Genomic DNA, 53,685 nt, shown 5'->3' with positions numbered 1-53,685 from the left:
AATTATTCATAATGAAAAGTTGTAAGAAACGTGAGATTTTCCACCCTTGAGCTTTTGAACTACAATCCCCATCAACCTTGGCCATACAGGCTGAAGCTTATGGGAGTTGTTTCCCAACATCTGAGCAACCCCATGTTGGATATCCCTGCTCGAAACTTTTTTTATTTAATTTCTATTCCACTTTATATTTTCAAGAAAAACCTCAAAGCGGTTTACAGCATATTAAATCAATAAAACATAAATAAAACAACCTGAAAAATGTGAAATATAGAATATACAGTCAAAGCAACATAACAAAAAACAAAAATATTATCTTAAAGATTTCAAAATAAAACAGTACAAAGGTTGATGACAGAATTCATATTTAACATAGTAGAGCTGGGCGAGTCTGGGCCCCACCCCTTTGGCCAGGTGGAAAAGACCTTGCAGGGAGTGGTGGACTTTACACCTCACAGCCGGGCGATGTTCCTCCGGACTCATAAGCAGCCTCTTTAATGGGACCCAAGTGTGTTTAAGGTTGCAATTAACTTAATCTTCCCTAGATCTACTTTCAGCAGAAGCACGTGCCACTCCCACTGCCCATCTTCAAACTCAGAGTAGCAAGCACATGTATCCTGTAGGTGCGCTTGGCTCTTCCGGTTCAGCGTCACTAAAACTCTCCTCCCCCCACCCCCTCTCACAAAACGACAGCCTCCTTTTAAGCACCCTGACAGTTATTTGCTATTCCTCCACCATTGCTCTCACAGTGCATGTGCGATACACACGCTTCGCTCTAGGGCCTCCTGAAGCATCTTACACGCCGAGACAAAGGGACGCTCTCCTGCTAAATGCACGCTCACTGATTACAGGCGCGTACTCGGGAGAAACAAGAACTAGCCTTGCACGGAAAAAGCATCCCCTCTACTTATCTACCCTTCTCTCCCCCCCCCCCCCGGCCTAGTCCCACACTTTCTCCCCTAAACCAAAACCTAACCAGGGACCCAGCTGAGGAGAGCTGCACCGGGGCATTTGTGGGAAAATCCCCCTCCCCTGATTCTTCCCAGGAGCAGGAGGACTGTATAGATTTGGAAAAGTGATTTGCAGAGGAACATAGTTCAGAAGGCAGAAGCTGGGAAATACTGGATGGGGAACAGCTTGCAGAAGAAACTCTGGAGGGGGGGAGAGTTAATAGATTCACTGTCTCTGGAAAGCATCCATCCACTCTCCCCAAGGTCAAGGAGAGCAGCGAAAGTGACAGGACAGAAAGTACAGAGGGAACTAGCTCAGATTACGAGACGCAGAAGTGGCAGGGGTGACTAGGGATGTGAGGGACTGGACCTCTTCATTCGGAGCACCGCCATTCCTAGAAGACGGGTTCTTTGTCCCCTTGCTGGGATCATTAAAGTTTCTAACTGGTAAGAAGTCTCCTTTTCCTTTGTTCTGCTTATCTACAACCAAGGGGGAAGGAAGCCAATTCCCTGAAGCCTGACAGATGCTGATCCACAAGACAAGGGCAGCCCATCATTTTGGCAGTGATGGGTGGAGTCAAAACTCAACAGATTCATCACACGCCTTGAGCATTCCAGATTCACACTCTCCCCCTGGATAATCTAGCAACAACTTGCAACTTCTTTTGTACATCAAGTATATGTGACCTTCATGACTTAAATACATATATATGTGTATACAAATTTAAATACAAACACCAAAACATCACACAGGTTCCATGTATTTAAAATTGATTTCTGCCTTTATGAGTTTCTTGACGTAAATTAAATAGTGAACATTGAGTGCAACGTTGCATACATTTATATGGTTTTTAACCTTTGTGAATTTGCTTAGGAATATTAAGGTCTCCACTCCGTCTTAAGCTCTTTCCACATTCCCTACATCTGTGGTTTCCCCCCTGTGTGAGTTAGCTGATGTTTCCTAAGGCCTCCACTTTGACTAAAGCTCTTTCCACACTCCATACAATTAAATGGTTTCTCCGTGTGAGTACGTTGATGTATTCTAAGGGCTCCACTTTGACTGAAGCTTTTTCCACATTCAATGCATTTAAATGGTTTCTCCCCTGTGTGAGTTAGTTGGTGTGTTCTAAGGTTTCCACTTTGACTGAAGCTCTTTCCACATTCAACACATTTAAATGGTTTATGCCCCGTGTGAGTTTGTTGATGTATTCTAAGTTTTCCACTTTGACTGAAGCTCTTTCCACATTCAATACATTGAAACGGTTTCTCCCCCGTGTGAGTACGTTGATGTATTCTAAGGGCTCCACTATGACTAAAGCTCTTTCCACATTCAATACATTTAAATAGTTTCTCCCCTATGTGAATTTGTTGATGTATTCTAAGTGTCCCACTTTGACTGAAGCTCTTTCCACATTCAATGCATTTAAATGGTTTCTCCCCTGTGTGAGTTCGTTGATGTATTCTAAGGTGACCACTACGACTGCAGCTCTTTCCACATTCAATACATTTAAACCGTTTCTCTCCCGTGTGAGTTTGTTGATGTATTCTAAGGTCTCCACTACGACTGAAACTCTTTCCACATTCAATACATTTAAATGGTTTCTCCCCTGTGTGAGTTCGTTGATGTATTCTAAGGTCTCCGTTTTGACTGAAGCTCTTTCCACATTCAATACATTTAAATGGTTTCTCCCCCGTGTGAGTTCGTTGATGTATTCTAAGTTTACCACTTTGAGTGAAGCTCTTTCCGCACTCCATGCATTCAAACGGTTTCTCCCCCGTGTTTATTCGTCGGTGTATCCTCATTCTTCCACAGTGACTAAAGCACATTCCACATTCCCTGCATTTAAATGGCTTCTCTGCTCTTCCCACTGATTTCACAGACCTCTACGTAGAATTCTGACCATCATCTTCCTCCCCTGTTTGGGGCAGAGAGAGAATCCTGTTAGACTTTTAGGAAAGACAAGAAAGGAACTGAACACACGTCAATCCCCATGTGCACCTTCTCCATATTCCAAATTTTTAGGAATGCAGATGAGATAATGGCAAGAGAAACCCATGATCACTCCATTCACACTTAAGAAAGCACCATCATTTTATAGTAGATATCTACGGTGGAACTGGCTTATAAGACACATTTCTGTCTTTTTCTTTTTCAAGTGAGGAAATGATCACAGGCTCCAATAGCAGTCTTTCCCATGAGTAAGAAGTAAAACCGAAGTGTTCTTATGCCACGTGTAAGTGTAAAATTATTGCAATATATTAGAACCTAATAACAGCCTGCTGCATTGGGCAAAGACCCACCTAGTCCAGCATCCTGTTCTCACAGTGGCTAAGCAGAAGCCTGTGGGAAACCAGCAAGCAACATTTCAGCTTAAGAGCCCTCTGCCCTCCTGTGCTTTCCAGAAAATAGTATTAAGAAGCATTATTGCCTAGGACTACGAGGGCAGAGCACAGAAATCAGCTTAATCCCTTTTTTCAAGATATCTAAGTTGCTGGTCGTCACAGTCTCTTGTAGGGTGGAAGTCCATAGATTAACTATGCTTCTGTTTATTCATCTTCTGCAGCCCATAAAGGCTCATAAATGTATTATGGCTTAAGCTTTTGTGAGCTACAGTCTGACATTGTGGAATCTTGACTAGGAAAGCTGGTGCCACTATAAACCCGTGAGTCTTTTTGTCGGGTTTTTGTACTTATTTTGAACTTAAGTCTTAATCTGCAAAGGACTGCTTTGAATACATGGGTGGCCCTTGAATGGAGAAGAAGAAAGCACCTTGCTTGCATCTGGATCCCCTGGGAGAGGCGGTGGATCCAGGGATTGTGAATGAACAAGACCTCTCCCGTGCGGTGGGAGTGGGGTGGGTTAAAAGTGGGGGAGAGACCTCCCCCTCCTGTCCTTTTGGGAAATAGGGAGTTTTTGCCGTGAGTAAACAACTTAGATGGCAAGTTCTCAAGAGAAGCACTTTGGAGCCCTGCTTGCTCTTTCTATGTGTGTTCTGCGTGTGCATGTGTGCTTTTGGACTTAGAAGACAACATACACTAGTGGCCAAAATTGTGGAAACCATGGAGAAAGTGTTTTTCTGGGGTTTGATGGCTCATAACACCACCCTTTTATGGAGTAATATCATAAAAATTTATATCAATGGAAAGATACAGTGGTACCTCGGGTTACAGACGCTTCAGGTTATAGACTCTGTTATCCCAGAAATAGTACCTCGGGTTAAGAACTTTGCTTCAGGATGAGAACAGAAATCATGCTCTGGCGGTGCGGCAACAGCGGGAGGCCCCATTAGCTAAAGTGGTGCTTCAGGTTAAGAACAGTTTCAGGTTAAGAAAGGACCACTGTAATTTAAAGTACCACTGTAATTTAAAGTAGAATGTAATACAACTTTTAGGAAGAATTACGACATAAATAAGCAGGACATTTGTCAGTGTGTTATGTGATTGCTATCAAGTTGGTTGGGGTTTTTTCCCCCTTTCATTTCGTGAACTTGCAAAACGTAATAAAATTAAACAAATGGCACAAAGAGTTGACTTGGTGATTATGGGCTTCCGGTCTGGATGGTGGAGCAAATGGCGTCACCTGGGGGTTCGTCCGAGTTAAGACGGAGCCTTTAGGGGGATTTCAGGTGACCGAGGGGAAGTTTTAGGGCTAAAAAAGAAAAGCCCTCACAAAACTCTGCAGAAGAGTGGGGCTCCAACGGGGTCCAGCTGAGCCCCAGGTCTTCCGTCAAACCGGCTCCCGCAACTGCATCAGCAGCGGGTCGGGGAGGGGAAGACGGTCGAGGTGGGCTGTCGGCTCCAACGCACACATGAATATCCAAAGCCTAAAAGCCGCCCTCTGAAGTGACAGATTTTTTGTTATAAGTTAAAATAAAAAGAAGCTTTTGGAGAGGAATTAAAAATATTTGGACTTAAATTTGAACTTCAAAGCGTGAAGTATTAAAAATGGAAGCCGTGCTTCCGCTATTCAGGGGAGAACCCTGCAGAGACGTTTTGTGAATAAGATGAAATGAGATGAAAGCCCCCAAAAGTCTACATTACAGCCTCTGAGTGAAAGCAAATGTATTTTTAACCCTAAAATTTCTGCTTTGCTGAAAGAACAGGATTTGTAAATAGTTGCCTCTCAGTTTTGACAAGCTCTGCAATTTGAATATCCAACACCTTGGAAATTTTTGAGACATCCAACAAAGTCTGGCAGGATTAGACCCTGTGTAGCTGGAGGGGTAATAAAAAAGGAAAGTGGCCAACATATAGAGATTTGTTAATAGAAGAGGAGAAAGGTTTGAAATTTAAAAGTTATGAAAACTTGAAAGGTACTTTACAAAGTTGGTTGCGTCACAGACAAATTAATGAGCAATTTAAAGAAGATAATAAAAGGGGGTTCAGCTATACTATCTGAAACTTTCAAAAGGAAATTGTGGAGGGAAATACCAAATTATTGAAGAAAGCATATAACATTTTGCTATATGGAGAGACTTTAGATGAGAAGGTAAAATCGGCCCAAATAAAATGGGCTCCGGATGTTGGGCTTAATATACAGTTGGAGGAATGGGAAAGTTTATGAAAACAAATGTAAAGTTTACAGATTGTATATCATTAAGAGAAAATTACAGTGGTACCTTGGGTTAAGTACTTAATTCATTCCAGCGGTCCGTTCTTAACCTGAAACTGTTCTTAACCTGAAGCACCACTTCAGCTAATGGGGCCTCCTGCTGCTGCGCCGCCGGAGCACAATTTCTGTTCTCATCCTGAAGCAAAGTTCTTAACCTAAGGTACTATTTCTGGGTTAGCAGGAGTCTGTAACCTGAAGCGTCTGTAACCTGAGGTACCACTGTGTTTGAAAATGATATATAGATGGTATATCACACTGGAAAAACTGCAAAAATGCATAAAACAGGATCCAAGATATGTTGGAGATGTAAAGAGAAAGATGGTACTTTAAAGAATACTGGGAAATGATATATAATGAACTGAAAAAATGTTGAAAGAACCCTTTGTTTAAAAACCAGAATCTTTCCTGCTTCTAATTTTAGATCATGATACATGAGAGGGAAATTGGACATAGTTTATGTATGTGACAACAGCAACAAGAATTTTATTAGCACAAGTATGGAAAACAGAAAACGCCAACAAAGGAAGCAGTGCAAGCCAAGCTTATGGACTATGCGGAACTGGCTAAGCTGACAGAGAGAATACATGAGAGAGACAACATTGATTTCAAAAAAGAGTGGAAACCATTTATAAACTATATAAAAAGACAGTATAAAGATATGGACTCATTGGCAGGTTTTGACAACTATATAAGAAGCAAAATCAGCAGAGTATAGAATTTGTTTAATAAATCAATACGGAAATATGGGGGAAGCCAAAGAGGAGGGAGGGGAGAGATACGGATATAGAAATCTTTCAATTAAGATTTGTGGAAATTTGTTGTTATAATTTGAATATTCAAGACTTCCGGTTGGCGCCAGCGCTAATGGCCGCCTCTCACTGAGCTCCGCTCAGGGAGGCTTCTTCACGAGTTCGGGTCTGACCGCTACGGCGAAGCGGGGACCCCTAAAATCTCAGGCGCAGAAGCCTGAGAGCAAGGAGGCTCGGCGGGCACCTTAAGCGCCCCCCTTTACTGCAAAGGAGCCTTTTTAAAGGCTCCGGAGTGGCAGCGGGGAGCGCGGTGCTGAGAGCCGCTACCCAGCCCGTGAAGTGAAGCCGCGTCGCCATTGACGGAGAGCGCCGACTTCTTCCTGACATTTGGATTACAAATTGGATCACCGTGAGTAAGAATGAGCAACAAATTTAAAAGGAAATAACTACAATTTGGCTGAAAGCGGAGAAGGTAAAAATTAAGGAAGTCTGCCTTCTCCGGACTGCATGTAAATAAAGCATCGAAACAAGAAGCTGCAATTGACAGAAAGCGTTTTAAAAGTGACGGACTCAGGCATTGGACTCAGTTCCCCCCCTTAGCAGGCAGGGGCAGGGGGGGAAGATTTATGATCTGTTTTACCTGCATGAAAGAAGCTTAGAAGGAGAAAGTTCTGCCGTTTTAAACCCTTGGGGAGGACTGCCAGGGAGTGAGTTACCGGGACTGAGAACTGTCATTTGAGACTTGCTACAAAGTAGGCGCTTTGCTGGATTACAATTAAAGACTTGCTATAAGTTTGGAACTTTAGAACTTTGGAAAGATACAATTTGACACTTTGGAAGATATTGGATATTTGGTTGCTACCTTTGTTTACCTAGGAAGGGAACTTTTGCTATTTTGTATTGGAAACTTTGAACTGCTCCATCTAGAGGCTGTAGGAAAATAGCCATTATTTTTTTACTGTAAGGAACAGACTTGTGGAAATTTCCAGCTGAAAGTGATTCTCGTGGGAAAGACCTTGGGATATGAGTGGTCCAACAGAGGAGAGAATAACAAGGGCTAAGAGTAAAGTTGAACAAAAGAGAAGAGGTTCAATTGTACCACCTGCAGCCTCTTTAACTCCCTCCATGGATACAGTAACAATAACAAAGGCATTAGTCAAGATAAATGAAACTCTAGAAGCGCTAACAAAGCAGAGCACTGAAAATTCCAAACAGTTGAATGAATTATCAACAAAATTGGACCTGAATACAGAGACTATAAATAAATTAGTTCAAGAGAATGAGAAACTAGAAAGATTGCAGAGGAGGCAAAAATTTCGGCAGAGGAAGCAAAACTTTCTGCAGGAAATATACAGGAAAAGATAGTACCAGTCTGTAAAAAGCTGGAAGAACATGATGCTGCCCTGTCTTTATTGGAACTTTGCATAAATCAAACCCCTGCGTCCAGTCACACTTCCCTGCGTCGCTCTGCTGGAAGTTGACCTGGCAGGAGAGCAGAGCTGCAGCGGTCCCGTCCGTGTGAGATGAGGGATAAATCAAGTCCAGAGACAGTTCAGTTCTTATCTCTAGAAGCGTTTATTTACAAGCCATAAAACAGTCACTCTCCATCGGAACTTGGTGACATTCTCTCTGTGCTCCAAGAGCACACTCGCAGCTTCTGTTCCAAGCTGCTGCTCAGCGAGAAGTGAAAGTGAGTCTGGAAACAGAGAGACGCGCTGCGTCACTGCTCTGCGACAGGCTCCTCCTTCTACTCCCCCTCCTTTTCTTCCCAGACACAGGACACCACGGAGTTCTGACCCTGTCAGTTCCAAACTCCACACCCCCTCTTGTCCTGCGTCTGGAGACAGTAGCCATCAATGCTTTCCCCATACACAGACCCTCACAGAACTCCTCGTGCTTCTGGAAGGTTAATGGTTTTGTGAAACCATCAGCGAGGTTCTTTGTTGAGGGACAGTATTTCAGAGCAACTAGCCCCTCATGAACGCTCTGACATACATTCTGGAAACGTATGTCCAAATGTTTGGTCCTCGCCTTGAATTGCCCTGTCTCAGCTAATTTAAGGCATGGTTGATTGTCTTCATGCACCACAACGGGCAGACAATTCTCTTCACAGATTTCCTCGACCAAACACACATAGAACTCCAGTTCTCTGCAAACCTCTGATAGCGCACTGAACTCAGCTTCAGTAGATGAAAGCGCTATGAGACTTTGCTTCCGGGACCTCCACCCAATCACTGAGTCCCCAAACTTCACCACTAGGCCTGACACTGACTTGCGGTCCTCAAGGTTAGCCCAATCCGAATCCACCCAGGCGGTCAGCTTGACATCACCCTCAGCTGACATCTTGAGGCAAAAGTCTTTGGTATCTTGCAGGTAACGTAGCACCCGCTTAACACCATTCCAGGCCTGCACACTAGGACTTGATGCCTCTCTACTGAGCAGATTGACAGCAAACGCTATGTCTGGTCTGCTCCACTGTGACAGATACAACAGACTACCCAGAGCTGACTGAAAGAGTTCAGTGTTTTCGAACACCACGCGTTCTACTTGCTGACACTCCTTCACGTACCCAGCCTCCATGGGTGATCTGGCACCTGCACAATCAGACATCCTGAACTTCTCAAGCAACTGCTCAATCTTACCTTTCTGGCGAAGCAAAAAGCTTCCATCACTGGCTCTTGTGATTTCTACGCCTAGATAGGACTTGACATCTCCAAGTTGCTTCAGCTTGAACCGCTTACCAAGCTCCTTAGCAAACTTCTCCACCTGTTCACTTGTCCTTGCCATCAACAAGATGTCATCAACAAACACCTGGGCCACTTGCTGTTGCAAGCCTGAATCTCTAATGTAAAGACAACTGTCTGCAAGAGATCTCTTAAAACCTAGCTTTTCTAAGGCTTCATGTAGGCACATATTCCAATTCCTGGCAGATTGGCGCAACCCATAGATGGATTTGTGCAACCGCCACACAACGCCTGGCTCACTGACTTCGAACCCTGGAGGAGGACGCATGTACAACTCCTCCTGGAGATCTGAGTTCAGGTAGGCGACATCTACATCAAAATGGTTCACCTTCCAACCTCTCTGTGCTGCTATTGCCAACAGCATTCTCAAAGTCTCCGCCCTTGAGGTCGGCGAATAGACCTCTGTGAAGTGGACTCCGCGTCTCTGTGTAAATCCACGCGCCACTAACCTCGCTTTGTACTGTGGCTCTCCTGCTTCTGTGGGTTTAAGACGGTAAACCCATCTGCAGCCAACAGCTTGCTGGTTAGCCGGCAGCTGTGTGAGTGAGAACACTCCAAGAGACTCCATTGAGTTCATCTCCTTCTGCATCGCCTCATGCCATTTGCTGGCTTCTTCCCGAGGCAACTTCTGAACATCCTCAAAGGATTCAGGTTCACATCTAGCCACACCAACCCAGACACTCGTGGCTTCATACCTTTCAGGTGGCTTTCCTTTGGTTGATCTTGCTGACCTCCTCAGCGTGAATTCTGGAACTGTGCCTGATTCACCTGGATCAACCCTCCTATCCTCTATGTCAGAATCATCCCCCTCTGACCTGCTGCGCCGTTTAGGGCGAACAGCTGGTCCTGCTGGCGAGGATGGTTCACTCCTTGGCTCAGACTTGACAGAGACCTGTGGAGGGGTCCTGGGACTCCCTTTTGGAGAGACACGGAGCATCTCCCTTGGAGATCCCGGCTCTGGACTCTGTGGCTGTGGACTGTGCTCATCAGCAACAGGTTCAGCCTCGCCCTCCTCTTCCTCATCTGAGTCTACCAGAATATCCGGATTTCCGTGAAGCCGCTTCCACCCACTCTGCTCGCAAAACTCCGCACTGCCGCTAATAAGCAGCCTGGACTGGTTGCCAGCAGGGTATGCGAAGCGCCACGCCTTTGAACCCGGCTCATAGCCCACAAAGATCATCTTCCTGGATCTTGGCTCACCTTTTCTGCGCATGGCCTTTGGAATCAGAACCCAAGCCGTTGACCCAAAAGTGCGCAGAAAATGTACTTTGGGCTTTTTCCGATGCAGCAGAAAGTACGGTGTGTCTCCTACACTGGAATTGAACACTCTATTCTGCAGGAAACATGCTGTCCTATAACTTTCGGCCCAAAAGCGCTGTGGCAGACCTGAGTCTGCCAGTATAGCATTCGCTGACTCCTGTAGCGTGCGAAACTTCCTCTCTGCAACCCCATTCTGTTGCGGAGAGTGGGGGGCCGTCAGTCGATGACTGATACCCTTCTGCCTGAAGAACGATTGCAGCGCAGAACCTGTAAACTCCCCCCCCCATCGGACTGAAAGGAAACTACTTTGGTAGAGAACCGTAGCTCTACTGCTGTGATCCAATCCCTGATCAGTGCAGCTGCCTCTGACTTCTGTTGCAGCGCAAATAGCCACGCATGTTTTGTAAAATCGTCAACCAGAACCAGAACCCACTTAGATCCAGCTAACGAAGGTGTCGGCATGGGTCCCGACAAATCTGCATGGACAAGTTCAAAGGGTTTACTGGTTTTCCTCTCAGACCTGGGATATGAGCATGTTATGACCTTTGATTGCTTACAGGCTTGACAATCTAGGTATTTGTCACATGCTTTGAACCTGCACCCAATGGTGTTGTCTGTGGCCTTCTTCACATATGACCACCCTGCGTGTCCAAACCTGCGATGCCATAAGTGTAAACAATCATGGTGTGGTGGGACATTGGCACACTGCCCTTGGGCATCGTCAATGGACTCTCCACTAGCCCCATTTTCCACTAGCCCCATTTTCCCACCAGCCCCATCTTCAATGGGCATCTCGACCAGAAAGAGCGTGCCTCTTCTCTGGACACTGTGGATCTTCTTCCAATTCCTGTAAAAGGAACACACATTGTTAGAAAACAAAACATCAAACCCAGCAGTCATAAGGGCTGGCACACTTAAAAGAGAGTGGGCAAGCTCTGGTACCACGAAAGCTTCTACCCAATGATCTATGAAAGGGCAATAAAGAAGACCAGTTTCAGTTAATGGTCTTTGAGACCCATCTGCTAAAGTAACATAGCGTCCAGTTTTAACTGTCTTGCAGTTCCTCAAAAGCCCTCTAGAGGTCACAAGACAATGAGAGGCTCCGGAATCGATCACGAGAGATAAAGAGTGTCTCTGGTTGTTTTCCACAGATGCCATGGCGTTACTAGCACTCCCATCGGTTGCCATGGCCACAGCCTCTCCCCGGCTAAGGCTCTTGTCTTTTCTCAGAGACGCCATCGCAGCTGTGAGGTGATAAGACGCCTTGTCTTTGTTTTTCTCCTGGCCTGCTGCTTTCCCACGTCTATGCTGGGAACCGGCCCTGGGAACCTGCTTTGTTGACATTCCACGCCGGCCAGTGTCCTTGGCAGCCTGGGCCTCAAGCGGATGCTTCCCAGCGCTGTTGGACGTCGTCTCAAAGCACAAACAACTTTCGAAGCCTTTCGCTTTCTCAGAGCTCTTGGAATGGCCTGCCTGGCCTGCCCCCCCCACTGCCTTTGGGGTGCAGCCTGCGCTCTCTTCCACAGCTCTCAGCTGCTCTCCAGCACACAGAGGTGTCGAAGCAGAGAAACAGCTTCCCGGAACAGCCCCCTCTGGGCTTGCTCCCTCTGGGCATCCTCGAGCCCCCTCTGATCTGGCTCCCACTCCGGCCTGGGGCTTGCTCCCTTGGCCCTCGGCTTCGTCCCGGCCCTTGGCTCCTGCTGAGCCTTCGCACAGACTCCCCAGCACCTGCCAAGCGGCCTCAGCCGATTTAACGCCCTCCAGGTGGGGCAACAGCAAAGCGTCCACACTTGCTTTCAGCAGGCAAAGCTCTCTCTGCTCTCTCTCACTCAGCAGAGCAGTAGCTTGCATGGGTGGGGCCGGCTCCTTCAGGACTAGACTCCAGAGCCCTGTGGCCACAAACCACCCCCTTGCTCCTCTTGACCAGGCCTCCCAGTTGGCCCCATTCAGCCTCTCACCGGGGTAGCTCTCTTGGCTCTGCTGTGCCTGTGCAGCAGCCATTCTTCCTCCCCCTGGGGCTTCAGCGTACTCACAAGTTTGCCAGCAAGCCGGACCTCCGAAGCAGCCGTTCCTTCTGGCTCTTGGCTCCGCTCTCCGGCACCTCCCTTCTGCCCTTTCCTGGCAGGAGATTACAGCAAACCGACGCTGGCAGCCTTCTCCCTTCTCACACTTGTCAGGAAACGCGATACGTCCATAACCTTTGCATAAATCAAACCCCTGCGTCCAGTCACACTTCCCTGCGTCGCTCTGCTGGAAGTTGACCTGGCAGGAGAGCAGAGCTGCAGCGGTCCCGTCCGTGTGAGATGAGGGATAAATCAAGTCCAGAGACAGTTCAGTTCTTATCTCTAGAAGCGTTTATTTACAAGCCATAAAACAGTCACTCTCCATCGGAACTTGGTGACATTCTCTCTGTGCTCCAAGAGCACACTCGCAGCTTCTGTTCCAAGCTGCTGCTCAGCGAGAAGTGAAAGTGAGTCTGGAAACAGAGAGACGCGCTGCGTCACTGCTCTGCGACAGGCTCCTCCTTCTACTCCCCCTCCTTTTCTTCCCAGACACAGGACACCACGGAGTTCTGACCCTGTCAGTTCCAAACTCCACAGGAACTACAGAGAAAAAATAAAAATTTGAGACTGAGATTGATTCCAGAAAATGAAAAGGATAATTTGATAGACTATTTGACAAAACAATTTCTGGATTGTTGGCAGGACAGCTTGAAAGAGGAGGAATTTAAGATAACAACTGCTTTCAGACTGGGAAGGAAACAGAACAGAAAGAGCCCAAGAGATTGCCTTATAACTCTGAGATCTCAGGAGGAGAGAGATAAGATTTTGAATTTACACTTTCAAACAGCCCTTGAAATTGAAGACTCGCGTGTGCAGATTTTTAAAGATATCCCTAAAAATATCTTGGAAGCGAGGACCCATTACAAGGATTTGGTCACTCTACTGAGAAAGAACAACATACTATTCAGATGGGAGTTCCCACAAGGCCTGTCTTTTAACTACAAAGGAAAGAAAATCAAGATAAAAACAGTGCAAGATAAAGAACAGTTCATGACAAGGAATGAGGAGGATCTTCTCAAGGAAACGGCGGAACCTACGGACCTAGAAAATCTACCAGATATTTCAAACCTATCTTTTGGAGCCAAAAAATCATCAGAAGAAGATCTCCCTGGTGCTGTTGGAGGGGTAACCAAATAAATAACAAGATGTCTCTGCATTTTCTAAGTTGGAATTGTAATGGTTTGAATCTTCCTAGAAAGAGACGAGAAGTCTTTCACATCTTAAAAAAAGAACAATTGGACTTGATTTGTTTACAGGAAACCCATGTGACTAGAGTACATCGAAAATTACTTATTAATAAAAGATTAGGACAAGAATTTATTTCATCGGACAAAGTGAAGAAAAGAGGAGTGGTGATTTATGCAAAGGAGAAGTTGGCCCCTAAATTAATATTTAAAGATGAACAAGGAAGGTATTTGGATGCGGAGAAAGCCTTTGACAATATTTCTTGGAGTTTTATGAAAAAGAATCTCCAAGGGATGGGGGTAGGCCAAGGTTTTGAAAATGGTATAAGTGCAATTTATTCTGAACAAAAAGCAAAACTGATTGTAAATAATGTGGTTACAGAAGAATTTGCTATTGAAAAAGGGACACGACAGGGATGCCCAATATCCCCACTACTTTTTATATCTGTCCTGGAGGTTTTACTAAACATGATTAGAGAGGACCAGCTGGTTAAAGGGATTCAGGTCGGAGCTAAACAGTATAAACTGAGAGCATTTGCAGATGACTTAGTTTTAACCTTACAAGAGCCAGACACTAGTACGAAAAGAGTTTTAGAACTAATACAAGTATTTGGTCAAGTAGCAGGTTTTAAGTTGAACAAACAGAAAATGAAAGTATTGGATAAAAATCTAACAGTTGCTGAAAGGGAGAAGTTTCAGAGTGAAACTGGTTTAATGGTAGCAAAGAAGGTGAAATACCTGGGGATTAATTTGACATCTAAGAATGTGAATTTATTTAAAGATAACTATGAGAAATGCTGGTCAGAAATTAAGAAAGATCTGGAAGTATGGTCAAATTTGAGACTTTCCTTGTTAGGCCGAATTGCTGTTATTAAGATGAATGTCCTGCCTAGAATGTTGTTTTTGTTTCAAACATTGCAGATTTTAGACAAAATGGATTGTTTCAAGAGGTGGCAAAAAGACATATCTAGATTTGTCTGGCAGGGCAAAAAGCCCAGAATAAAATTTAAGATATTAACTGATGCAAAAGAAAGAGGGGGGTTTGCCCTGCCGGACTTAAAGCTGTATTATGAATCAGCGGCGTTTTGCTGGCTGAAAAGCTGGCTGCTTCTTGAAAACACAGACATTTTGGACTTGGAAGGGTTTAACAACAGATTTGGCTGGCATGCATATATATGGTATGACAAGGTAAAAATTCATCAAGGCTTCAAGAATCACATGGTTAGGAAAGCATTGTATAATGTTTGGATTCGATACAAAGATTTGTTGGAAAACAAAACCCCCAGGTGGTTGTCACCAATGGAAGCTAAGGAAGTGAAAAAACTTAATATGGAATCCAAATGGCCAAAGTATTGGGAAATTGTAGAACAGGAGGAGGGAAAAGTGAAACTGCAGAGCTATGAGAAATTGAAGTCAAAAGTAAGAGATTGGCTTCATTATTATCAGATAAATGAAGTTTTCAAACAGGACAGGAAAATTGGTGGAGAAGTCTAAATTAGAAACAGAGCTATTGGAACCCAATACCAAGAATCTGTCAAGAATGTATAACTTGCTGTTGAAATGGAATACACAGGACGAGACGGTTAAATCAGCTATGATTAAATGGGCACAAGACATTGGTCACAACATTATGTTTGCTGACTGGGAACAGTTATGGACCACCGGTATAAAGTTCACGGCATGTAATGCCTTGAGAAAGAACATTATGAAAATGATTTATAGGTGGTACATGACCCCAGTCAAGCTTGCAAAAATTTATCACACGCCCAATAATAAATGTTGGAAATGTAAGGAAACTGAAGGTACTTTCTACCACCTTTGGTGGACGTGCCCAAGGATCAAGGTATTCTGGGAAATGATTTATAATGAAATGAAAAAGGTGCTTAAATGCACGTTCGTGAAGAAACCAGAAGCCTTCCTCCTGGGCATGGTAGGCCAATTGGTGTCAAGGAAAGATAGGACGTTTTTTATGTACGCTACAACAGCAGCAAGAGTACTGTTAGCAAAATACTGGAAGACACAAGAACTACCCACACTGGAAGAATGGCAGACCAAGGTAATAGACTATATGGGACTGGCTGAGATGACCGGCAGAATCCGTGACCAAGGGAAAGAGACGGTGGAAGAAGATTGGAAGAAGTTTAAAATCTATCTTAAGAACTGTTGTAAAATTAATGAATGCTAAAATGTTTTGGGTAACGCAAAATAGAATTGCAGCGATTAGCAATTGGATATGAGAAATAAGACTTAAAGAAAGTGTTATATTGAAATTAGGGGATGCTGAAAAGATTGATAACAGGGATGCAGAAAGGGGAGGTATGGGGAAGTCGCTGAAAGAAGGCTTAAGAAAAGAAAGGTCAAGAAATTATACGTGTTTACATGTTTGTATGTCTTGTATTGTGTTGTATTGTCTTGTATTATGTGTGGAAAAAACCAATAAAAATTTTTATTAAAAAAAAATATATATAATTTGAAAATTCAATAAAAATAAAAAAAATTAAAATGTGTTGTGCGATTGCTATCAAGTTGGTTGAGGTTTTTTTCATTTAGTGAGCTTGTAAAACGTAATAAAATTAAATAAATGGCACAAAGAGTTGACTGGTCACCTAGAAAGGGATGTAAAATAGTACTATTAAGTGAACAAGGCTACCGTTATGAAGATATTAGAAGAAAAATTGGCAGAAACTTAACCAAAGGGGGCATTTCTAAATTTTGGAAGAGGTATAAGGAGACGCAGTCACTACAAAATCAGACTGGGCTAAACCCATGTTAACTGGACAGGCCATAGATTGTTTAATGAGCCCAATGCCTGGGAGAAGAGGAATGCTTTTGCCTGGTGTCTAAAGAGAAGGAAGGTGGGACACTGAGGTTCACTTCCGAGGGTCTTCTGCCAGTTCCCTCCCTGCAAGAAGCGAGGTTACAGGGAACCAGGCAGAGGGCCTTCTCGGTGGTGGCGCCCTCCCTGTGGAATGCCCTCCCTCCCAATTTCAAATAAACAACTATCTGACTTTTAGAAGACATCTGGAGGCAGCCCTGTACTGGGAAGTTTTTAACGTTTGATCTTTTATTATGGTTTATCTAAGTTGTAAGCCACACTGGAAACCCAGCCAGAGGGGCAGGTATTATTATTATTATTATTATTATTATTATTAACCTGCCCATCAATGCCCAAGCCTCTTCCCTTCCCCGCCTCCTTCCAGGCAAATCCCTTTGCACCAGATCCGGGCAGGAAGAAGCTTCTCTCTTTCCACAACGGGAACCCCCCTCCCCCCCCCCTTCAAGGCCCCATTAAGAGAAACAGCTCCCTTTCCTCCCTTCTCTTCTTCCCCCCGTCCCGGGGCTTCTCATCGTGGACCCCCACCCCTTGCAAAGCCCCTTCCCTCCTTCCCCGCCGCTGGCTTTGCACTCACCCAAAATCCTGACGCGGCAGCAGCTGCAGCGACCCTGGGCAGCGGGGGCAGGAATAGGAGCCCCCGCCTGGGAGGCACCCCGCTTAATTAGGAGGCTTAATTAGGACGAAGCAGACCCCTTCCCTCCCTCCTTTGCAAGCCCCGATTTTATCTCCGCTGATGAAGCCGGAAGTCAGGTGACTCTGGCGAGGAAGGAGAAGTTTCTCCCCCCCGCCCCAGCCTCTTTCCTTTCCTCTGATAACTGGGGGAAGGAGCAGGACCAGCCAATGGGGAGACGAGGGAGGGAAGCTGGGCTTCCAGTATAGGGAACATCAGCTACTTTGGACCCCGCCCTCCTGCAAGAACGTATTGTAATCAATAAACTCTTCACTGCCTCACCCGTTTGGTTCAGATTGTATTTCAAGGAGGGATCAAGGGTCTCATGACCCACTTCTTACAATGTAGGAAGCAGCTTACAGCAAAAAAAGCCTAATGACTCTTCTGGGTAAATGAATAAATTATTTTAATAAATATCTAAATGGAGAGCATATTTTACATTCTCGTGTTCATGCAAACATGGTTCCACTCCAACCTCACTTAGTCCCCACTTCCACCTCAGCAAAGTGTTCTTATACAGAAATCTCCTGAAAAGAAGTCTCTCTATTTACATTATAGGGAGGGACCACTCTCTGGCTTATTGCACCTTCATAACACCCTGTGTCCTTTGCAGTGTCCTGTATTCTCCTCACAGACACACAGAAACAGGGAACAGTGACATGCAGCAGCAGCAGCAGCAAGACAGACACGCTGTCAAAGAATGCCTCCCATTCGACCACTCCCATGAATCTTGGGGGGGGGGGGATCATGTACTTTAGATGCCTGCCAAATGTACGCTACGGATGTGAAAGCAATATTCTTCGAGGGAAATACTGAGCAAAAGTGGAAGACAGTTTTAATTTGTAAGGAGAGAGGGGAAGTTCTTTGCTTTGCTTTCAGTCCTGACAAATAAAGCGATAAAATTAAAAAGCAACCCCTATTTTCAGTGCTTTCTTTTTAAAGCAAATATGGTACCAGTAATCACCATAAAATTGTTACAGTAAGTGTAATACTTTGAACAGTTTGGGGAAAAGAGGTTCCGGTACTGTGTAACCTTGAGTACCCCTGAAAAAAGACCCCTTTTTCTTTTTTTAAAAAAGCACCATAATTGCATGGGGGGGATTGGGGGGGGAGACAATCAACACTGCCAGTAGTACCTGTATGCCACCATATACACAAGAACTCTGTAGCAATGAATCCACTAGCAAATGGGAGGGGGGTGATGGGTGATAAACAAATCTAAACAGCATCTCAAGTGCTGAGATCCCATCAAAGGGAAGGGAAATGTGCACATGCCCTACAGCTGTGATAACATCTCTCTGAAGGTCTTTATTTTTTCTTACTATATCCATAGTTCCCTCAACCATTCCTTAACTCCAACTCCCATTAGCCCCTACTGGCGTGGCCAATGGCCAGGAATGACAGATGTCATAGATGGCATAGCATAGTTCAGTGGGATGTGGGCAGGCCTTAGGTTTGCATGCTCTTGCGCAACTGTCAGTTTGGAAGCTTCCACTGTTTTTCAGACCAAGGGCCAGATTTCCTCCTGGATCGCCTTCCAGGGGCCACATGCCAGGGCTGGGCAGGGTGAGAGAGGCAAAGGTGGGTCAAACAAGGAGCGCAACTTTTGCCTTTGTACAGGAAGTTATATCTGTAACACACACAACTATCTGCCCTCTACCAAAGAGGGAGGAGGCATTATCAAGAGTTGAAAGGTACATCCCGGCTGGCTAAGGGGCGAAGCAGAGCTATAGATGCAGAGCAGTGAATTCAGAGGACCACAGACCACATGTGCATTTGGCCCCCCGGGTCTGAAGTTCTCCACCCTTGGCACATTAACATCATGTGCAAACCAGGTAACTGTAAAGAGTGCCGTTTCAACCCAACCGTGGTGTATATTTTATACAGGAATCAGTTGCGGCAGCAGACATGCAGCCTCACACCTCTAGACCTGGCTTAGCACCAGAGATGGGGTTGGCAACCAAGATTTAGAAAGCTGAGGCATCTCTGTCCTTCAAGGGCACTATACCACTTTAAACAGTCATGGTTTCCCCAAAGAATTCTGGGAGCTGTAGTTCGTTAAGGTTGCTTGGAGCTGTTAGGTAGAGTTGCCATGTTTTGAAGAGCAAAAAAAGAGGGTGCTTATGATGACTCTCATTTTAATACCTCTACTATATGTAGGCTATCGAAGCTGTGATGTATTGTTGGGAGGGCGGGCAGGAGAAGAGAAGAGGACAGCAAGTCTTCCACCATCAGTTATGGCTATATCTCATCCAGAAAGTATAGAGATTTTGGCAAATTTATCCAGTGGGATAGAAATTTTACCCCTCAAAAAAGAGGACACATAGCAACCCTTAAAACCCTTATTTCTCTCAAAGAGTTACAATTCCCCAAGTTCTCTGTGAGAAGGAATAGATAGTGAAGCCACTCTACGTATGATATCTCTGGGAGATCTGTCCCTTACGGCGATCAAACCTGCAACCTTAGCACCATCGGCACCACACTCTAACTTACTGAGCTATCCAGAGAACACCAGCTTGTGGAAGGATTGTTTTAAGATGATGAGAGAGAACAATTTGTCTCTGGGATCAGTTTCTGGGCTACTATCTGAGATCCTCTGCCAGCCCCCGCTGGATGTGTTGGGATATTTCCGTTCCACCTTAAAAGGGAGCAGGATGTTTGTGTCACAGCCTGCGTATTTCCTGTTCACAGGATGTTTATGTTTTCAGTTGCTTTCGTTTCTTGCTTCTTGCCTGAGCAGACCGGAGCAGGCGGTCATGGTTTCTTTGTTCTGACCAACGCTAAATAAACTGTAAATATGCTCTCCTGCTGTGCATCTTTTGCTGTGTGAATTCTGCTGATAGAGTGTGCACCAGCCTAAGAATGTGGCAATCTATTCTGAGGCTTCGTGTCGCTGATTGCTGATATTGCCTGTCTACGGGAGATCGATGGATTGTCCGGCAGGAGCTTGGGGGCTCAGATGGACTTTGTCTCCCTGGCTATAGATAACAGAGCAGTGAATTCAGAGGACCACAGACCACATGTGCATTTGGCCCCCCCGGGTCTGAAGTTCTCCACCCTTAGCACATTAACATCATGTGCAAACCAGGTAAGTGTAAAGAGTGCCGTTTCAACCCAACCGTGGTGTATATTTTATACAGGAATCAGTTGTGGCAGCAGACATGCAGCCTCACACCTCTAGCCCTGGCTTGGCACCAGAGATGAGGTTGGCAACCAAGATTTAGAAAGCTGAGGCATCTCTGTCCTTCAAGGGCACTATACCACTTTATACAGTCATGGCTTCCCTCAAAGAATTCTGGGAGCTGTAGTTTGTTAAGGTTGCTTGGAGCTGTTAGGTAGGGTTGCCATGTTTTGAAGAGCAAAAAAAGAGGGTGCTTATGATGACTCTCTTTTTTAATACCTCTACTATTGTAGCCTTATGAGGCTTTGCCCTCGGGTGGGAAAAATATTGCGCCTGGGAAAGGGAAGTGGGAGTCAACAGACACTCAAGGAATAGTTTCGGAGAAAAGGCTTTTATTTCTACCATCCATGAACTGGTAGAAGGAGCAAGTGTCATGAGTCACAAAAAGCATGCACGAAGTTCACAGTCATGTGCACAAGCATATATACCCCTTTCCAGTTCCCTCCTCCTTTCTCCTCCCTCAGGAGTCCTGCCCCATGTTGAGGTTCCTCTGAGCATGAACAGAAAGCTGTCTTGGGACTATTGTGGACTCTTGGCAGGAAAGGGGGTGAGGGGGTTTTCGGAGTGGTCCCATTGTTGTGCTTTGGCATGGTTCCCGGAGAGAAAGCAAGTTGCAATGTGGTTCTGAGAAAGGCCTGAGAAGACAATGGGCTCTGTTCTCTACCTTGTTGCAATCTTTTTAGTTACAGCAAGCGGAATGTTTCTGATGCTTAGCTGCTGAGAAAATGATTTTGAGAAGCTTTGAGCCTGCTTGGGGGGGTGACTTCGGGCCTAGGTGAGGTCACCTGTCCTCACCTTCCTTCATTCCCCCCTCTTAATCTTTGGACAGCCTTTTTCTCAAAAAGGCTCGTCCCAGGAAGGCACAGGCTGCTCGTCCCAAGAAGGTACAGGCTGGTATACTTGGGCCAGCGCTATAATCTGGGGGTGAACCATGCGTGCATATACCCCCCCTTCTGAAGCCCACATTGCAGCCAGAAAAAGTTCCTGGCGTGGACTCAGGTGTAACGGTTTGGGCTGGGAAGGTACGATTGCAGATTGTCACTGGTGCTCTTTGACACAAAGCCATCCAGTAATACGGTGATGGAATGATTGAGGTTGTAACTGATGATTCATTCCATTTGCGCACAGGGTCATTACCAAGTTAGGTTCAAGGGGGGCTTCAGTTAAGTTCTGGAGGCTCTGGGTGGAGCTCTACCAGGTGGCAAGATAATGAAAGGAGGCTGGGGCATAATTTCCCTGATTGAACGTCCCACACAAATACCCTTCTCTGCAGGGGTGTTGTAAGGCTATCCAGGGGCCCTCAACCTTCTATAAAGTTCAGTTATGCAAAAGGAAAGGAAAGAAAATGAGAAAATGTCCTCTTTCAATCCATGCTGGATTCTGGAGCCGTGCAAAGCGTCAGCTTCCGGAGTAACGTGAGCAGGGCTGTAGTCTCGCGGGTGTCGGGCAGGAGAAGAGAAGAGGACAGCAAGCCTTCCACCATCAGTTATGTCTATATCTCATCCAGAAAGTATAGCCAGAGAGATTTTAGCAAATTTATCCACTGGGACAGAAATTTTACCCCTCAAAAAAGAGGACACATAGCAACCCTTAAATTCTTTATTTCCCTCAAAGAGTTACAATTCCTCAAGTTCTCTCTACATATGATATCTCTGGGAGATCTGTCCCTCATGGCGATCAAACCTGCAACCTTAGCACCATCGGCACTACGCTTTAACTAACGGAGCTATCCAGAGAACACCAGCTTGTGGAAGGATTGTTTTAAGATGATGAGAGAGAGAAGGAGAGAGAGAACAATTTGTCTCTGGGATCTGTTTCTGGGCTACTATCTGAGATTCTCTGCCAGCCCCCTGCTGGATGCACTAGGCCTCACCTTGAGCGAACCTCTTTTCTTTGCAGATGCTGCTCCTAATCTTCAATGGGAAGCTGCCCTGAGGGATCCCAAGATTCTGCGGCCACTAATGGTGGACGTGGGCTTAATTGTCCTCTTCAACCTGCAGCACAGCCTCATGGCTGCTCAGCAAGTCAAACACTGGACCAGATGTTGTTACAGAGATCTTTCTATGTCTTCTGCACAGCGCTGACTCTCCAGGTAGGGGTATCAATTTGGGGCACCAAAATGGGGGGAGAGGACTGAAGGGGAGGAAGAAGTCCCACAGGCAAGATAACAGAGCAACTCAGAGTGAATTCTGAGCCAAGTCAGAAATGCTAAACTCAAAATGCAGAATAAATCTTCCTGGCATGATGTCGTTTAGATTTCACACTCTGCACTTTCATGGAATTGTTATTGCCAAAGCAAATCCTCCAATTTCAGCATTAAGTCTTTGCTCCTTGGTAGTTTATTTTGAGCACGGAGCTCCCAAACTCACACCGTTAACTCAGCATAGCCTTCATTATGTTGTGAAGCAAAATTCATCATTGCAATGATGAGAACTAGAATCTTGCACAATTTAAAAACAACAACCCAGTGTGGATATGATTTGTATGATTTGGCTAATGCCTGCACGTCCATTGGATTTTCTACAATGTGATCGCAGTTTAGGAGTCCCAAAATGCAGCCATATGAGACGTGTGCCTGCAGGAGAATCTACTTCTATCTAATGCGCCTTTTCCTTCCCACCTAGCTGCTGATGAGGTACTGGCAGCCTGTGCAGGATGCTCCTGTGCTCTGGAATACGAGCAGGGAGCCGTGGGTCACTTGGGTCCCTCTCATCTGCTTCATCCTCCACTTCATTGCTTGGCTGGTCATCTTTAGCATCCTCCTCATCTTTGACTACGCAGAGCTGATGGGGGTCAAACAGGTACCGCGCAGCTTCCCTTTTCCCATCTAGAGAGGCCACCGTCCGGTATTTGGTGGCTGAGCTCAGCGAGGCTGAATGACCCAACCAATGAGGGTGATAGAAGATCTTTCCTCCTGCTGTAAAATATTTCTAAAAAGAGAGGTCCCAGGGTTGAAGCAAATTTGGAAGCCATGACCTCTCTCTTGGAAGCTCTTAATGTGCTCTGGCTTTACAGTGATAGCAGTTAGGGGGGTGCATTGGATTTGGATGAATTCTGAGGGATTTTTAATAATAATAACAACGATATTTATTTGATTTTAAACCTATAAGATCATATCAATACACAGAACATCCACATTTGGAGATTCCTCATAATCTCTGGACTTCCCACCTTCCCCTCCGTGGGTCCTATTATTAAACCTTTTCTACTGCACCTTTTTCAATAGTCCCTATTTTATATAAGTCCATTATCTCCACAGTACCTGCTATATTACGAGTGTTATTGCAATCCTGCTAGTGTTTTCGTCTGTTTAAAGTGGTCTCCAAGATAAATTATAAACTTTCCCCATCTAACAAAGGATGGGGGAAATTTATAATTTATCTTGGAGACCACTTTAACAAAGTTCTGGTCTTCTTGGTTTCTGAAATTTCCCGTCAGTTTTGCCATTTCGGCATAGTCCCAACAGTTTAATCTGTTATTCCTCCTTGGTAGAGACTTTATCTTTTTTCCATCTCTAGAATTCTGAGGGATTTTTGGCAAAGGCAGTGACCGCAGAAGCAATTAAATGTTTTCTCAGCAGTCCAGATAACAAAACGTAAACAGATCTCACATTCCCCCTTTGTGAATATGTAGATGCCCAATGTGTACGCAGGTCTAAAATGGTGTCGTTTCCTCAAAAGATTTGTGTCTCTGCAATGGAAACGGGCGTTTCTTTCGTTCCACAGGTTTACTACCACTACCTGGGCATGGGGGACCCTTTGGCTGTGAAGTCCATGCGTGCTGTCCACCTCTTCTCCTACCTTTGCCACCCTGTGTACCGGAGGTTTCTCCTCATCCTGTGGGCCGTTCCCTGCCTCTCCCTTGAACGCCTGCTCCTCGTGTTGCTCTTCACGGTCTACATCACCTGTGCCCACAACCTCGACCAGCAGGACTACCTCTACCTGCAAGCTCAGCTGGACAAGAATGGCCCCTCCGTCCTTAAGAACTGAACTGGTGTGGCCCCAATTTTATATGTGGGTGCTGGTGTCCTAGTATATTGGGGCCTGAGAGCCTTGTACCTTGCACTCTCCCATGCTAAGCACTGAACGATGCAATATGCCTTATATCTCCTTTTGCTTTTATGCACTCGGGACTTGAGTGGTCTATAAATGGGACCTAAGAGTTCTGGCTTCCAGCAGGCCTACTTTGCTACAACTCTTAGAACACATATAAGGAGTTCTATATGGTGATCCCACATGGTCCAGTAGGTTGGAATCCTTGAGGAAAGAGGTGGAACTCCAAAGCCTATGGCCCTCCAGAACTTGATGGACTTCAGCTGCCATCAACATCTGGAGGGCTGTGGATGCCCCATACCTGCTGCATAGGCTTAAAGGGATATATTGGGCCCAAAAAGATTTTCCCCTAGTGCTAAGAAGAACAATGAGTCACTGATAACCAATTGGAATTTAGGTGAGGTGGTCAGGTTGTTGTTGTTGTTGGAGGAGGCTTTTTTACGATTTAAAACTGCAGACAGCAGGCAGGTAGCTCAACAGACAAAATGTTCCCCATTTCTGGGAAAGCTTGAACCCGTGGAATCAGTGGGGCACTAACCCCAGTAACCTCAGTCTGCCCCCAGCCATTCCCCACCTACTGGCTGACTTTACTTCCAACCACTCAGGGGGTGGCTCTGTCTGTCATGGGCTCTGCTGCTGGCCTTCCTGCCCTAGAGGGCACCAGGCAAACCTGACTGGGATTCTGCAGCTGTTAAAAAGCACAGAAGATGCCTCAGTTGAAATTCTTTATAACAAAAGAGCATTAGAACTGGGTTTTTCAATTCATTTTTTGCTACAGAACTTCTGCCCAAGTGCTTTTTAAAGTATAGGATTTTTAACTTTGATTCACAAGCAAGAACTATTTTAAAGAGGTAGCAGCCTAGATAATTGGTGGAGTGGGCTGTGAGGTTTTTTTGCTTTTTGCAAATATACCTCTTCAGCACAGTGTCTTCCAAATACATTTCTGTTCCAAGCAAGCAATCAGAATTCATTGCCCATCCTCTTGCTTCTGTCGCGTCAATTCAGTTCCAAAGCATTCTGAATTCCAAGGCCTACCTGGGCTGAAGAAGACAAGGCCTTGAGAAAGATTCTGGTCAAGATGGCCGTCCAGCAGTGGACCACCTGCCTCTCAAACCCAAATATATCTCCATGTGGTGGGTGACTTTTAACTCGCCCCCACCCATCAGAATTAATGACAAAAAATATGATTTATGTGATCTTTGAATCAAGTACATTTACAGGCAAAAGCGGGCTGTGGGGGGGGCAGGGGTTGATTCTAGGATTATGTCTCCAGGCTCTACCTAGCAATGGTTGATCTTTGCCTTAATTTGTAACTCAATGCCTTGAACATCCACTAGCATTTATTTTTAAATGCTGATAATGCTTTCATTGTAGCTTTTTTTTTATTTCTGTACCCCCTTGCTAACAAAGTATTTTTATACACATGAAAAGCAAATCTTGGATTGAGAAGATAATGGTTTGTAAAGTAAAAAAAAGGGTGTGTGTTTTTAAAAAAAGTTTATGTCTGTCTCTGTTCTGAAATTTGGTTTTAATGTAAAGTGTTTCAATATATTTGGGTTTGTTTATTAAGCAGAAGTGATGAGCTGCTCCTGGAAGCTAAAAATGAGCTCTGTATCAACAAAAGTTTTACCTATAATTATTCATAATGAAAAGTTGTAAGAAACATGAGATTTTCCACCCTTGAGTTTTTGAACTACAACTCGCATCAATCTTGGCCATACAGGCTGAGCCTTATGGGAGTTGTTCCCCAACATCTGAACAACCCCATGTTGGATATCCCTGCTCTATATTATTATTTATTTCATTTCTATACCGCTTTATATTTTTAAGAAAAACCTCAAAGCGGTTTACAGCATATTAAATCAATAAAACATACCGTATTTTTCGCACCATAGGGCGCACCGGACCATAGGGCGCACCCAGTTTTTAGGGGGGGAAATCAAGAGAAAAAAAATTCCCCCCCAGCCCCAAAGAGCAGCGTACAGGCTGCGCACAACCTCTCCCTGCCGGAGGGGTTGCGCGCAGCTATGGAGCAAGCCAAAGCAGCAAGCAGGATGGATCCCGCTCGCTGTTTTGGCTTCCCTTTTAGCCCCTGCAGCCTCTCCCTCCCGGGGGACAGAAGGCAAGCAAAATGCAAGGGAGATAGTTAAAGATACAGAAAACTGAATGCAGACTTCCAACACATAGCAAGGAGAGACAAGAGGGACTTCTTAAACGAGCAGTGCAAAGAAATAGAGGGAAACAATAGAATGTGAAAAACCAGAGATCTGTTCAAGAAAATTGGAGATATGAAAGGAACATTTTATGCAAAGATTACCATTATAAAGGACAAAAGTGGTAAGGACCTAACAGAAGCAGAAGACATTAAGAAGAGGTGGCAAGAATACACAGAGGAATTATGCCAGGAAGATATGGATGTCCCATACACCCCAGATAGTGTGACTGATGACCTTGAGCCAGATATCCTGGAGAGTGGAGTCAAATGGGCCTTAGAAAGCACTGCTAATAATAAGGCCAGTGGAAGTGATGACATTCCAGCGTAACTATTTAAAACCTTAAAAGATGATACTGTTAAGGTGCTATACTCAATATGCCAGCAAGTTTGGAAAACTCAGCAGTGGCCAGAGGATTGGAGAAGATCAGTCTACAACGCAATCCCAAAGAAGGGCAGTGCCAAAGAATGCTCCAACTACTGCACAATTGTGCTCATTTCACACACTAGCAAGGTTATGCTTAAAATTCTACAAGGCAGGCTTAAGCAGTATGCGGACTAAAAACTCCCAGAAGTACAAGCTGGATTTTGGAGGGGCAGAGGAACCAGAGACAAAATTGCAAACATGCGCTGGATTAGGGAGAAAACTAGAGAGTTCCAGAAAAACATCTACTTCTGCTTCATTGACTACGCAAATGGGAGTGCCTGACCACCTCATCTGTCTCCTGAGAAATCTCTATGTGGGACAAGAAGCAACAGTTAGAACTGGATATGGAACAACTGATTGGCTCAAAATTGGGAAAGGAGTACGACAAGGCTGTATATTGTCTCCTTGCTTATTTAACTTATATGCAGAGGACGAGATGGTTGGACAGTGCTCTCAAAGCTACTAACATGAGTTTGACCAAACTGCAGGAGGCAGTGGAAAACAGGAGTGCCTGGCGTGCTCTGGTCCATGGGGTCACAAAGAGTCAGACACGACTAAGTGACTAAAGAACAACAACAATGTCCAATCAGCATTCCCTAATGTAGAAGCAATTCTGAGAATGTTCCTTTGAATGATGATTGCAAATTGCCATTTGTAAATATCTGTTTCTCGACCTGAAGAGGATAAAAAACGAATTTCGAACAACAATGTCTCAAGAGAAATTACTTCAGCCTCATGTATATAGAAAGTGACAAGCTAAGCAGTTTATCATTTGATGATATCATCAGTGACTTTGCTTTGGCAAGGCAAGAAGGAAAGTATTGTAATTTAGATCATGTTTGTGTACTGTTTTTATACACAGTACACAATGAATCATGATAAAATTATACAGTTGAATGGGTATTGGGTAGATGCATTAATACAATTAGTCCTGTAAATTAATTTTTATGTACAGGTGTGTGTAGTATTGGTATTATTTTTAAATCCGACATAGTACTAGAAATACTGTCTTTTACACTCACTAAGTGTAACAGGGTACAAAGGTCTGCTGTCCCAATGAAGAATGTGGACTATTATGGTAATATTGACACCTATATAAAAAAATGCATTGTATTAACTACAACTGCATTGTACAGGTTATAACAATTAATTTCATATTAATAATGCTATTTATAATTATTAGTAGTTTGCATCATATATTTACAGCTATTATTATAGCAAGTTTCTAGGACTAGATTAGGAGTCTTTGTAAACTGTGTTTCTAAAGGAACTTTTGTTATTGCCAAATGCCAATGTGTTTGCATTATTAAGTTTGCTATGAATAACAAAACCATTTTAAGTTAGAGCTTAATAATTATTTCACTATTAATATACTTCGTAATTGTATTTCAGTTCAACAATTACTTTGAGAAAATACATACTCTGATATGTGCAAATGGTTTAGATACCTAGGTCCATAAATTACCATACAGCCTATATTCAACACAAAAAACAGCGACAATTTGTGGTTGACAAAGGACAGCTGGACATATAAAGGGCCCCATGACCTCCAGTAGATTAGGGCCTCATCAAACCTCAATCCGCCCTGCCCCCACTACTTTATGCAAGGAGTTCAAGGAACAAAGAGCTGCTTTGGAGAAGGCCTCACCCCTTCCCTCTTCCTGCCAGGACCCCCCTGCCTTTGTTTTCCTCCCCATCTTTTCCTCTTTCTCCCTCTGCCATCCAGCAATCCATGTCCCCATCTCCTCTACAAAACGGAAGACTTGGATGTTTGGATGTTTTTGGTGTTTCTTATTTTGTTGGAAGCCGCACAGAGTGGCTGGGGAAACCCAGAAAATGGGGGGGGGGTATAAATATCATGTATTTATTTATATTATTATTACTATGGCGAGCCTGGTCTGCAATACCCAATCCGCTCCCCTTTCCCGCTTCATTGCTTGCAACTCCCTTTGCACCAGATCCGGGCAGGAGGAAGCTTCTCTCTTTCCACAACGGAAACCCCCCCACCACCACCTTCAAGACCCCATTAAAAAGAACAGCTCCCTTTCCTCCCTCCTCTTCTTCTCCCCGCCTGGAACTTGTGCAGGCCGCCTCTCCCCGTCCAGGGGTTTCTCATCCTGGACCCCCACCCCTTGCAAAGCCCCTTCCATGTCCCCATCTCCTCTACAAAACGGAAGACTTGGATGTTTGGATATTTTTGGTGTTTCTTATTTTGTTGGAAGCCGCCCAGAGTGGCTGGGGAAATCCAGAAAATGGGTGGGGGGGTATAAATATCATAGTATTATTACTATTATTACTACTATTGTATGCCTTGCCAGCAATGCCCAACCCTCTCCCCTTTCCCGATTCCCTGCAACTCCCTTTGCACCAGATCCGGGCAGGAAGAAGCTTGGCAGGGGGTTGGACTCGATGGCCCTTGTGGTCTCTTCCAATTCTATGATTCTATGAAGCTTCTCTCTTTCCACAACGGAACCCCCCCCCCCCGCCCACCTTCAAGGCCCCATTAAAAAGAACAGCTCCCTTTCCTCCCTTCTCTTCTTCTCCCCGTCCCGGGGCTTCTCATCCTGGACCCCCACCCCTTGCCAAGCCCCTCCCCTCCTTCCCCGCCGCTGGCTTTGCACTCATCCGAAATTCTGGAGATGGTGGCAGCGACCCTGGGCAGCAGGGGCGGGAATGGGAAATAAGGACATTACAAACTCAATTTGCAATGATAATAAACAAAGAAGTTGAATGGAACATTAAAAGGTTAAGACAAAAAAACTTTGAGTTTGCAAACAAATCAGGAAAATGGCTTGCGTGGCAACTGAAAAAGAGAAAGGAGCAGAGTACAATCAATAAAATCAAGATAAATGGACAGGAGACAGCTGATCCGAAAGAAATAAGGAGAGGTTTCTTGGAATTTTACAAACAGTTATATAAAAATAAAGAAAGGAACAATAAGAAGAAAATAGAAAGATACCTAAAAGAGAAAATGGTGCGGAAGATCCCGACAGATCAAAAAGACCAGCTGAATGCCCCAATAGGAAAAGAAGAAGTAAAGGAAGTGATAAAGGAGTTGAAGAGAGGGAAAGCTCCGGGTCCGGATGGGTTTACATCGAGTTATTATAAAGAAATGAAAGATGTGTTGGTGACCCCGTTGACTGAGGTTTTGAACAACATTTTAAAAGAAAGAGACATTCCAGAAACGTGGAAAGAAGCGTTCATTACATTAATTCCGAAACAAGACTCGGATTTAACTCAAGTTAAAAACTATAGGCCTATCTCATTATTAAATACAGACTATAAGATCTTTGCAGGAATTCTTGCGAAGAGATTGAAAAAGATATTGATAAAACTCATACACAAAGATCAAGCAGGCTTCCTACCAGGCAGACAAATGAGAGATAATGTAAGAAATATAATTAATGTCATAGAATATCTGTCTGATAGGAGCGATAAACAAGCAATTTTAATGTTTGTAGACGCAGAAAAGGCCTTTGATAACGTGATTTGGGAATTTATGTTGAAAAACTTAGAATATATGGAAGTGGGACAAGAGTTCTATAATGGTATAAAGGCAATCTATACGGAGCAGAGAGCAAAATTGATTGTGAATAATGTTATTACAGAAGATATTCAAATATCCAAAGGAACAAGACAAGGTTGCCCACTATCACCACTGTTATTTATAACGGTTCTGGAAGTCTTCCTAAATGCAATTAGACAAAACAAGCAAATAAAAGGGGTAACAGTAGGTCAAAATGAGTATAAAGTTAAAGCCTTTGCCGATGATTTGGTACTGACTATGGAAGAACCATTAGAAAGTGTGAAGGAGGTACTAGATGAAATGGAACAATTTGGAAGGGTGGCAGGATTCAGACTGAATAAGAGAAAGACCAAAATTATTGTAAAAAATATGGAACAAAGTATGATTGATTTGTTGCAGCAACGAACTGAGATAGAGGCGGTGAAAAAGGTTAAATATTTGGGAATTTGGTTATCACCTAAGAATATTGATTTGTATCAAAATAATTATATCCCGGTCTGGAAAGGAATTAAGAAAGATTTGGAGGTGTGGGCCAGATTGAAATTATCATTCTGGGGAAGAATATCTACGATAAAGATGACGGTGCTACCGAAAATGTTGTTTTTATTTCAGACTATACCCATATTAAAGGGTACAGGAACTTTTAGAGAATGGCAAAGAGTGATTTCAAGGTATATCTGGCAGGGGAAGAAGCCGAGAATAAAATTTAAGTTATTGACGGATGCAAAAGAAAGAGGAGGCTTCGCCCTGCCAGATATGAGATTGTACTATGAAGCAGCATGTATATGCTGGATAAAGGAATGGATAAAGTTAGAAAACAATGAGTTACTAGATCTTGAGGGTTTTGACAACAGATTTGGGTGGCATGCGTATCTATGGTGTGATAAAAAAAGGGTTCACAAAGGATTTGGGAACCATATTTTCAGAGGTCCACTAATAGAGGTCTGGGAAAGATATAAAAATATATTAGAACCAAAAACACCACATTGGTTATCTCCGCTAGAGGTACTGAGTGTTAAGAAGATTAATATGAGAGAAAAATGGGAATGGGAGCCCCCGCCTGGGAGGCAGGATATTTCCGGGGGCGGGATAATTGCAGTACCCAGCCAATGGGGAGAGGAGGGAGGGAACCTGGGCTTCGAGCATAGGGAACAGATGCTCGTTGCCTTAAGGGTTAAAGCCAGAGAGTGCAAGCTGCTAGAGGGGAGGGTGCTGCTGCTCGATACTGACTTGGGAAAGGGGGTGGGGCTTAAGCTGAACAGCTGACCGGCCCCCCTCTGCCCTCGTGCTCTGCCCTTGTCCTGCAAGGAATCGGGTGAGTGCAAAGCGCCACGGGGTGCAGCAAGCTTTGGGGGGGGGGTTGTGCAATGCAATGCAATACCCATGGAATTGGAGTTGGGGGTGGAGAGAGAGCAGGCAGGGAAGCGGTGGGTCAAGTGTGGGGGTATTGCAGCTGATTCATCCTAGTTGCAAGTAAGAGACAGGGGCCTCTCCCTGAAGGTTCTCTCTCTCTCTCTCTCTCTCTCTCTCTCTCTCTCTCTCTCTCACACACACACACACACACACACACACACAGAAAAACATTCGTCTGCATGCACACACAGATCACATGAAGACCCCTGTAGTTTGATCAAGCCCATCTAGTCCCTGTTAGAATCTTAGAGATGGAAGGGGACCCTGAGAGTCATCTAGTCCAACCCCCTGCAATGCAGGAATCTCAGCACTGTCTCCTCATGGTGGCCAAGCCTGCAAGGAGCCCAAGAACATCTCTCCCCTCCGGCGGCTTCCAGGAAACCTTATTCAATTAAGCATAATAATAATAATATAACAACATTATTTGTACCCGCTTAAATGGCTGGGTTTCCCCAGCCACTAGGGCAGTTCCCAACAGAATATTTTTTAAAAACCAATGAAACATCAGCATTAAAAGCTTCTCCATACAGGGCTGCATAATAGGAGTTTGCCTTTGTAAAATTGGAGAGTGAAAGAGGAAGGAATCTCAGGGTGGGCTTTTTTTGTGGGGGACATGATTTTTCTAGTCAGGGGGCAGAAGGAGCTGGAGTTAATCCCTAGCTGGAGATCCGCCATCCCCTTGTCTCAGTCTAGATTTGGGTCTCTGCCTCCTCCATGTACTTCGTTCTTTCTTCTCCATTTTTCTCTCTCTATGTGTTAGGAGAAGTAACTGCTCAGTCGCAATCACTTGGGACGAACTCCTTTATATGATAGTTTATATATATAGATATACTTTTGTAATATAAGCCTGCCTTCAGGGATCTAATTGTGAACTGAATGAAAATGAGTAAACTACCTGTATATTGATTTTAATAAGATTGTCGTGTCTACACTTTTAAAGATGGATAACAAGGGATCTTACTAGGAATCTTAAATAGTGAGGCTCACATGAGCCTGCAACGAGCTTACCGCTGTGCAAATTTGAAAAGGAGAATGTTTGAATTATGCTAAGATAGAGAACTTGTTAACGCAAGTTAGTAAGGATATCATCAAATAATATATCCTCTCCTGCCTTTCTAAACATTCCCACAGGTCAGTTCCTAGCTAGAGATCTGCCATCCCCTTGTCTTGGTACAGATTTGGGTCTCTGCCTCCTGGGATTTTAGACACACACGGTCGCCACATGTTTACTGCAGCAGGCAATGGCTCCCTCGCATGTGTGAACAGCCATTGGGGGTCACTCTGAAACAACACAAAGATTGGGCGTTGCTTTGACGAATATCCTGCAACCAACCACCTCCTGAGCCCTCTGGTCTCTCCCACTGCCAATAAAAATAAAATACTTGTTTACCTGACGTTGACACAAAAGCTCACATACTATAGAAATGAATGAAATGTTTATTTCTTTCCCGCTTTCCTTCCCTCTCTCTTCACACTTTTCTTTCCCCTCCCAACTCCATATTGCCTAGAACAGTACTGTCTCACTCTGAATAGGACTGATTTATTTGAAGGATTCTGTGACTTGAAAACAAAGACTCTGGGTGTACCCAAGAATTCAATAAAAACATTTTAAAAAACAACAGTCTCTCTCATCCATTAACATTCTTCAATGCAGCTTCATTGGAAAGCCATGGAATGTGATCCTGCAAAGGGCCAGTCTAGGTATTAGGGCTGCCACTTTTTTTGCACCTAAGAGGCAGACAATATGCAGTAGGTAAATAAGATATTTTGGGTTGTAGTTGAGGAAATTTCCTCCACGCCAGCACAAAAGCCCCCAAACATACTCCAGAAAGCACATAGTAAACCTGCTGCATACATGTTATCTACCGCCTTAGAACATGCCCTGTATGGAGCAGTTACAGAAATCTCAGTATGGTGCCTATCTGTTATTCTGAAATGTGGGCTGCAGTACAAAATACCAGTTTTTGTGCAGCCTGGGCCTATGCATATTTATTTAGGAGTCCCATTCGGTATTTTAAGGAGCGGGATCAAGGGTTTCATGACCCACTTCTTACAGTGTATGAAGTAGCTTACAGCAAAAAAAGCCTAATGACTCTTCTGGGTAACTGAATGAACTACTTTAATAAAAATTTATGAAGCAGGACCTGGAGGAATTTTACCCTTATGCTTCTCATATAATCGGTTATACATATAATCAGTTATCAGTTATCTATATATCCATGTATAACCAGATATTTCTACAATGATTTTATAATCCATGTTTGAATCGTGAAAGCTTCTGCTTGGCTTAATAGCAAATTGCTTAGATCTGAAAAATCCAAAATAAACTTTGTCCCAGTACCCCTCCTTGTTCTCTCCCTATCTCACTGAACATAAGGGGGGAAGCAATAAATCTGATGTGCTGGCACATTTCCCCCCCTTGTCCAGACAGGGTCTGAGCAGTGAAACAGGAAGATGCTAATCGCAGAATGTCCCAGTAAAAGATGGCCGCATAGGAGCAACGTTCGAAGTTCCTTTCGTCTAAGTTTTGTTTCTCCCTCCTCGCCATAATCAGGGGAAAGGTTAAGACTGCATGTTCAAACTGTAAAAGCAGAAGTTGGGAGGGAACTCTTTACATGATCAAGAGGGAGGCTTGAATGCACTCATTAGCTTTATTTTTGCTGCCGTTTGCAATTGTATCCAATTATGTCATGATCTATGATGTATGTACTCAGGTATAAAGCCTCTGGGCGCTAGGGCCCGGGGCACAGTCTTTTGGAAAGGATTCCACTGGGTCAATTATTGCTCAGCAATAAACATCACTTTCTTTTTCTCCACTGCTACGTCTGTCAATTCTTGGACACTATTTGAGTTGGTCACTGGTACCTTAAAATCCTTGCAACATAACAATGGAGAGCATATTTTACATTGTCTTTGGGTTTCTTGGCCCCAAAGACAATGTAAAATATGCTCTCCATTGTTATGTTGCAAGAAACCCATGTAACAAGGTTACACAGGAAAATACTCATTAACAAGAGATTGGGACAGGAGTTTATTTCATCGGATAAAGTTAAAAAAAGAGGAGTTGTGATATATGCAAAGGAGAGACTATTACCAAAATTAATTTTTAAAGATGAACAAGGAAGATTTTTGGCAATTGAAGTTCAAGGAGAGAAATTTTTGATCGTAGGAATTTATGCACCGAATGAGGGGAAATCTGAATTCTTTAAAAAGTTGCATGAGATTTTATTGGACTATTTGGATTATAACACAATTTTGATGGGGGACATGAATGGAGTAGTATCTACAAACATGGACAAGGCACAAAGGCAGGTAGTCACCAAGGATGGGAGACTACCCAAAACCTTTTTTGAGATGACAGACAACATGGATTTAGTGGACATTTGGAGAACGAAGAATCCCTTGGGAAGAGAGGGAACCTTCTTTTCTGAAGCCAAGATGACATGGACTAGAATTGACCAAATATGGGTAACTAGAGGAATGGCACCAAAGATAAAGAAAGTGGAAATCTGCCCAAAAACTTGCTCCGACTATAATGCTGTAAGGATGGAGATGAAGCAAATATCATCCGGCTCCTTCAGATGGAGGATGAATGACACCTTATTTGGAGATGAAGAAGTCTATAAAAAGGCCCAAAAAACTTTGAGAGACTATTTTGAAATAAACATGAACACTAATGTAGAAAAAAGAGTAATCTGGGACGCAAGCAAAGCTGTTATGAGAGGGTTTTTGATACAACAGAATGCAATAAAGAAGAGAAGTCAAAATGAGAAGAAAGACAAAATTTTGGAGAAAATAAAAGAAAGTGAGAAGAAATTGAGGGCAAAACCAAAGTCGCAGGAGATTTTGAGAGAAATAAAATTATACCAAGTACAATATATGGAAATGAGGAATCAGGAAATAGAATGGAAAATTAAACAAATGAGACAAAAGACATTTGAATCAGCCAACAAATGTGGGAAACTGCTGGCTTGGCAAATGAAAAAAAGACAAAAATTAAATACTATTACAAATTTAGAAGTGGAAGGAAAGAACATACATAACCCAATTGAGATTAGAAATTGTTTCCAGAAATACTTTAAACAATTATATTCACAAGGGCCTCAGAAAGAAATGGATATAGACCGATTTTTTAAAATAAATGGATTACAGAAGTAAAGTAAAATAAATGGATTACAAGAAAGTAAATTAATGTTGAACTATAAAATATCTGAACAGGAAGTAGAAGGTGCCATTCAAAATATGCAATTGGGCAAATCTCCAGGACCGGATGGGCTGACTTCTAGATATTATAGATCTTTGAAAGAGTGGCTATTACAACCTTTGAAGGAAGTCTGCAATGAAATTTTGGAAGGGAAAAGGGCACCAGAGTTGTGGAAAGAGGCGTATATTACACTTATACCGAAAACAGAGACTGAAAAGACTCAGCTTAAGAACTACCACCCTATATCGTTACTTAATGTGGATTACAAAATTTTTGCTGACATCCTGGCCAAGAGATTGAAAAAAGTATTGATGGAAGAGATTCATAAAGACCAAGCGGGTTTTCTCCCAGGAAGACATTTGTCTGATAATTTGAGGAATATAATTGATATATTGGAAAAGTTAGAAGTGAATATAAATACTAAAGCAGTTTTGATATTCGTGGACGCGGAGAAAGCTTTTGACAACATCTCTTGGAGCTTTATGAAGAAGAACCTACAGGGCATGGGGGTAGGCCAAGGTTTTGAAAATGGTATAGGTGCAATATATTCTGAACAAAAGGCAAAATTAATTGTAAACAATGTGGTGACGGAAGAATTTAAGATAGAAAAAGGGACACGACAGGGGTGCCCAATCTCTCCATTGCTTTTTATATCGGTCGTGGAGGTTCTGCTGAACATGATTAGAAGGGACCGGTTGGTTAAAGGTATACAGGTCGGAGCCAAACAGTACAAATTGAGAGCATTTGCAGATGATTTAGTACTAACGTTACAGGAGCCAGAATCTAGTACTAAAAGGGTTTTAGAACTAATTCAAGAATTTGGTCAAGTGGCAGGATTTAGACTGAACAAGTCAAAAACTAAGGTTTTAGAGAAAAATTTAACACCGATTGAAAGAGAGAGGTTTCAGAATGAGACAGGTTTAACCGTGGTCAAGAAAGTGAAATATTTGGGGATTAATATGACAGCAAAAAATGGGAACTTATTTAAAGATAATTATGAAAAATGTTGGACGGAAGTGAAAAAAGATTTAGAAATTTGGTCAAATTTGAAGCTTTCCTTGTTGGGTCGAATTGCAGCTATAAAGATGAATGTTTTGCCTAGAATGTTGTTTTTGTTTCAAACATTGCAGATTGTGGACAAAATGGATTGTTTCAAGAAGTGGCAGAAAGATATTTCTAGATTTGTCTGGCAGGGCAAGAAGCCCAGAATAAAATTTAAGATATTAACTGATGCAAAGGAAAGAGGCGGATTTGCCCTGCCAGACTTCAAACTTTACTATGAATCAGCAGCATTCTGCTGGCTAACAGATTGGCCGCTTCTTGAGAACACAGACATTTTGGATTTAGAAGGTTTTAACAACGTTTTTGGTTGGCATGCATATTTGTGGTACGACAAGGTTAAAGCACATAAAGCATTTAAAAACCATATTCTCAGGAAAGCATTGTTTAATGTTTGGATAAGATACAAAGATTTATTGGAAAATAAAACCCCAAGGTGGTTATCACCAATGGAAGCGAAGGCTCAGAAAAAGCTCAATATGGAGGCCAAATGGCCGAAATATTGGGAAATTTTGGAACAGGAGGGAGATAGACTAAAACTGCAGAGCTTTGAGAAACTAAAAAACAAAGTGTGAGATTGGCTACACTATTATCTTTTTTTTTTTAAATAAATTTTTATTAAAGTTTTACAAAAGAGAAAAATAAAAATTTACAGAATAAAAAGGAAAAACCACAAATAAAAATAGACAATACAAAAAATAAAACTCACAAAACACACAAAAAACAACTAGTTAAGAAAAAAGAAATTAAAAGAATAAAACAACTCCATTTTTCTCAATATCCTCAAAGTCATATGCTTATATCCTTGACCTCCTCACACCTCCCCCCTTTTGTGTTCCCATTTACATACTTAATTCAGCAAATTCTTACCCTTTTTCAAATTATCTTAACTTTGTGTCATAACATCTCATACCCCAATATTTTCAACCCTCTGTCCATACATTTTTTTTAACATACTCTTATTGCTTTTGTCACTAATTACCACTTATTACCCATCCAAGCATCATTTTAACATTCATTAATTTTACAGTATTTCCAAAGATAGTCTTTAAATTTCTTCCAGTCTTCTTCCACCAACTCTTCTCCCAGGTCTCGGATTCTGCCAGTCATTTCCGCCAATTGCATATAGTCCATCAACTTCATCTGCCACTCTTCCAGGGTGGGTAGCTCTTGTGTCTTCCAATACTTTGCGATGAGAATTCTTGCTGCTGTTGTTGCATACATAAAAAAAGTTCTGTCCTTCTTTGGCACCAATTGGCCGACCATGCCCAAGAGAAAAGCCTCTGGCTTCTTCAGGAAGGTATATTTAAATACTTTTTTCATTTCATTATATATCATCTCCCAGAAGGCCTTAATCTTTGGGCACGTCCACCAAAGGTGAAAGAATGTTCCTTCATTTTCTTTACACTTCCAACATTTATTATCGGGCAAATGATAGATTTTTGCAAGCTTGACTGGTGTCATGTACCACATATCATTTTCATAATATTCTCTCTTAAGGCATTACATGCCGTAAATTTCATACCTGTGGTCCACAACTGTTCCCAGTCAGCAAACATAATGTTATGACCAACATCTTGTGCCCATTTAATCATAGCAGACTTAACTATTTCATCCTGCGTGTTCCATTTTAGCAGCAAGTTATACATTCTTGAAAGTGTTTTAGTTTTGGGTTCTAACAATTCAGTTTCCAGTTTTGATTTTTCCACCTGGAAACCTATTTTTTTGTCCAAATTATAGGCCTCTCTTATTTGAAAATAATGCAGCCAATCTCGCACCTTGTCTTTTAGTTTCTCAAAACTCTGCAATTTCAATTTATCTCCTTCTTGTTCCAATATTTCCCAATATTTCGGCCATTTGGCCTCCATATTGGACTTTTTCAGTGCCTTTGCTTCCATTGGTGACAACCACCTTGGGGTTTTATTTTCCAATAAGTCTTTATATCTTAGCCAAACATTAAACAATGCTTTCCTGACAATATGGTTTTTAAATGCTTTATGAGCTTTAACCTTGTCGTACCATAAATATGCATGCCATCCAAAAACGTTATTGAAGCCTTCTAGATCCAAAATGTCTGTGTTCTCAAGAAGCAGCCATTCTTTCAGCCAACAAAATGCGGCCGATTCATAATAAAGTTTCAGGTCTGGGAGGGCAAATCCACCTCTTTCTTTAGCATCAGTTAGTATTTTAAGTTTTATTCTGGGCTTCTTGGCCTGCCAGACAAATCTAGAAATGTCTCTCTGCCACTTCTTGAAACAGTCCATCTTGTCCAAGATTTGCAAGGATTGAAACAAAAATAACATCTTTGGCAATACATTCATCTTAATAGCCGCAATTCTACCCAACAAGGAAAGCTTCAGGTTTGACCATATCTCTAGATCTTTCTTCACTTCCAACCAACATTTCTCATAATTATCTTTAAATAAATTTAAGTTCTTAGCGGTCATGTTAACCCCCAAATATTTAACTTTCTTTACTATTGTTAGGCCTGTCTCCTTCTGAAACCTTTCTTTCTCAATCGGTGTTAAATTTTTCTCAAGAACTTTAGTTTTTGACTTATTCAACTTAAAGCCAGCCACCTGCCCAAATTCTTGAATCAATTCTAAAACCCTTTTTGAACTAGATTCTGGCTCCTGTAATGTTAAAACTAGGTCATCTGCAAATGCTTTCAATTTGTATTTCTTGGCTCCGACCTGAATACCTTTAATCTGACGGTCCCTTCTAATCATGTTCAATAGTACCTCCAGGACTGAAATAAACAGCAATGGGGAAATTGGGCAGCCTTGTCGTGTACCTTTCTCTATCTTAAATCCCTCTGTCACCACATTGTTAACAATTAGTTTAGCCTTTTGTTCTGAGTAAATTTGCACTTATACCATTCTCAAACCCTTGGCCCACCCCCATCCCCTGAAGATTTTTCTTCATAAAACACCAAGAAATGTTGTCGAAGGCTTTCTCCGCATCTATAAAAATTAAAACTGCTTTAGTATTTATGTTCACTTGCAGCTTCTCCAAAATGTTAATTATATTCCTCGTATTGTCCGACAAGTGTCTACCCGGGAGACAGCCAGCTTGGTCCTTATGTATCTCTTCCAATAATACTTTTTTTAGCCTATTAGCCAAAATATCAGCAAATATTTTGTAATCTACATTAAACAGGGATATGGGGCGGTAGTTCTTAAGTTGCGTCTTTTCAGTCTCAGTTTTTGGTATAAGTGTAATGTAGGCTTCCTGCCACGACTCCGGCGCCTTTTTCCCCTCTAAGATCTCATTGCAGACCTCCTTTAGTGGCCGAATTAACCAATCTTTCAAAACTCTATAATATTTGGAGGTTAAGCCATCTGGTCCTGGAGATTTACCCAATTGCATATTCTGAATGGCACCCTCCACTTCCTGTTCTGTAATTTTATCACTCAACATTGTCCTTTTTTCTTGGGAAATTTTTTGTAGTCCATTTTTCCTCAGGAATTGGTCTAACTCCTCCTCTTTCTGTGGCCCTTGTGTATATAGTTGTTTGAAATATCTCTGGAAACAGTTTCTAATTTCCAATGGATTCTGTATGATCTTTCCATTTACCTCCAAATTTGTAATAGTTTTTAGTTTCTGTCTTTTCTTCATCTGCCATGCTAGCAGTTTCCCGCATTTGTTATCCGATTCAAATGACTTTTGTCTCATCTGCTTGATTTTCCATTCCACCTCCTGGTTTATCATTTTCATATACTGTACTTGATATAACTTAATTTCTCTCAGAATCTCCTGCGATTTTGGTTTCGCTCTTAATTTCTTCTCTCCTTCTTTTATTTTTTCCAAAATTTTATCTTTTTTCTCATTTTGGGTTCTCTTCTTTATTGCATTCTGTTGGATCAAGAACCCTCTCATAACCGCTTTGCCTGCGTCCCAGATTGTCCTTTTTTCAGCCGTAGTGTTCAAATTTATCTCAAAATAATCTCTCAAAGTTTTTTGGGCCTTCTTAATCACCTCCTGGTCTCTGAACAGGGTGTCATTCATCCTCCATCTATAGGAACCGATTGGCGTTAGTTTCATCTCCATCTTCACTGCATTATGGTCGGAGCAAGTTTTTGGGCAAATTTCCACTTTTCGTATCTTGGATGCCAGTCCTCTAGTTATCCATATTTGGTCAATTCTTGTCCAGGTCATATTGGCTTCAGAGAAGAATGTTCCCTCTCTTCCAAGGGGGTTCTTAGTTCTCCAAATGTCAATCAAGTCCATATTGTCAGCCAGTTCAAAGAAGGTTTTTGGTAATCTACCATCTTTAGTTACCACCTGTCTCTGCGACTTATCCATGTTTGTAGATACCACCCCATTCATGTCTCCCATCAAAATGATGTTATAGTCCAAATAGTCCAACAATGTCTCATGCAATTTCTTAAAAAATTCAGACTTCCCCTCGTTTGGTGCGTACACTCCTACGATCAAATATTTTTCACCTTGTGATTGAATCTCAATTGCAACAATCCTTCCTTGTTCATCTTTAAAGACAAATTTCGGTGATAGGCTCTCTTTAGCATAAATAACAACTCCTCTCTTTTTGACTTTGTCCGATGAAATAAATTCTTGACCCAATCTTTTATTAATAAGAACTTTTCTATGGAGCCTTACCACATGAGTTTCCTGTAAACAAATTAAGTCCAATTGTTCCTTTTTCAATATATGAAAGACTTTCCTCCTCTTCTCGGGGGAGTTAAAACCGTGAATATTCCAGCTTAATAATTGCAGAGACATGGTGTAATTATTTTAGTTTCCTCCAGCTGCTCCCAAAAGCTCGTCAAGTTCTTGCGGTGGTATCTTTTTTTTCGATTTGTCAGGTCCCAAAGGTGGTGGTGCTATGTCAAGAACTCCTGGTCTCAGGACTTTTAGCACATCTGTCGCTTCTTTTTGTAAGTCTTCTTCAAAATCTCTCAAAATTTTTTCCTTGTCTTCCACTGATCTGATTCTGAACTTTTTCCCTTTAAACGTAAAAGACAGTCCCTGGGGGAACTCCCATCTAAAGACAATACAATTCCTTCTCAGCAAGGCCACCAAGTCTCCGTAGTTAGTTCTCAAGTCCAAAAGGTGTTTCGGTATATCTTTAAAGATCTCCACTCTGGAATCATTAATCTCTAAAGTCTTCTGAAAGTGAGCACCCAATATTTTATCTCTCTCCTCTTTCGTACGGAGGGTCACCAAACAGTCTCTCACCCTGTTTTTCCTCCCTCCTCTTCCAAGTCTGAAGGCGCTCACTATCTTAAAGTCTTTTTCCAGCTCCAAATTCCAGAATTTCTCAAATTCCTGTGAAAGGTAGTCGCTCAAATTGTCTTTTTCAAGTTCTGGCACCGCCCTGATCCTCAGGTTTGTCTGCTTCTCTTTCAATTCAATCATGGACAGTAGAGCCTGATGATCCCCAATCTGTTTACGCATAGGTTTGATTTCTTCCTCCACAGCCACAACCTTTTCTTTTGCTTCCTCAGCTATTTTCCTGGTAGACGCAGATTCCTCCAGCAGTTTTTCTATAGCTTTTGTATTTGAGTTAATACTGGCTGTGTTCCCTTTAATTTCAGTTGATTGGTCTGAAACCTGTTTGCTTAGGCCTTCCAATTTCTCATAGATTTTATTCAGTACAGATGTAAATTCCCCTTCTGAGGCCATTCCTTTTGTCTCAATTTGCCCTGAATCTTCCTCCTGAGTCACAGGGAGGCCAGGCACAGATGCTCTGCGTTGCTGGGAGACTGGGGTAGATTGTTGCACTTTGACCTTAGATCTTGTTGCTCTTTGGTCAGTCATTCCCCTTTATCTTCAGTCAAGGTCAGTTCCCACAGTCAAGCCTTGCAGTGGAAAGTCCCCAATGTTAGCAATGGAAAATTCCCCCAGTCAGATGCAGACTTCAGTAGTCCTCTAGGGGGACACAGTAACCACCATAAGATTCTCAATAACAAAGTAACAAAGTCTTTTCTAACTTTCCGTGTCCCCTCTTTAATTGAAACAAACAATTCAGTCCAAAGAAGACTTCTAAATGTATCTCCTTGCAGAGTTAAATCTTAAATATTTACAGTATCCATAAATAGTGCGAGCCCAAATGTAGCAATCCTCATAAACCTGGCAGTCCGTTCCCAGGGATTCCGCAAAAAATCTATTTGATTCCCAGAAGATCCCCAGAAGAAATAAAGTCACTTTCTTAACATCCCCCCTCTCCTCTAAGGGGGGGGTTCTTTCTTTTAATGCTTGAAGTTAAGACTTTAAAGTCCACTTTAAAGTAATAGCGTTGGAATGTCTTTGCTTTGATCTGTTACAAAACGGAAAGGCGGACTTCCTGTTTACACCTTTCCGCTTCGGAGCCCAATTTCACTTATTTTTTCTCTTCAAATCCAAGTCTTTTAATTCCCCTACTCACGGATATTCTTTTTGCAGCCAAATTTTCACAGGAAAAAGGTCAGCGCTCTCCGGCAACAGCTACGCGGCTTCGCTCCGCAGACGCAGCAATCGACTCGCAGCACCGCGCCGCTCCCGTTGCGCTCCGGAACCCCTTGCGGGGCTCCCTCGCTGGATCGGGGGGCGCAAAAGGTGCCTGCCGAGTCCCACGCTCGCAGGCTCTTTCTGCCTGCGATTTCTGATCGGGTCTCCGCTTCGCCGTAGCGGACAGACCCACTTTCTGTGGAGCTTCTCCCTCCTACTCAGAAGGAGACCGCCATTGCCGTTGGCGCCGCCTCCGGAAGTCTTGGCTACACTATTATCAGATAATGGAGGCATATAATTTGGACAAGAAAATTGGCTTCCAGGTGGAAAAATCAAAATTAGAAACAGAACTGTTAGAACAAAAAACTAAGATTTTGTCAAAGATGTATAACTTGCTGTTGAAATGGAATACTCAGGATGAAACGGTGAAATCTGCTATGATTAAATGGGCACAAGATGTTGGACATAACATTATGTTTGCTGACTGGGAACAGTTGTGGACCACAGGTATGAAATTCACGGCATGCAATGCCTTAAGAGAGAATATTATGAAAATGATATACAGGTGGTACATGACCCCAGTCAAGCTTGCAAAAATATATCATTTGCCCAACAATAAATGTTGGAAATGTAAAGAAACTGAAGGTACATTCTTTCACCTTTGGTGGACGTGCCCAAGAATTAAGGCTTTCTGGGAAATGATCTACAATGAAATGAAAAAGGTATTTAAATATGCTTTTCTGAAGAAACCAGAGGCCTTCCTTCTGGGCATTGTCGGCCAATTGGTGCCAAAGAAGGACAGAACGTTTTTTATGTACGCTACAACAGCAGCAAGAATACTTATTGCAAAGTATTGGAAGACACAAGAACTACCCACTTTGGAAGAATGGCAGATGAAGGTGATGGACTATATGGGATTGGCAGAAATGACTGGCAGAATCCGAGACCAGGGAGAAGAGTCGGTGGAAGAAGATTGGAAGAAATTTAAAGATTATTTACAGAAATATTGTAAAATTAATGAGTGTTAGAATGATGTTGGATTGAAATTAAGTGGTTTCCAGCTGTAATGCTTTAAGAGAATATGAAAAAAAGGATTATAAATAGGTAACAAGATAATGGTAAGGATTTGCTGAACTAACAATTTGGGATGGAATACAACAAAGGGAGGTATGAGGAGGTCCGGGAAACAAGTTAAAAGAAAACAAGTAATTGAAAATGTATGTGTGTGTTTTTTCTCTTTTAAAAAAAGTTTCTTTATTCTGTATTTTTGTTATTCTGTTTTTTCTTTTTTTATTTTATTGTAATATTATAAAAAATCTTAATAAATATCTTATTAAAAAAAATACATTGTCATATTTATGCAAACATGGTTCCACTCCAACCTCACTTACTCCCTATTTTCCCCTCTATAAAGAGTTCTTTATACAGAAATCTCCTGAATAGAAGTCTCTCTATTTACATGTATAGGGAGGGATCACTCTCTGTCTAGCTTATGGCACCCTGTGTCTTTTGCAGTGTCCTGTATTCTCCTCACAGACACACAGAAACAGTGAACAGTGACATGCAGCAGCAACAGCAGCAGCCAGCCACTCACTACAGCTCCCAGAATGCTTTGGGGGAATCCATGGCTGACTGAAGTGGTACTAGAGTGATTTAAATGTGGTGTGGATGTGGAGAAGGCAAGCAATCAGGAGGTGACAGTGAACAAATGGAGCCCACAATGGCAGCCTCCAGTGCCGTTTTGTGTTCCTCACAGGGCAACAAAGCACTTGTCCCCACTGCCTGCCTTCAGAGATCTGGGACCGTTGCCAGTGACAGCTTGTGACACAGCGTTGTAGGGCAAGGCTGTTTCAAGGGAAGGTGGGAAAATGCATTTCTGCCACGGTCAAGGTTAGCTAACTGACTGGATTCTTGAATAATAGGTTTATTTTTGCTTTTCACTCACTTCTGCGAGGCTCATGCCGTGTATCATTACCATAGGAAACAATTTTGGGAGCCCAGTTAGGAAAACGAAACTCATCCTAGCTTGCCCCTTTTGAATCCCAGTGCAGAGCACTGTATTCAGATTATTATTTTGTTGCCACCCTTCACTATAAGGCCCCACCCTCGGCAGTTTAAAGCAATATCAGAACGCTATTAAAATCAGTTAAAATTATTTACATTCTTTATACACAAAGAATGCAAGCAGGATGAAAAAAGTATCCTGGCAACACACTTCCCCCTGCCCAAAATCCAACATGAGACGGAGTCCTGCAGGCCTAAATAGCAGGGCTCAGCAAAAAGCAACCATGGGCCTTGATTTATTTAAGAAACATTCTAGTTTCCTGCTGCCATATCCTTCCTTTCTTCCACCATGAAACTCAAGGTGGTATACGTGTGGCCTCCTCCCAAGACCCAGGACTGCTTAGCCTAGGCAACAATATATCCTACAAGCCGACGTCATTCAATCTTGGGTCCCTAGATGTTGTTGGACTACAACTCCCATCATCCCCGGGGCTCTTAGCCAACAAGGACCCAACTCTGATGAACTCGGTCTTAGGACGGAGCCTGCAAGTAAGTGTGGGAAACTCTGGCCCTCCAGATGTTGCTGAATTACAACCCCCATCAGGCTCAGCAATCATCATCTATGGCTGTGGATGATGGGAGGTGGATGCTGGCATTGAGAAGAAGTTGAAGGTAAGGTACTCTCTCTGTCTCCAGTGCACCAGAGCAGCCTGTCCAGTAAAGACATGGATGAAAATGCTGAGGCACTGAGTGCTTCTGATCCAAAACATTTCCCTTTTCCAGCACACTCCACTGCTATCCATCCCTCTCCAGTTTTCCATTCCTGCTGTCCACCAGCGCCCCACCCCCACAGCCAGTTTTCGGTATCCACTGACCATATCCAGTTCTCATTGCGTGGCTTTGGCTATCTTTTCCCCCCCACCTAAAAATTTATTGGACATACGTAACCAATGGAGCTGCCTCAAGGTTACTGGTACCTCCCTCTCTTCCTTGGAGGAAGGGCTCCATTTTGGCCACATAAAGGTTGGCAGCTAGGAAATTGAATTGGCTATTTGTATACGGGATTTCCTCACAAAGAGAGGGTGGCTCTTGTGGAGTTTGGAGTTTACAGGGTTAAACTCCTTGGTGTCCTGTATCTGGGGAGTGGCCTGACGCAGGGCCGTACGTCACAGGCTTTGTCTGTGAGAGTTGCTTTCACTTTTGACTGAAAGAAGCAGGAGAGAGACTGTGTGTGCTTTTAGCACGGAGAGATGCCGGAAAGTTCTGATGGATTTATTGCTGTGTAAATAAACGCTTTTAGAGATAGCAACCAACTGTCTCTGGACTTGATTTATCCCTCTATCTCACATGGACGGCAGGACCGCTGCAACTCTGTTTTCCTGCCCAGGTCAGCCCCCAAGCAGAGCTGCGCAGGGGAAGCGCTGACTGGACAACAGGATTTAATGCCCAAAAGGTTATGGATCATCCGTGTTTCCTGCCAAGTGTGAGGAGGGAAGAAGGCTCCCAGCTTTGAGCTGCTTTGAGCTCCTGCCAGGAAGGGCAGTGGGAGACGCTGGTGGAGAGCGGAGCCAAGAGGAGGCTGCTTCGGAGGACCAGCTAGCTGGCAACGCGTGAGTACGCTTAAGCCCCGGGGGGAGGAAGATGGCTGCTCAACCACAGCAAGGCCATGAGAGCTACCCCGGTGAAAGACTGAATGGGGCCAATTGGGAAGACTGGAATAAGCGCATGTACTACTGGCTGGAAGAAAATCAGCTTTGGGAATGCACGCAGGCCGATTCAGTTCTTGCCCAGCCCAGTACTGCAGCTGCAGAGGCTGAGAAGTCTGCAGGCGCAGTGGAAGCCTGTGAAGCAGACGTGGCTGCTGCTCTAGAAAGAGAGCAAAGGGTGCTAGCCATTTTAAGGGCCAGCGTTGATGTTTGGCTGTTGCCAAAGCTGCAAGGGAAGAAGCCCTGGGTCGCGTGGCAGGCACTGAAGACGGCATGTCAGGCCGCAGTGGGAGCCAGACCAGAGGGGGCTAGAGGATGCCCAGAGGAAGCTGCAAGCCCAGAGGGGGCTGGGGCTGTTTTGGGAAGCTGTTTCTATGCTTCAACACGTCTGTGTGATGGTCCGGGAGAGAGGCTGAGAGCTGGGAAGAGGAAGGCAGTAGCAGTCTGTTCCTCAGGCAGCTGGGCACCCAGGAGTGGGGGTGCAGGCCAATCCAAGAGCTCTGGGAAAGCCAAAGTCTCCAAGAGTTGTTTGTGCTCTGAGGCAAAGCCCAACAGTGAAGGGCATTGTTCTGCAGAGGCTCTGGAATGCAAGGTCAGCCACCTGCTAAGTCAGATAAGCAACGGTTCTCAGACGGCGAAGCGTGAGAACAGCAGCAGAAGCCTTGCAGCAACCATGGCAACCACTGGCAGAGGCCCCGGTGGGGGTGCGAGCGTCGTCATGGCAACCTTGGAAAACAGCCAGAGAGCCACTTTATCTCTTGTCATCGATACGGGAGCTACCCACAGCCTAGTGCCATCTGGTGGGCTCCTGAGAAATTGCAAGACAGTTAAAACTGGACGTTTTGTCATGATGGCAGATGGTTCTAAGAGACAGTTAACTGAGACTGGTTTTTTATACTGTCCTTTTATAGATCATGAGGTGCAAGCTTTTGTGGTCCCCGAGCTTGCTCACTCTCTTTTAAGTGTATCAGCACTTATGGCTGATGGTTTTGATGTGGTGTTTACTAACAACATGTGTTATTTCTACAGGGATGGGAAGAAGCTCCACAGTGTTGAGGGGAAGGACAGGCTCTTTCTGTTGCAGATGCCTGTCACTGATGCTACTGTTGCAGATGCCTGTCACTGATGCTACTGTTGCAGAGTCCCCTGAAGAAGCACAAGTGCAGTGTGCAAATGTACCACCACACCATGATTGTTTACATTTGTGGCATCGCAGATTTGGGCATGCAGGGTGGTCATATGTTAAGAAAGCCGCAGAGAACACCATTGGGTGTAGGTTCAAGGCATGTGATAAATACTTAGATTGTCAAGCTTGTAAGAAATCGAAGGTCACGACATGCACATATCCACGGTCAGAAAGGAGGACCAGCAAACCCTTTGAACTGGTTCATGCAGATTTATCGGCTCCTATGCAGATAGCTTCTTTAAGTGGATCGAAGCATGTTTTGGTTCCGATTGATGATTTTTCGAAACACACCTGGCTGTTTACACTTAAACACAAGTGGGAGGCGGCTGCACTGATCAGGGATTGGATCACAGTGGTAGAGCTGTGTTTCTCCGCCAGGGTGGTTTCCTTTCAATCTGATCGGGGGGCAGAGTTCACAGGTTCTGCACTGCAATCTTTCTTTAGGCAGAAAGGTATCAGTCATCGATTGACTGCCCCCTACTCTCCGCAACAGAACGGGGTTGCGGAGAGAAAACATCGTACCCTACAGGAAGCAGCGAATGCTATGCTGGCAGACTCGGGTCTGCCACAGTGCTTTTGGGCCGAGAGTTATAAGACGGCATGCTTTGTTCAGAACAGGGTGTTCAATTCAAGTGTGGGAGACACGCCGTACTTTCTGCTGCATCGGAAGAAACCGAAAGTGGATTTCTTGCGTGTGTTTGGCTGTGAGGCTTGGGTCCTCATTCCAAAGGCCATTCGCAGAAAGGGAGAACCAAGATCTAGGAAAATGATCTTTGCAGGCTATGAGCCGGGCTCAAAGGCGTGGCGTTTCGCATACCCTACTGGCAACCAGTCTAAGCTGCTTATTAGCGGCAGTGCTGAGTTTTGCGAGCAGAGTGGGTGGAAACGTCTTCACGGGAACCTGGATGTTCTGTTTGACTCAGATGAGGAAGAGGAGGAGGACGAAGCTGAACCTGTTGCTGAGGTGCACAGTCCACAGCCACAGAGTCCAGAACCGGGATCTCCAAGGCAGAGGCTCCGAACCTCTCCAAAAGGGAGTCCCAAGACCCCTCCACAGGTCTCTGTCAAGTCTGAGCCAAAGAGTGAGCCATCCTCACCTGCAGAACCAGCTGTGAGGCCAAAAAGGCGCAGCAGGTCAGAGGGGGAGATTTCGGACACGGGGGATGGTGTGGCTGGCCCAAGTGAATCAGGCGCAGTTCCAGAGTTCACGCTGAGGAGGTCAGCAAGGTCAACCAAGGGAAAGCCACCGGAAAGGTACGAAGCCACTAGCGTCTGGGTAGGTGTGGCTAGATGTGAACCTGAATCCTTTGAGGATGTTCAGAAGTTGCCTCAGTAAGAAGCTAGCAAATGGCGTGAGGCGATGCAGAAGGAGATGAACTCAATGGAGTCTCTTGGAGTGTTCTCACTCACACAATTTCCAGCTGGCAAGCACGCTCTGAGTTGCAGGTGGGTTTACCGTCTTAAACCCACAGAAGCTGGAGAACCCCAGTATAAAGCTAGATTAGTAGCCCGAGGATTCACACAGAAGAAGGGTGTCCACTTCACGGAGGTCTATTCGCCAACCTCGAGAGCAGAGACTCTGAGGACGCTTTTAGCAGTTGCTGCACAGAGAGGTTGGAAGGTGAACCATTTTGATGTGGATGTTGCCTACCTGAACTCAGACCTCCAGGAGGAGTTGTACATGCTTCCTCCTCCAGGGTTTGAGGTCAGTGCGCCAGGCATCGTGTGGCGGTTGCACAAATCCATCTATGGATTACGCCAATCTGCCAGAAATTGGAACATGTGTCTGAATGAAGCCTTAGAAGAGCTAGGTTTCAGGAGAAGTATTGCGGACAGCTGTCTTTACCTTAGAGGTTCAGGTAAGATGCAGCAAGCTGCTCAGATTTTTGTTGATGATATCTTGATCATGGCACAGACAGGTAAACAAGTGGAAAAGTTTGCTAGGGAGCTTGGAAAGCAGTTCAAGCTCAAGCAGTTTGGAGATGTCAAGTCGTATCTAGGCGTAGGGATCACGAGAGCAAGAGATGGAAGCTTTTTGCTCAGCCAGAAAGGTAAGATTGAACAGTTGCTTGAGAAGTTCAAGATGTCTGAGTGTGCAGGTGCCAAAACACCCATGGAGGCTGGATACGTGAAAGAATGTCAGCAAGTAGAACGCGCTGTGTTTGAAAATACTGAACTCTTTCAGTCAGCTCTGGGTAGTCTGCTGTATCTGTCACAGTGGAGCAGACCAGACATAGCGTTTGCTGTCAATCTGCTCAGTAGAGAGGCTTCAAGTCCTAGTGTGCAGGCCTGGAATGGTATTAAATGGGTGCTACGTTACCTGCAAGATACCAAAGACTTTTGCCTCAAGATGTCAGCTGAGGGCGGTGTCAAGCTGACCGCCTGGGTGGATTCAGATTGGGCTAACCTTGAGGACCGCAAATCAGTGTCAGGCCTGGCGGTGAAGTTTGGGAACTCAGTAGTTGGGTGGAGGTCCCGGAAGCAAAGTCTCATAGCGCTTTCATCTACTGAAGCTGAGTTCAGTGCGCTATCTGAGGTTTGCAGAGAGCTGGAGTTCTATGCGTGTTTGGTCCAGGAACTCTATGGGGAACATTGTCTTCCCGTCGTGGTGCACGAAAACAATCAACCGTGTCTCAAATTGGCCGAGACGGCGCAATTCAAGGCCAGGACCAAACATCTGGACATACGTTTTCAGAATGTGTGTCAGAGCGTTCGTGAGGGGCTACTTACTCTAAAATACTGTCCCTCAACAAAGAACCTCGCTGATGGTTTCACAAAACCGTTAACCTTCCAGAAGCACGAGGAGTTCTGTGAAGGTCTGTGTTTGGGGTGAGCATTGTTGCTTATTTCCCCAGATGCAGGACAAGAGGGGGTGTGGAGTTTGGAGTTTACAGGGTTAAAACTCCTTGGTGTCCTGTATCTGGGGAGTGGCCTGACGCAGGGCCGTACGTCACAGGCTTTGTCTGTGAGAGTTGCTTTCACTTTTGACTGAAAGAAGCAGGAGAGAGACTGTGTGTGCTTTTAGCACGGAGAGATGCCGGAAAGTTCTGATGGATTTATTGCTGTGTAAATAAACGCTTTTAGAGATAGCAACAAACTGTCTCTGGACTTGATTTATCCCTCTATCTCACACAGACGGCAGGACCGCTGCAACTCTGTTTTCCTGCTCAGGTCAGCCCCCAAGCAGAGCTGCGCAGGGGAAGCGCTGACTGGACGACAGGATTTAATGCCCAAAAGCTCTCACCTTCATGTCCTGATTGTGAGTTTTGCAGAAATGCCTGGATGGCCGCTGTCGGAGCCAGAGAACTGATGGATGTCAGGCCGACCCTGCATTCTTATCCCTTGCCCCATGCTCTCCCCACAGTGATGGAAGGTGGGCCAGGAAATAAACATTTTTATACATATGAAAAACAAATCATGGATTGAGAACACAATGTTTTGTAAAGTTAAAAAAGGTCTTTTTTAAAAAAAAAATTTTTATCTCTGTTCTGAAATCTGCTTTTAAAGTAAATTGTGTCAATATATTTGGGTTTGTTTATAAGGCAGAAGTGACGAGCTGCTCCCTAAAAATGAGCTCTGTATCAACAAAAGTTTTACCTATAATGATTCATAATGAAAACTTGTAAGAAACGTGAGATTTTCCCCCCTTGAGCTTTTGAACTACACCTCTCACCAACCTTGACCATCTGGGCTGAGGCTTATGGGAGTTGTTGCCCAACATCTGAGCAACCCCATGTTGGATATCCCTGCTCTATACTTTTTTTATTTAATTTCTATACCACTTTATAATTTTAAGAAAAACCTCAAAGCGATTTACAGCATACTAAATCAATAAAACATACCGTAGTTTTCGCTCCATAACACACATATTTTTCCTCCTAGAAAGTAAGGGGAAATGTCTGTGCGTGTTACGGAGCGAATGCTTCCCTCCTCCGTGGCTCGCTTTGAAACAGCAAAGCGGGAGAAGAGCCGCTGAGTGGGGAAGAGAGGGACAGAGAGCCTGCTTCTTTAAAGGAGCAAAGCGGGAGAGGAGAGGAGCCACTTACACAAGTGTCCGGTTGGCTCCTTTAAAGCAACCAGGCTGTCTGTCCCTCTCTTCTCCACACTCGGCTCGCTAAATAGCAGGAAAGATTTTCAGCTCGCTAAGCCGGGGGGATGAGCCGGGGAGGAGGGAGAGAAGCAGAGCCTGCTTGCTTTAAAGGAGCAAAGAGGGAGAGGAGAGGAGCCTTCTCCCCTTATACCCCTCTTCTGCATGATTAGCAGCATCCTTCTTCACACACTCCACGCGTGCTCCTTGTCCCTTGAGTGCTTTCCTTCCCTCCCCACTTAAAACGCGGTTACAAAGCACAGCTCCACATGGATCCTCAGGATTTTTGCACTGGGTCACCCCAAATTCACCATCAGATCACATAGCATGTCCATGGCTACAGTTTGCACCAAAAAAATCACGCACCCACTGTTGCCTGGGGCCGCAGTGGTGTAAAAACGCGGTTACAAAGCACAGATCCACATGGATCCTCAGGATTTTTGCATTGGGCTACCCCAAACTCACCATCAGATCACATGTCTGTGGCCACAGAATGAACCACAAAAATCATACATCCACTGTTTCGTTTAGAAGATTTTTTTCCTTGTTTTCCTCCTCTAAAAACTACGTGCGTGTTATGGTCGGGTGTGTGTTATAGAGCAAAAAATACGGTAAATAAAACAATGTGAAATATGTGAACTATAGAGTATACCGTCAAAGCAACGTAACAGAAAACTAAACTATTATCTTGAAGATTTCAAAACAACACATTACAAAGGTCAACTACAGAATACATATTTAACACAGTAGGGCTGGGTGAGTCTGGGCCCCGCCCCCTAGACCAGGTGGGAAAGGCCTTGCAGGGAGTGGTATATAGATGGCATCTTACCCCCAAAAAGCTTGCTAAAATGTATAAAGGGAAAACATCAACCTGACATAAAAAAGAGGAAGGGTCATACTATCATATGTGGTGGACCTGTGTAGCCATTGGCAAATACTGGAATGATATTTATAACGAGAGTTTAAGAAACTATTTAAAATTACTTTTAAAAAAAACAAAACGCCAAAGATTTCGCTACTTGGTATATTACCATCAGAAATTTAAAGTTATAAGATCATTGTTTATGTATGGTATAACAGCAGCTAGAACCCTTATAGCAAGGAGCTGGAAAA

The 53,685-nt window shown here is 43.7% G+C and overlaps 1 protein-coding gene, 1 long non-coding RNA gene and 1 pseudogene across 2 annotated transcripts; 2 read left to right on the top strand and 1 right to left on the bottom strand.

The window, feature by feature from the left end:
• Positions 1-1,626: 1,626 nt before the first annotated feature.
• Positions 1,627-17,162, bottom strand: LOC128408635 (zinc finger protein 782-like). Its single transcript, XM_053378608.1, has 2 exons — positions 16,970-17,162; positions 1,627-2,863 (listed from the first exon to the last, which is right to left on the bottom strand). Exon 2 carries the CDS (start codon positions 2,772-2,774, stop codon positions 1,866-1,868), a length of 909 nt encoding a protein of 302 aa, XP_053234583.1. The 5' UTR covers positions 2,775-2,863; positions 16,970-17,162; the 3' UTR covers positions 1,627-1,865.
• Positions 17,163-22,150: 4,988 nt separating this feature from the next.
• On the top strand, positions 22,151-24,235 carry LOC128408745 (nurim-like; annotated as a pseudogene).
• Positions 24,236-33,750: 9,515 nt separating this feature from the next.
• LOC128408644 (uncharacterized) lies at positions 33,751-34,692 on the top strand. Its single transcript, XR_008329141.1, has 2 exons — positions 33,751-33,790; positions 33,825-34,692. It is a non-coding gene; the product is annotated as an uncharacterized LOC128408644 (long non-coding RNA).
• The last annotated feature ends 18,993 nt before the right edge of the window (positions 34,693-53,685 follow it).

Source organism: Podarcis raffonei, chromosome 2, assembly GCF_027172205.1.
Source record: "Podarcis raffonei isolate rPodRaf1 chromosome 2, rPodRaf1.pri, whole genome shotgun sequence".
NCBI classification, from domain to species: Eukaryota; Metazoa; Chordata; class Lepidosauria; order Squamata; family Lacertidae; genus Podarcis; species Podarcis raffonei.
The sequence above is the reverse complement of the archived record's forward strand: the minus strand, read 5'-3'. Positions and strand labels throughout refer to the sequence as shown.

Bases quoted from the DNA above. Each gene is read 5' to 3' on its own strand.
- LOC128408635 (XM_053378608.1), bottom strand. From the start codon at position 2,774: ATGTGCTTTAGTCACTGTGGAAGAATGAGGATACACCGACGAATAAAC.